General features: G+C 40.0%; 2 long non-coding RNA genes across 3 annotated transcripts; one reads left to right on the top strand and one right to left on the bottom strand.

The window, feature by feature from the left end:
• Window positions 1-26,732: 26,732 nt before the first annotated feature.
• On the bottom strand, window positions 26,733-43,025 carry LOC117810687. The gene is made up of 3 exons (XR_004630831.1): window positions 42,826-43,025; window positions 42,550-42,644; window positions 26,733-27,051 (listed from the first exon to the last, which is right to left on the bottom strand). It is a non-coding gene; the product is annotated as an uncharacterized LOC117810687 (long non-coding RNA).
• Window positions 43,026-43,377: 352 nt separating this feature from the next.
• Window positions 43,378-47,198, top strand: LOC117810668. 2 transcript variants are annotated; one of them, XR_004630822.1, is made up of 4 exons: window positions 43,378-43,403; window positions 44,563-44,743; window positions 46,244-46,342; window positions 46,798-47,198. It is a non-coding gene; the product is annotated as an uncharacterized LOC117810668 (long non-coding RNA). The 2 variants fall into 2 exon arrangements; XR_004630823.1 differs by having other exon boundaries at window positions 43,379-43,444.
• The last annotated feature ends 24,891 nt before the right edge of the window (window positions 47,199-72,089 follow it).

Here is a 72,089-nt window from a genome sequence, read left to right as displayed (position 1 = left end):
GTTAATGAAGTTTCATAAATCTGATCATTAATGAGAATGGGTTTTGAAAAGAGGGGCTTGATTTCTGATGACACATTTTACTGGTAAAGTGATTCATGAGCAGGACACAGAGTAGACAGAGTTCAGGGTTTCTTCATGTGCAGGTCTTTGTTAAACAGGTAAAACACAGAGATAAAGCACTGTTACTGTTTATATTTATCAGAGCTATTACTGCACACGTGCAGACCAAGCAGCAACCTCTGGCCGCAAGAACTTAAGCTAATGCTGAAGTGCTAAAAACTGCAGTGACTTGAGTGTCCTCTTGAAGCTGGGTCCGGAAGCACCGTAAACCATATTTCTCTAAAGGGACACACTGTACAGGGGGACACATTTTTTTAAAGGTCAGCTGATTAAAAGATAAGAGTCTTCAGTGTTCTGAAAACACAGCAGGTGAGCACGGAGCCAAACTGCATCAGAGCAGAGATGGACTGGACACAGATAACATAACAAACAAAGAATACACCAACAACATTTATAATGGCTCTGAAATCCACTTTTTTAAAATCTTAGTTTCTACCCCTGGGACAGCACTAAACCCTAGCAGAACACGCCTTAAAGTCATGGCGTGTGTGGGTGGGGAGACTGGGCCCCTAAATACTTGATGTGAGACATCAAGGCACAGGTGAAAACATTCACTCATTATTCTGACAAGTTCAGTTTAAATTAGTTAATTAAAAAAAAAAAAAAATGGATGCCACATCATGATAGACAACTGTGGTGACAAGTGCAGACTTTAAATGAGGATGGCGGCCCGTGCAGGCGCAGCGGCCCCTCTTTCTCCAAGCTTTGTGTGTACTAATGCATTTTGTGGAATTCAAGAGGGCACTTTAGTGCGGTTTCTTTTGGATATGAGAGCACAACTCCCCACCTGGAGTACACCACTGGCTAGCGTTGCAGGTACAGTAAGATCAGAATCGGCAGAGATATCCCTAAATGTAATACAAGTCAGTGTTTTAACTAATATGTTTCATCTAAAATATACATAACTTAAAATTGTAACTACAGATGTTCACACTATTCATTTTTGAATAGCAAATATACAAGTACATCAGAGCTACAAGTTCAGCTATTGGTTCAAAACAAATTGCCCTTTAATAAGAAAAAAAGACATTCCTCCTCTCTGAACAGTCAATTTCTGTAAACGTGCCTCTTGTCTTTGACATTGTCCCACAGTGCATCTTGGGAGCAGGGCAGACAGGCAGTCGTGGCTTCAGTTGTTCCTCCAGAGGGAAGTCGTTCACCCACAGCCAGTGTCCTGCCGGGAAATGAAGGCCTATCCACACCTCAGGGGTCTGGGCATTCAGGATCAAGTTTTTGGGCGTACAAGTTGTCTTTTTCAGCGTGCATGTGTGGAAGGTCGTAGAGATGGTTGAAGTGTGTGTTGCTTGAGGTTGGGTCAGTCGGAAGTGTCCTGCAGTAATCCAGAGCCTCCTCCCATATCTTCTCCTCTTCAACAAAGATCAGATCGTCTTCATAGCACACACTTTCAATTTTGTTATAACAGCAATAGTGAAAACAGGTTCACCTTCATTCTAACTTGTTAAGTCTTTTAGTTTTTACCATCAGACCAGGTCCAGATGTTGTGGTTTGCAATATAACAGTGGTGACTGTTCCAACAACTTGTCTTCAGACTACATGGATTCTGTAGTGCCTCAAACTCTTTCTGATTTTCAAAAACAGCCAGGTTGGTATGGTTTGCTCTGCAGTACCTTTGGGCTTCATCCCAGGTCATTTCAATCTTCACAGGAACATACCTTCTGTGATGTTTAAAAGCTTGGACCAAAAGAGGGAGGCTGAAGATGAAGATGGACATATTTCCTCAACCATGACTTGTATTTACTGTGTGTCAGCTTTGACTGTCAGTAACAAGATCCCCACACTGTATTATCTGTTTAACATATCAGGTTATATACCTGAAAAAAAACAAACATATATATGTGGGTTGTGCCATTTCATTATTTGCTCACAACATCGTCATACATATAACCAATGAAAGCAGTCTGGTTTGACAGTCCTACCATCGCTCTCCCAGTTCACTGTAACATCAACTGTAATGTTGTAAGGTGACCTTGAGTGCCAAGAAAGGCGCCTATAAATAAAATGCATTATTATTATTATTATTATTATTATTATTATTATTATTATTATTATTATTATTATTATAACTGACCAATCACATCACCCACATTAACATGAGAGATATCATGATAGACACAATACACACACACACACACTTATTAGAATATTACAGTTTAACTGAGGCTTAGTGAGGGCAGCGTTAACAAATGTATTTCTGATTTACAGCACAAAGTGAAATGAAGAGCATTACTGGGTTTGTATAAGTGTTTGCGTCATAGTTTTTGACCACTGAAAGATGTTCCTGCTAAAATGGGCTTTAGTCTGTGGAAGTATGAGAGGCTTACAATGTAAGTTGTGTAATGCAAAGGTTATCAAAAGCAGCATATGATCAACGTTTTATATTAAAAAGTCAGTGAAAATGGAGATACCCTCATATGTGTATTTTCTATTTAGAAATAAAAGTATTCAATGATAAACAGAAATAGAGTTCACAAATTATTGACAGCAGGTGGATGTTATGGAGTCACTCCTGTTGGCCAACTGTGAGGTATGAGAGACATTACATGCAAAGAAAAGGAAACACAAATGTCTATTTGCTCTGTAGTTAAAAAAAAGTCCCGACACATTAAGTCCTGATACATGTTGTCTTTGTCTTTGTTTGTTTAAGTAAATCATTGAAGCAGAAGTTGGCTCTCTCACACAAATAAGTATTTGCTTTGTAAATAGAGGATGGTGAAAGAGCTTGGGCCAAATCATAGTATGTTTTCGCCTCAACAGTGAGAGACTTGGACTAAATGAAAGATTAAGTTTAGGTTAAGTGACTGTAATATACTGAGTTTATGCCACCTGTCACTCAAATGACCACACCCGTTAGTATAAGACTCAAAGTCAGTAAAAGGTTGAGCTTTAGTGGAATTCAACCACTTTGACATTGATTGGAAAATGACCCACAGAGACCAAACCAGCTCTTTGTTGAGGCATGTTATCATGTAATCTCTGAAGGCATCTTAACACTGCCTCTTTTCACAGTCAGCCTCAAGTGGCTTCTTGAAGAACTGCAGTTTGGGGTAATACATGGCTGGCTTCATATGTTAGTTATCAAGGGTAATTCAGCTCACCTGATACTCAGTTAAAGCTGATCCCGTAATTAAACCAGATGTTGGTGAGTGTCATTGAAGTGTCACAGGGTGAACTGGAATTCTACAGGAATATGTATGTTGACATTTCTATCATCATTCAGCCCATCGTTACAAAGCTTTGCAGGTATTAGTATCTACTCATAACAAAAAACGTGTGTGTGTGTGTGTGTGTGTGTGTGTGTGTGTGTGTGTGTGGGAGTGACAGAGAGAGAGTCTATGTTTGGGCTATAGACTAAGCTACAACCTCCAGTCTTAAAATATGAAGCCAATGCAGAGGTTTAAAACAGCTGTTCATTGTGTCTTGAGGCTGGCTGCAGAAGCAATGGAAATCAACTCCTTTACCTCTTGCTAGGTCGACTGAAAGTGAGTCAGCATTCCCAATATAGAGGCCGCTGACTGTAGGCTTTAAAGCTCCACCTCAGAAGTGAATGGTCGACATCACGGAGACTTTTAATTTTGCAACAAGGTTGCCACTGGATATGTTCTGGTCCTGCCCACAACTACAAGGATTTTGGAGTCAAATTTTTGGTACACTGGGAACAGTATTTCACACAGTCCTTCTCCCTGACCCACTCACTGTCCTATTTGGTGTCCCACCTTCTGGAGTGCCCAACCTCTCAGCGGCCCAACGGCATGTCTTAGCCTTTACAACTCTACTAGCTAGACGCCTCATCCTGTTCAGGTGGAAGCACACGCTCCCTCCTTCCCATAATAACTGGCTCAGGGAGATCCTCAGTCATATCCAACTTGAGAAGATCCGACTCTCACTTGCAGGATCAAGGAATTCTTTTGACAAGACCTTGAAGCCCTTCACCGAATACCTAGACCAAACAACTGTTCATCCAGACGAAGCTTAGTTGCCCCCCCTCTCTCTTCCCTTCTCTCCCTCTCTGCCTCCTTTCTATCTCTAGTGCCTTAATGTTTGTCTAGCTTTTAAATTTTTAGTCCTTTACTTATCTATCTTCCCTAATTTGGTCTGTCTGTTTTGTGTGTTTTGTGTGTTTTTTTTGTTTTTGTTGCCCTATGTAAGTATTGTGAGGTTTTGGGTGGGAGGGACTTGGGGTTATGGTCGTGAATAGGCCAGTAAAATTGTTGCAATATGTTGCATTGAAATGCGGTCATTTGTGCACACTCTTTGTACCTACCTTTTTTTACACTGTCAAGCTTACATGCACTGTACTATCAAAATCAATAAAAATAATTGGGAAAGAAAGGTTGCCACTGGCCTTTTACCGTATCCAGGGAGCTCTTACTTTTTTAAATGGTCCATTCTACTATTGAGTCAGTGCTTGCCATGCACAGCTTGTTGATTCTGTGATTCTAACCACAACATGGCTGATAAAAGGATAAAGTCAGATACTTACTTAGTCAACTTTGTGGTTTACATGAGTCAGATCAAGATTTGGTATATTTGATCAAAGAAGAAGTAAGGAAGTTCTTTCCATGTCCTGTCTGTTTGTGACAAGAATGAAGGTAACTCTGATTTTACATAGTAATCTCATATTTGAGTAGACACGCCTTAGCTTGCTGCTCTGATTTACTTAAACAAATAGAGAGAAAGAAAGCTATGAAACTAATGGCATATGTGTCAGAACATTTATCTAACCATAGAGGAATGAATCTTTCTCCACTCGTTGTTGCACTTCACCTCAGAATCAGAGACTTTTAGGTTAATGTGTTACTCAGTTACATGTTGGGCTGCTGTATATCCTTTGCATTTATTCCAATTCATACTCAACTTGATAGATGATGATTTATACACTTGGACATCAGGGGGTGGCCTTGTAACATCTCTCAATTGTCAGAATTTGGCAAACTATATTAATCATTTATAATTAATATTCTACTTTCTGGGTCCATTTGATATTTCCTGTATTTCAGTTTCAGTAATAAACAAGTAGGTATTTCATAATATAAAGGACTCATCTCTAACCCCAAGTTAAATTTAATGTGTGTGTGTGTGTGTGTGTGTGTGTGTGTGAGAGAGAGAGAGGTGTGTCTCTCCTGTTGCCTCTCATGTTAATGTTGGTGATGTAATTGGTCAGTTTGATATTGGAGTGGTTGAGAGAGTGAGAGAGGGATTGCCAAAGAGAAACTCAGACTCTTTTCATTGGTTATTTTATGAGTGCACCAGCGAAATGGCACAACCCACATAGACTTTTTTAATTTGGTATTTAACCAGAGATGTTAAACAGAGAGTACAGTGTGAGGAGCTTGTTGCTGACAGTCAGAGCAGACATACAGTCAATTGAAGGGAATCATGTTGAAGAACAGTCTCTCCATCATCTTCATCTTCATCCTCCCTCTTTTGGTCCAGGCTTTTGAACAACACAGAAGGTATGTCCACGTGCCGATTCGAATGACCTGGGGTGAGGCCCAAAAATACTGCAGGGCAAACCATACTGACCTCGCCATTTTTGAAAATCAGGGAGAGATTGACAGACTTTTAAATCCATGTGCGGAAGACTGTTGGATTGGTCTCCACAGAGATGAAGACAAACCTGAAACCTGGAAATGGTCTAATGGTGAAAATGTCAGCTTTGAAAGATGGCGCAATGGTCAACCTTCTAGCAAAGAAGAGAAGTGTGGTATTACACGTAACGGATTATGGAATGACGTACTTTGTAAAACACAATTTGAAAGTGTGTGCTATGAAGACGATCTGATCTTGGTTGAAGAGGAGAAGACATGGGAGGAGGCTCTGGAACACTGCAGGACTCTTCAGACTGAACCCACCTCAAGCAACACAAGCTTCAACCATGTCTACGACCTTCCACACATGCACGCTGAAAAAGACAACTTGTACGCCAAAAACTTGATCCTAAATGCCAAGACCCAGGAGGTGTGGATAGGCCTTCGTTTCCTGGCAGGACACTGGCTGTGGGTGAACGACTTCCCTCTGGAGGAGCAACTGAAGCAACAACTGCCCGTCTGCCCTGCTCCCAAGATGCACTGTGGGACAATGTCAAAGACAGGAGGCACGTTTTCAGAAAGAGACTGTTCAAAGAGGAGGAATTTCTTTTGCTTATTTAAGGACAATTTGTTTTGAACCAATAGCTGAACTTGTAGCTATGATGCACTTGTCTATTTGCTATTCAAAAATGAATAGTGTGAACATATGTCTTTACAATTCTTCATACTGTATATATTTTCTTGTGTCACAGATGAAGTGTTGGGGCATTTGTATTCACAAACACGAGTTACCTTTAAGGTTTAAGAATGTTGTACAGTACATACAGTACGTTGCATCCTTATTCATTTTTGGCTATTTCTGAACAAACAAACAAACAAACAAACAAACAAACAAATGCACAAAAAGAGCTACACACTCATCCCCTGCTGTAAGGGGGTTCTCTACAATTGCTGTGATTTAATTTGCAAATATTTACAATGTAACACAATATATATCCAGCACAATCCAAACCAAAGCCTAAACACACACTGTGTTGATCAGTTTAAAGTTGTAACTGCTCTAAAGCTTTGAGTGCATTGACTGATGCTGGTCTGTTGGGAAAGGTAAGAGAAGGGGAGAGTCTGCTGCAGCAGCTGAGATGTAAATACAGTGATGTCCATCTTGGTCCAATCTCTTTGCAGCAATTCTGTTTAAATAAACCAATCAGGGGCAGCACCTGCATCAGCAACTAACCCACGGACACACCCACAAAAACTCTCACAGAAACACCCACACTCTACAGGGATGGAGAGAGAGAGCTGCACAATAGTACAGTAAAGATACTGAGTTATATGACTCTGGGTCATAACTCTGTCAAATATTCCATCATCTAATGAGAGTTCACCAACACTCTGTGTGCAGGCGTTTGTGATACCCTAAGGATGCATTTCAGATATGATTTTCATCTTGCACAATCTTCAGGACAATTTGTAATGTTATGTCTTTTTTTCTGTCTGCTATTTATTGACATATGTCATCAAGTAGTGGCTGCACAATGGTACAATAGTTTGCAGGATTGCTTCAGCTAAGAGATTCCTGGCTGTGTGGAGTTTGCATGTTCTCCTCGTGCATGCATGTGTTCTCTCCTTGTACTCCAGCTTCCTGCCACAGTCCAAAGACGTGTGTTAGGTTAACTGGTGACTCTAGATGGTCCGTAGGAAGGAAGGAAGGAAGGAAGGAAGGAAGGAAGGAAGGAAGGAAGGAAGGAAGGAAGGAAGGAAGGAAGGAAGGAAGGAAGGAAGGAAGGAAGGAAAGATGGATGGATGGATGGATGGATGGATGGATGGATGGATGGATGGATGGATGGATGGATGGATGGATGGATTGATCTTACTTATGTATTTATTTATCTATTAATTTCTTGTATCTATTAGATGTTTTTAACTTTAACTGGTCTTTAATTTTGCTTTCTACCCTTACTTATTTAATTCATTTTATAGTATTGATTTTATTTTTAAGTATTTTTTGGGGATTATATATTTAATATTTACTATTTCTGTTGTTTTCTGTGGGTGGTGTGATGTAGAAGCACTGTGTTATATAACCTGTAGGTGGTGTGGTGTAGAAGCACTGTGCCATATAACCTGTAGGTGGTGTGATGATTCCCTCTGTCTTCAATGAGCGTTTCAGACGTGTGCAAGAGGAGTGATGGTGAAGTTTATCAGGTAAAGATGCTGAGTAAACGGGTAAACATGAACAGCCTAATGATGATCAGAACAAGATGGGGATCATAATGTAATGGGTAATAAAAGTAATAGTTTACATCCGTCACATCACCAAAACTGCCTTCTTTCACCTCCGCAACATCGCCCGCCTCCGTCCCACTCTCTCCAAATCCGCTGCTGAAACCCTAATTCATGCTTTTATATCCTCACGACTCGACTACTGTAATAGCCTCCTGTATGGTCTTCCCTCCTCCCATCTACAAAAACTACAATACGTACAGAACTCTGCTGCCCGGCTACTCACCCACTCCCGCTCCAGAGACCACATCACCCCTGTCCTTCAACAGCTCCACTGGCTCCCCGTAAAACAGCGCATCCATTTCAAGATCCTGCTCACCACGTACAAATCCCTCAATAACCTGGCCCCCCCATACCTCACTGACCTTCTCCAGTACTACCACCCCTCCCGCCGCCTCCGATCCTTTGACTCCAACCTCCTCACTCACTCCCATTACTAAATCCAAGCTCCGTACCTTGGGGGACCGGGCCTTTGCCATAGCCGCCCCCACCCTCTGGAACTCTCTCCCCCCACACATCCGTGCTTCTGACTCACTTCATTCATTTAAGAAACAGTTAAAAACTTACCTTTACAAACAGGCATTCCCCATTCCACATTAATTATTCCACCTCTTCCCTTGTCGTCTGCTTGTCTTATATGTCTTTATTGTATTTATGTATTGTCTCTCTTGTGAAGCGTCTTTGAGTTCTTGAAAAGCGCTATATAAAACTTAGGTATTATTATTATTATTATTATTAGTTTAAGAATAATATGTCAGAGTGCTCATTTGATCAATGACGACTTTGTGAATTTAAACATGATTTTTCTTGACTGAGAATAAATTGACATTCAGCTGGTCCATTGACCTAGACGGTAACTCTGTGACTAAAATCTGCCTCACTGATTTTCACAGGACAATCTAATATCGCTTTCCCCTGTGAGCGAGCAGTTGTGTAAGTGATGCCCTACATAACCGCACCCCTCACCTTTCCTTCATTTTGCAGGACAAGCTTACCTGGAAGGCCATGTTTAACACTGAAAGGTGCACACAATCCCATTTGAAGCCTGCTCTGTGGGTTTAGACACTTTTCAAATTCAAATCACTCACACCACAGTGTCAGGACAAGGGGCGGGTGGGGAGGGGAGGGGGACTTAATATAAAACCCAAATCCCATTAGAGATGGACGCAGGAAAATGAGGGGTTGGCACTGTGTCGCCTAACCACAAGATCTGAAGAGAGAGCTCTTTGATGGGGGTCAGAGATGATGTCCCTCACTGCGCACTTTTTGCTTTTTCTGTTTTCACGTTTCTCCCCATCAAGCTGGAAATCGCCAGAAGTGAAATGTATCATTACAGGATCTGTGTCCGCAGAGGAGCAAGGCTAGAAGGAGTAGGTGACTTATCTGCCACAGACATAGGTCTTTGGGGTAATAAGGCATGCATGAGAAGCTGTTTCCCTCCTCTGAATGGGGTATCCATGTCGCTTGGTCCCTGTGTAGCCTGCAGACTCTCTGAAGTGGTCGACTTAGCTTGGCCTTCTTGTATAATTAGTCTCCTGAACCATGTAGGATGTGTGTTTCTCAATGGTTCACCTACTTTACGTTCACTTGTCTCTCTCTCTCTCTCTCTCTCTCTCTCTCTCTCTCTCTCTCTCTCTCTCTCTCTCTCTCTCTCTCTCTCTTCATCACATCATTTAACTTTAGCATGCTACCAATCTCCTTTGTTGCTGATGGTTGATCGTATTTCTGCTTTCTGCTGCCATTGTTATGGAGAAAAAACAGACATCCCAATCAGGGCTTTTCTTTAACACGCTGCAGTATTTTGGAAAACATTATTAATGCAGAATAGGTGTCAATTTAATTTAAAACTGACCTGTAGAGAACTGCAACTCTCTTTAGTCTTCAAAAAGACTAAAGTCTATATAAGTAGAAAGCACTACACAAGCACTTCTTATGCCTGTCTCACACGGTTTCTTTCTAGGGCTGCCACAAAACACAAGCATTGATGATATCTGTTTCACATAATGAAACATTGATATTGTGCTACAATGAGTGGCAAAACTGTGTAACTAATTGGTTCATATCAGGAGGCAGCTCTTTCTGCTTGTTACCACCCACCATAAAACAAAGGGAAGATGAAGAAGCAATAGCAGCAGAAGCAGAAGCCAGCAGTGTGGCCAATGCTGAAGCACAAATCATGTTGCAGGAGAAGACAGATGAAAGTGAGGCACTCTACCTGCACCTTAAAAAAAAGTGTCCTCACTTTTTTGGATTGTGTGTTTGTGGAGAACATGTAAAGCAGAATCATTTAATTTCTCATTCACTTACCTAAAGTCTACAAAAGTAGTATGGGAGGTGGAGTCTTTGTTATCAGCGCCCTCTCCTTTGGAATCACCCACCAGTCTTGGTCCAGCAGCCAGACACCCTATCTACTTTTAAGAGTAGGCTTAAACTTCCCTTTTTTAAAGCGTATATAGTTAGGGCCGGCTCAGGCTGGGACCAGCTCTTAGTTATGATGCTATAGGCTTAGACCACTGATGGCATTGACACAAAGGGCACCTATCCCTTTCTCTGTCTCTGTCTATGTGTCCATACCATGTTATATTACTGCATGTCTCTAACTTTGTTCCATTGAAGTTATAAATGATGTACTTTTCTGAGAGGTCTTGGGCTGTCTTATCTCAGAGGTTCCTCTGGATAATTGCTGTTGACTGCAACAACTGCTATACAACCATTGATATTAATCTTACTTTTATTACCAACATATTATTGTTAATGTGAGTCTTAGAGCTGCTCGGCTCCATCTGTCCGTCAGTGCTCTCTATTTTTTGTCATTTTAGTAGTTAATGTTAATTTGGACTGGTCAGTTGGTTATCAGTCTTTACAGTTGCTGACATATTGCAAATTGTTTAAAGGTGACATATCATGCAAAATGGACTTTTTAATGGTTCTTTACCTGAAATATGTTTCCCTGGCATGTCTACAAACCCCCCGAGAATGAAAAAAATCCATTCTGCCCCTGTTCTGATTTCTCCACCTTTCTGTAAATGTGTGTGAAACGAGCCGTTTCAGACTTCCGTGTTTTTGTTACGTAACAACAATATCCGGTCTGTCACGGAGTCAGAGCTCGGAGCTTGTTCAGCCCACAGACTGTATAAAATAATACTGAATCCCCCCTCTGTTTTTCATTATCTGCACAAATGTGTGCTAACAAGGAGCTTAGGAGGGAGGCATGCTAGTTGTAGGCTGTCTTAATAAACACAAAGGTCGGTTTTACTCCCCACGTCTGCAGATTTGAAGATCTAGTGGATGATTTTTATTTGTCAGGGATAAGTGCTAGCGCTAATTAGCATAGCCACATAGCTACATGTTCATAGCTGTAGCTGTAGCTGTGTACCAAGACACACGTCGACATACTGACAAATAAAACAACAAGAAACACTAAATCTGTGACCAATCCTTCAGAAAAGGTCCTGCTGCCTTTCTGGCAGAGGTCGGTTTTACTCCCCACGTCTGCAGATTTGAAGATCTAGTGGATGATGTTTATTTATCATGGATAAGTGCTAGCGCTAGTTAGCATAGCCACATAGCTACATGTTCGTAGCTGTGTACCAAGACACACGTCTACATACTGATAAATAAAACAACAAGAAACACTAAATCTGTGACCAATCGTTCAGAAAGGTCCTGCTGCAGGCGCCTCTCCGTCAGGATCAGATTCAGAGGGTTGAAGTAACGTGATCTCTGAGCAGCCGTGTATATTCAGCCAACATGTAAACATTAGATCAACGTGCTGGAGAGACGAGGCACATCCACTTCCGAAGGGGGCGTGGTCAGAGGAAAAATAGAGTGTTCTGAGGAGGACTGAAGAAAAGGACTTTTCAGGCATGCCAAAATCTGATTTCAAAGTGTTTTTTTTGAGCATAAACTTTAAAGACATGTTTTGGGGACCTCTTAGACCAATATATATTGATGAAAAAAGCGTGATATGTCACCTTTAATATTTAACATCATTTCAAGCTTGGTTATCAGATGTTTCTTATATTAGTGCTTCTTGGAAGTCAAGTTTTACCTTATAAACTTTATAAGCTAAGACAGTTTTGAAACAGGCCTTGCAGTGTGCAGCTGATTCCACTGGAATATTTTCATGCCTTTACAAGTATTGAAGGTGAGTGTCTTCTGAGACAATTTACTGGATTTCTGTGCTATCCAGATCTCAGGCTTCCAAATAAATCATCACACTTTGTAGCTCCACAGATGTGAGTGTGAATATAGGTTTATGAGGGTAAATAAATTAGATTGTTATGACAGTAAGATCAAGCTGAAAGTTGGCCTATAAAATGTCGCAATCACTTATAGTCTGCTGTAAATCTTATGCTTTGACCTGTAATTACACTCAGTGAATCTCTGACACCTCTGACACTCAGCTCAGAGCTGCAGCAAGAAACACAATTTACCACAAAGATGAGAGCAAGCAGGCAACCTGAAGGTCATGTGGTTCAAATCACAAGATCGGCAGGGAAAATTTTGCGTAGGAGGTGAATGAGTCACTCTATGACCTCGGGTAAACTCTACCAATCAGGGGCCTTCAATCAAAGCCCTCTAACCCCCAACTTTGCCTGTGGAGAACCAACAGGAGACGCATTTTGACTCTTGTACATGTGGGTGTATGTTTGAATAAAGAACAGATCAGCAGAGAAAATAGTCTCTTTGCTGAGACAAGCTGCTCTGATTTCATCAACACTTCAAAGAACAACTATGTGTGTTTGAAAGACTCGGCACAGTGTGCTATAACACCGATTAGCCACTCTACATTAGCTAAAGAGCACCACTCCCTTGGTCACATTTCTTCCATGCTCCAGTACGACTGAGATTGTTCCTAAGTTGAGAGAAAATGAAGAAATAAATGACTGAGACGTGGGAGAGGAGGAAGGCAGCCCGGCCTCGCTCGCCTGCCTTGTTAAAGGAAAGAATAATTACTGGAGCATTACGCAGTAATGCATCAAACGATCATGTCAGTTTTGACTGTGCATGGGGAATGATTAACAAGCTAGAAGAGCTGTCGCACAGTCTGAAAACGGCCAGTGGGCAAAAAAAGGACTTCATTTTCTAGGTTGCACATTTGTTTGAGGAAACAGAGGAAGGTGCAACACTTTCTCTATTTACCAAAAGTAATTTGTCTTCATTCATTGAAACATATCTATATCATGTAGAAGAAAAAAAACATGAAATAACCATACATTTTCTTTTAGAATCCAGTAGAAGTAAATATATCCATGCCACCTCTCCTTCACAGTGTTTATACATCAGTCACCTTAAGGGCTACATCTTGGAGGTAGTTTTCCAAAGTACAATAATAACATTGCTGACAGATCATGTCCACTGTGGTGGAAATGACGGCCCATAGGGTTGGAGGGTCAGACATGCACACACATACAGCGCCTGTAGTTCTCAGACTGCTGTCCCTGTGACATATGATAGTGCAGGTCAAAGAAACAGCCCACAGCTTTGGAAACTTAGACAGTCAGTCACTTTTCGAGATGCTGTTATCCTTGGTTTAGGCTATAGAAAGTTCTAAATGATGTGATGAACACAGACAGGTTCAGGTAAAGATGAAGATGATTGCATTGCAGTAGAGATGGGATTTATGGCTCTTTCCAGGGAACCGGATCTTGAAGAGCCGTTCCTTTCAAAGAGCCGTTCAAAAGACTGGCTCTTTGGCTCAGTGTTATATTTATTTATTTTTTACAAGTCAACCAGGGGTAACTCGTTTTTATCAAGGAAACAATCACTGGTAGCAGTTATAAGATAAGATTTGGATCAGAATAATTCAAACTTACACATCCCACCAATATATATACTCTATTGATGGGAATTATTCTGAAATATTGATTATAATTTAATTTGGCATCGTAAACATTCCATAAGATGGTGCCATGTCCCCATGCTTCCACAGTGAGATTACTATTTTGAATTTTCTCTCACCTGAAAAACTTTGTGGCACTGTAAAAACTACACAGGCCACAGATAACTTCCATGCAAAACAACTTTACTGTAAAATTCTCCACACAAGAACATTTTAACAATACAGAAAAAAAATGAAAAATAAAAAAATAAGAATAAATATATATGTATATAAAAAATATAAATACAACTAGAATAAAAATTGGGACATTATGAAAATGTGAATGCAAAATTGTACTACCCCACCTTGTGTTTCTACACCTGAACTACTTTACAAACAGGAGCTCAGCTCCTTGACTCAAATCCACATCAAAACAATGTAAACAACAACAAAGTGTAGACAATAAGTGTGATTAAAGACTCATGGGGCACACAGGTGACACGGGAAGGCAGTGTGGGCAATCTGCATATAAAAAACGGCTCCCAAATAAAACTGCAAATCGGTTCTCATCGTTCACTTAAAAGAGCCGTTCAAAAGACAGACTTGTTCACGAACTTCACATCTCTACATTGTAGGCTTTTTAATCAGTTAAGATGTGTGAGATGTTTTCTGCTCTGACTGTTGATACTGTATTTCTCACTTCTATAATTTGTTGATCCCCATTTATGTTCCACTGTGTCCAGTTCCTTCCTCCTTTCAGCTGTCAGCAAACAACACTAACATGCCCAAAGCTGTTGTGTGAAGGATACACGAAAAAAAACCCAGAACCCAGTTTTATGAGCAACCAAACAGAGACACTGAATTTATGAGGCAACAGATACAGTACATGCAGTGTGACAGGAGGAATCAGCAAGAATGGGAAAACCATGGGATCTTTACACTGAGGGGCAAATTTACTAAGAATGACGGCTGCTAATAGCACCAAGAATATCACATCATCTGACCCTGCTATCTGCTCTGTCTCAAAGATGAATTCAAAAAAGCAAATTTCTCTAATGATATACAAGCGCAAAAATGCCCACAAAGGTCTGCAGCTCTATGCAGTCAGCAGACAGATCCCCACTCTGTTCAGCGCCTACCTGCCCTGTATGCTGACAGCACTAAATTCTATCCACATTCATGATAGGCTGAATAGAGAGAGGAAGTCCAGACCAATGCCATCTTATTTGTTGAAGTTGATTCATGACAGATGTGACACAAATTGCTAAGATTATATCCAGCCTATTTCTTAGAGCGAGCTGGCAAAAAGTAGTTCATGCAGATTAAAAACAAAAAACAAAACACTCCATCCTGTGTAATGGCACAGCTTGTGTGTGCTGGGATTGAACCACAGAAAGCACTACTGATTTAACTCTGGATTAATATTTTAAAAAGTAATGTAAACAGAAATGATTTAAAGATATGTTATTTATTTAGGTCATCTACTGGTGAAATTTATGTTTTGATCATTGAAAAGTTTTAGTGTAGCAACGCTTCTAAACACTGTGACGCAGAGCTTTTACATTACATGGCACATTCACTCAATGATGGCAGAGGCGGCTATGTAGAGCCCATTGTTTTTTTGTTTTACTAATCCCATACACACACTTGTGGCATAACATTGGGGGTAAGTGTATTGTTCAAGGACATTGAGGCATGTGGCAGCAGGACCTGGGGTCAAACCCAGGGAGCCCTACCACTGAACCACAGGGGCCCCAGTTATCACCAACTATCAGCAGACGGGGTAAATATTTCACTCTAACTTTACGTGGCTGCTAGCTTCATCCATCCACCCATCCATTATCTTCACCGCTTATCCCATTCAGGGTCATGGCAGGAGCTAATCCCAGCTGACTTTGGGCGGAATGCAGGGATAAGACACCAACCCATCATAGGGCAAAAATGGAAAGACAGACAACCATTCATGCACACACTCACACCTACGGGCAATTTAGACTGACCAATTAACCTGGTGAGCATGTTTGTGGACTGTGGGAGGAAGCCAGAGTACCCAGAGAGAACCCACACATGCACGGGGAGAACATGCAAACTCCCATGGGGACTCGAACCAGAAACCTTCTTGCTGTGAGGCAGCAGCGAGAAGGGGGCTCCACCACCATGCAGCCCCCTGCTCGCATCATTGGAAGTGAATTAGGTGTTATTTGCAATGAGGCTCATTTGTGTAGAAAGGGGCATATTTTGTTCTGATAGAATTTGCTCATTTACAGTAAATGTATGCAAACAACTCTGTCATACAAAGACACTATTTGCTCTGCAGCGCAGTTTGTGTAGCATTAAACTTTTTGCACGTGCTTTGTGAGTGAGACAATGTCTTTTTGGTTCATTTCCACACCTTTAGCAAGCGCAACAGCCGCATAATCCTATGGTGAATCGGGCCCTCTGTTTTTTTTTCAATGTCTAATTCTGTTTATTAGTTTGATTCACTCTCTCATGAAATAAAGAAGAGGAAAAGTCATGCTAAATTTTGTTAACAGTATTGAGTTTTTCTATATACTTTCCTCTGTGGGAGGCAAAGGGCACTGACAGAGTCCTAAACCATGCTGATATCATGATATTTTAGCTGGCCACAGTCACTTTGTTAGCATTTCAGCACTTGGCTATAATCTGTTCTGTTGTTCTCGTGGGCGACGTTCATTTAATATTCCATGCTCTGCAGAACAATCAAGCTTCTTACAGCAACAAACATTTCTGTGCTCCCTGTATAGGCATGCAGAAATAAGCCTTAAAGCCATCTGACACCCAAATCCTTATTTGACTTCTTATATTGTATTACAGTTTTTTTAAGGCTGAATAAACACTAAAATATAAAGTATTACACAATTATCAAAACCTTACACATAAGGAGCAAAACATCAGCCCAGATCTGCACCACTATAAGCACAATCTCAGTCTCACACTTTTTGCAAAACAAACACAGTGATTGAAAAACACTAAACACACCTGTATACAGTACATCAGACACAGAAGTCTATCATGATGTCACTTCCTTCAATTCCAAAGCCCTCACTGTCAAATGACCACACCTATGAGCTGATTGGTTAAACACAGCCATCAGGTGTGCAACAACATGATTGCTTAATTGTAGACACACCAATCAGGTTTAAGCACTATAACACTGCAGCAGGTGAGTATGCCTGCAACTGGATCCAGTATTTTATGTTTGTCTGATATTTGCTGACCTTGCAGTGTTATGCACACTACTGTAGCAGCATGAAAACTGGGCATGTTTTGTAGTGATTCTCCATGTTGACATGTTGATTGACTTGTGAATATAGAGCAAAATAAATTAGATTTCCACCAGCCTGCAGTGTTGGTCTTGTGTAGTGTTTGGTGAATTTATTGTATATTTGCACTTTCTCTGTGTACTGCACTTACATTACTCTTATCACTGAGAAGGAGAACTGCTAAAATTGTTTTAGGTTAGCAGCAGCAGTGTGTAACTGATTCAAACAGATGAAGTCATATGAAATATGTGTGTTTCATATGGCAACAAAATATGGTTTTGATAAATTAGTGTATAATTTTTACAAGAGTGTTTCATTTTGCTGTGATGGGTTGGTGACCTGTCCAGGGTGTACCCTGCCTTCCGCCCAAAGCCAGCAGGGATAGGCTCCAGCCCCCCGTGAACCCTGACGGGATAAGCGGTCAAGATAATGGATGGATGGATGGATGGATGGTTTCATTTTGCAAAGGATCTGAGGTGTTCTGCTACTTGTGTGTGTAGTGTTTTGACAGAATGGGCCCTGTTTTTAAAATTGTGTTTAAGCAATTGAAAAAAAAACTGTAAATGGTCTTATGTGCTGTACTTATCTGTAAGCCTCGTCCGTGTATTAGAAATGAATTTCAGTCTGAATATAATGTTATTTAAGTTTCTTTAAACAATTTTGCTACAATGCTGATTACAAGAATTGCTCCTTTAAAAAAAATCATAACACAAAAAATCTGATATTTACAGCGGCGAGTGAGTGCCTCTTTGCAGGTAACTATATCAGGGGCAACAGCGGTTCTGTAGTCAAGTTGTCAACTGCAGACATCTATATTTAATTAATTGAGTCAAGTCTGCAGGCGTGCCCACACTACCAGCAGGTCTGCAGCTGAGATATTATGTGTAAAACTAGCAAACAAAAGAAGAACTCTAAGCAAATAATCAATTCCAGCAAAGAAATGCGAGTTATTATAGTCAGATCTTTTGTGGGCTAATGATTGGAAAGTGGTATAATAAGTCCTGAGTGAATAAGTCCTGTGTTGATTTTTGTCTGGATTTTTCAAAAACCATTGTTTTCTATGACCTAGCTAGTTAAGTTTGTAAAATATGATGATCTACTGACAGCACAATGTTCTTGTCTGTGATTGGTCAAATGTTGCTGACACCGCCCCGTTCATGCAAACACTCTCACAGTAACTCTGGGCTGAATTATCAGGTTGGTAACCAGCTCCCTGTGACAGCCAGGCATTAGTCAGGATTCATAAAGCCAGATAACCAAAGACACCCGGGGTGTGTTGGACTGGCTCACAAGCCTTGAGGTTAGCAAAGGTTTGGGTTCTTTGAATAATCCATTTTGAGAATGTAACTGCACTTTTGGTAACTGTGTCATACATTGTAATGAACTTGATTAACCTGCTTACATACTGTTGTCTCAAAAAATACCTTTTTCCTTGAACGATTATCTGACCTGACCACTGTGTTTTCTATTCTTTGATGGGAAGTGTGTAATGCCCGCTAAGTGGTGTTTGCATTTAGACTGCTCTGTGTATGAAGTGAAAACAGTGTTTGATTCTGAGCACAAACTGTTTTCATGTGGTTGTTTTTCAGCTGAATCAGAGGTTTTGTGATTGTAGTTTGGAAACTGGATATTTTGTTTAGAGTTCAGAGAAAAGGGTTGAAGCTAACATACCATATCTGTTAGTTTCAATGGAAATTTTCCAGAGGCTTTAAAGACATTTAATGACATCTGTTTCTGAGTACAAATCATGAAGTCTAAGGATGTTAAAAAATGATACAAGATCTGCATTTCACACGAGCAGTTAAGGCCGGATAGACAAAGAATGTAACACCAGGCACATAAACATCAAGACAACAAGCTCAGAATGCACAGAAAGACCCTTAATGGCATGTGTCATGTGAAGCACACAAACAAACACAAAGATGGTGAAAAGTCATTTTGATGAGTAATTAGGACTCTAATTAAACCATTTCTTTATTAAGAGATGTCTCAATATGTCATAAGCTGTTTGATTTATGCATAATGCTTTGGACTAATATGTTCAGAATCAATCGTTGAATCTTGTATCTGATATTTATGCTGCATCTCTTCTGATCATCCATCTCCTCTCTCAGTAATCATCATCACTCCACCACAGCCCAAATGACAAACCATCCAGTCACAAAACATATCACATTTATAACTGGAGCTCCAGCAAGTGGTAAATGTTCCTCAGCTGGACTTTAATGTATTTAAAGCACAGAATCCTATCTTACTTCTTTAATTAATTCCATAAATCATTATTAATAACCTTTAAAGCCCCCCATCTGCATGGTTATAATCACCATAGTCAATCTTTGGTGTCAGGTTTGATTGCCAATCCATGTCCTTCTCTAATTGACCTTGTCCAGTGAGGGAAGAGCAGACAATATTGCGTTTTCCCACTGGTGCCCCTCTCATTTCTACTCCAAATGAAGACTGCTCCCAGTTTGTTCAGCAGATTGAATTCCATCACTTCATCCTTTAAACAGATGACACGCAGGCCACTTCAATTTAAAGTTATTGAATGGGCAAAGTTCTCACCGGCATTCAATAACAACAGACTGAAAAAAGTCTTCAGTTTAGCATTCACAACCCAAAATGTTTGGATCAGTGTGAATAATCTTTAATTAAGCTTTGTGTTTAGACAAAGGTGGGGAAGCAGCACTGCGGTCTGACTATGTTTAAACGTGAAAACAAGCTTCACTTAATGTTGGCAGCGGTTGTGATCATGATAGCCAAAGCAAATAGAGAAATGTTGTGAGTTTGATAAGATGCCCTTGTGGCACACTTAAACTTATATGTGATGAATATAAGTAGACCAGGTCTTAACAATTACTCAGCCACAAGTGCTGTTAGTCCACAGCCCTGCTTATTGAGTGATGTGTCTTAACTATCAGCCAGAGAGATAAGAGTACGCTCACAAGTCTCAAAGTCAATGACACAAGGTAGAGCGATGTGTTAAAAAAACATACTAACTAGCAAGTGCATCCAAATCAACATGAAAACATTAAATAATCCAATGACAGGTCATCTTTACTATCAGAGGCACCTGTCGGGAGAGTTTACTAGTGAACATGATGTGTGTTGCTGATATGATTCACAGTATGAGTCAGTTAAAACCAAGCGGCAACCTCCGGCCTCAAAATATGAAGCCCATGTGGAAGTGTTATAACCTGCAATTCATCGAGCATCCACTTGAGGCTGGCTCCAGAAACACCGTAAACCATATACATGTTTACAGCCTGGTTCAAAAAACGGCTTGGCTCTACGTAGCTAATCTCTCTATCGGCACACACTGTACTGGGGGTGAATTTTTTTCTAATGCAAAGGTTCAGAAGATATTAAGATTACGAGTTTTTGCCCAAATAAGGACGTGACTCACAGCCTCTTCAGCCTGTTGCCATCAGGAAGGAGACTACACAGTCTCCGGGCCAGAACCAGCAGACTGAGGGACAGTTTTATTCACCAGGCAGTCAGGATGCTGGGATGCTGAACTCTCTCCCTGTTTTGCCCCCTCTTCCCATAGTGTCCCCTTTACAGAATTAACCCGGTCACTGAACCCCCCCCCAAAAAAAATCAACGCTGAGGTCTGTCATCCTCAGGACTGAAACGCACACACTCACTTTGATTTTAATTGCACTATAGCAAAGTTTTTGCACTGTTTTAAACTGTATTTTATTATTTTATTAGCTTACTTCTTATCTTTTTCTAGCTTTCCTATGTTTATCTGTTGTTGTTGTTGTTGTTGCTAGGGTCTGAGAGACAAGCGTAATATCATATCCTCAGTATGTCTGGTGCATACTGCAGTTTATTTGACAATAAAGAAAACTTTGACCTTTACTTTGACTGACTTGACTCCAGGTCAGGATCACATAGCTGTTGTCTAGAAGGCTTAAACCCCGCCTCTTTACATCACACTTTGACTGGTTGAGTTCCGCATTACCAATATGGCTGCCGCTGACAATTGGCTTCAAAACAGCATTCAGGAACAGATGGGAGACGTCCTGGATACAATGTCCATTATTTATACAGTCTATGGTTAAAACCTGCTATCACCCCCTTTGATCTTTCCACAAAAAATCCCCCCTTTTCTCTCCTCTCATAACTGCAGACGCAGATCTGTGAAATTGTTCTGTTTACAGGACTTTCACAACCTCTTCCCTTCCTGCCATGGGACGGCACCCTCCTGCCCCCTTTTCTCCCTGGTCAGAGTGAAAAGATAAACATCAACTCTCTTTCTTAAATCTTAGTGGGAGACAGATTCTGGACCTATTGTTGACATAAACTCATCAAGCAAGACTGCTCTCTTTCACACCACAAGACTCAGAGGTGTCATAAACAGGGCTTAAAGGAGACAATCCTGAGCCTGAAATGTTGTTTGGGGAGTGAGAGACTGGGGAGATTATCTTCTCTGTAAAAGCATGTGCTACAGTTCAACAGCTTTAGAGTGCAAGCAACTTTGAAAAACTTCAAAAATGAAATGTATAAGATATGAACTTTTCAATTTTTTTGCTTTTCAAGTGTGCCGTGCCATGGATATTTGTGTCGCTAGCATGTTCATTTGAGGCTGACGGTTTTGTCAAAGCAGATTTGTATTCTGTGAGCTTTTTACAGAGATTGACTGGTGGCTGAAATATTGTGTAGGACAGATCGGAGACATGGTCATAGGTGGCAGCCGTAACTATCAGTATTGTATGTTGACGTGCACAGAGAGCAGCCATGTGATTGGGGTCCAGTTCATAACCAGAGAGCACTTCCTGGTTCCACTTCCACTGCTGGTGGCTTTTAGTATTTTTTAGAATTTAGATTTTAAGATTATTTTATTGTTTTTTAAATCTCTGAAATGTCTTGGCCCTTCTTATTTATCAGATTTGCTTTTATCATATGAGCCAGTGAGAGCCCTCAGGTCTTCAGGTAGTGGACTTTTAATGGTACCAAAAGCTAGAACAGAGACCCATGTTGAGGCAGCTTTTTATTACCACGTCCCTCAGGACTGTGGAACACCCTACCTGAAGATCTGAGGGCTGCACAGAGCATCCACATTTTTAAAAGCAAACTCAAGACCTGCCTTTTTAGTCTCACTTTTAACTGAGTTTCATTCTTATTACAGTTTTATTTATTTATGTACTTATTTATTTATGTATTGATTTATTATCTAGTTCAAATTGTAGTCATTTTTATTCTATTTTATTTATTTATGTACTAATTTATTTTGTTTTTTAAGTATAGCATCTTATTTTCTTTTAATGGTTTAATATTTTAGTGTTTTATTATCTTACAAATTAATTTTATTTTGATGAGTTTAATTTCTTGTGTTGAGTTTTTATTTTTCCTCCAGTGTTTCCTCGTTAAGATATCATGAGAGCATTTCATCAGTTCGTTCAGCAACTTATTTTTTATATTTCATTTATTTATTTTATTTTTATTGTTTTTATTACTGTTGTTGCATATATTGTGTTCTTAACCTTAGGATTGTGGGGTGGGTTTGGTATCTTTTTTTTAATTTATTCTATCTTAGGTTGTTTTTATGTACAGCACTTTGTGTTACAATGTCATTGTATAGAAAAGCTCTTTATAAATAAAGTCTGATTGATGGATTGATTGATAGTAACTTAATTAATTGGACACACTGTGCAGAAACAGGCACTTGGCTTCTTCTATTCCATCACACCTCGACTAGTTTCTTCTACCGATGCTCTGAGTTTAGTTTTTTAAAGTCGTTTGTCAAATAATTTGACACCTTCAGCAAGTTTCATGAATCTGTTCTCCAGTTTTAGCCACAGTTATTAAAGTAACCATTATTGCTGCTCATTTATCTGCCTATTATTTAATAATTTACTTCAAATACATTTTCAAATAAAAGCCAAGGACTTTATTTGTATCATTCTGAGAAGAGTTGAACAGATCACTATGGGAGAATTTACTATTGTTGTATTGAGAGTGATTATTACTGTAGTAAACATGCATTACATGTCTCAGAGCAACTATTTATTAAATCTCCAAGACTGCTATTCTTTAAATAAAACTGCGACTGACGAATGAGAAACAGGGTCATAGTTCAAGGTGCAATGCCAGGGGAAAGTATGTAAAGGATAGTGAGTGGGTGGTTATGCCAATTCAATCTGCATAACCAAAATCAAATCTGCATAACCACCAGTTCAATAAATGTCATCCTGCTTTTTACCCGGCAACTTACTAAACACATACACAAGGAGACAAAAAATATTGATTCAAAGATGATTTAATTGATTTAGAAATGATTACTCAAACAGCTAAAAAAAAAAAAAAAAAAGTTACTTTACAGTGATCTGCAACTTAGAGATGCACTTACCATGCCATTGGTTGAATTGCAGGGCATGATGTTGTGCCACTTCTCCTTACCAGGGATGGTTGAGGTCCTGTAGCTCCTCAGGCTGCCCTCATATCTGTGCCTGCTATCTTTTATTAATTCCCCACTCTCAAAATCAGCCTGAGAGAGAAACTAACACATTTTTTGCCATAGTATTAACAGGCCAAAATGAAATGTGCTGAACTCCTCTGCATGTATTGCAGTGTGATTACTGGCCTTGGTGTTGCTGTTGCTGTTGAGAATTAACTGCCATCATTATTGGGTTTTGAACCATCAGCATTCAGAATTTGACCCAGCTGGGGTCAATATTACTATTAGATACAATAGAGACTATTTTAATCTGTTTGCTTACGACAAGTATTGTAATTGTAAGGTCACCTGTAATGTGTGCAACAGAAATGCAGTATTCAAGGATAAGATGATGTAATTGGAAAGTATGATGTTGCTCTCCGTTTGACGCCAAAGATTTTAGGTGAGACTAAAACAGTGTTTCCCAAACTGTGGGGCGGCATGGATTAATAAAAGCAGTATACACCCAGTTCTGCATTGCTAACTAGGCCAACGATGTATATATGTGATAGAAGTGAAGTGGCAGGTTAACAAAGTAGCGTAGCAGAGTAATATATGACAGACAAAAACCTAGATCGGACCACCTCCTCTCTGTGTTACCCTGTGACACTTCAGAGCAGAGCCACTCTCATCAAACAGCTGCGGCTCGCGCTGCAGGGATTTATATCTTTCACTACGGCTCTACATGCTTCAAAGTGTGATAAAACTTGGTTTTCTAAATTCCAAAAATGTGTAGGATTGATGACTGTAGCTGTGACTTGAGGCCAATGAACAGCTGTAAATTAGTGATGTGCAAATGAAGCTTCGCAAACCACTGGTTTAATTTTTTGACTCCTATAGATGGCGCTCTTGGTTTAAAAATAAAGGCTCAATGAATGGCAATTCAGTGTGCTTTCAACCCTTTGTTGAACAGAGAGCGCCATCTAGAGGAGTCAAAAAAATACAACAAGTGATTTGCGAAGCCTCATTTGCCCATCACTACTGTAAATATAATCCCTCCAGACAGCAACTGCTAATCAGAGTTAAGCTACTTCAATTAAAAAAAACATTTCATTTCCGAAAAAGAACTTTTCACAATAAAAGTCCCCTTATGTTACATAGTCCAAAAACTTTACTTTGAAAGAGCTATAACAGGAAGCAGCATGTTGTCAGGTGTAGTAACTTGACAGAACCCAAAGAGTAAAATAAAGCACCTGTCGATGTCTAAATTATATTAACATGGGAGAAGTAGAGGAAAGGAAATTCAGGTAATACAGATTTAGTAAGAAGCTACAAAGTACTGAGTTCTGAACAAAAATAGGATTATAAAATTATCTGTCTGTGGTCACAGGCATGGAAATATTTTCACCCACAAAGGGGGGCCCCTCAGAAAAAGTTTGGGAACTACTGGACTAAAATAACATGTCTGCACTTTAACTGAACTGAGCTTCTTGCATTACAGTTGATGCTGTGTGCTGTGTTCTTAACTGCCAAAGCAGTGGGATGAGACCTCACTCTTGTCTTACTGGGTTGTTGATCATATTCTAAGCAATCTCATTGGATAACCCATCACTTGTTTTAATTTGTCTACTGGCAGGATACCAGAAATGTAGGCTCCATGACAGCACGTTTAGGGCCCTTACACAATATATAAAACACAAGCCCCCCCCCCCCCTCCCTCAATGATTCAGGGCACCCCTCTCTGTCTGCTCTCTCTCCGTCCTGCTGAATGTTACTCTGAGCACAAAGGATTTGAGTGGTGCCGATAAACCATTTGATTTATAATGTCAACTATGACATTGAGCTGCAGTTTAGTAAAGGATACACCGTGCTGCCCATATTTACTCTTCATTATTTGATTTACAGGTTTAAACTGAGGCCTCTTTTTCTGCCCTTTATTAATTCTTACCTTGTCAAAAGTATGTTAAACAAAATAACTTTCAAAAGTGACCCAGTAACACACATGCACACGCTCACACTCATGCACACACACACATGGGCGCTCACATCGGCAGGGTGATTTATTTTAAGACTCAGAGAGTCTAAGAATGCCATTTAGTAAAGATGGCAGTGGGTAATAAATCCTCATCAAGTCTGGTACATCCTGTTAGCTTCTCCTCTCCTAGTGACAGCTTTTTAATAAGCTGTGTGTGGTCCTGTATGTGTACTTGACATTTACTAGCTGACGTTACCCCTCCCTGTCCGTCACTGCACATTATGCATATTCTACCAGAATCCAAGCAAAGCATTAGAATGTACTATCGCCGTGTTGTTGTACTTTTCAAGGTCTGGGGAAATAGAGCTAGCCTGTTTGTTGCCGTAATTGATTTCTTTTCATCCAGGCAAATGAGTTTCTTATTTCTTTAGAAGTTATTTATATGGAAATGCTGTGATGTTGTGACTACATTAGTCGAGTTATTCTCACCTCCGTCTAAAGTCACTTCCTCCAGGGGAAACTCCCTTTGTTGCCATTTGCTGTTTTGCTGATTCTGTCAGCAAAAATTAATTGGTGTCCATTTTAACTCCCCTCGAGCCTTAATTTTCTATGAGCAGGGAGATACCCAGGCCCAATTAGGTGGTGTAAATAACATTTGCTCTATAATTGCTTCAATAAAGATTTATCGCCTTCTCTACATTGTCCTTATGTGAAGGCAATGCAAGGCCAGCCAGAGGAGAATGAGGCATGGCAATGTAATCTGGCACCGTGGTTAAGACAGGCTACACTGCTGCATATAGACGGCCCAGTGTCTGTGTCTCTGAGTATAATCACTCCCTGGAAAGAGAACATGGAATTGGAGAATACGCTTTTTTTTCTTGGGTTGTTTGGGGAAATCTGGAAATAAAAAGCAACTAAGCACAGAGGACACTCACTAACAAGGACACTTATCTTTGTAATCTCCACTGATGGTTATTAAATGGCAAAGTGACAATCCATCAAGTGCAGACATGATCTGGAAGTAGAAATCATGAGCATGTCCACTTCTTCAATTACCTCAGTTGTGTACCTAAAAGTGAGCAGGACAGGTTAATACTTTTTTTTTCTTGATTCCATCAGAGGTACAAAAAAAAACAACATACAGCTTGTTTGGAGGAAACAGCTGGCAGCAGTTGCAGCTAGCTACGTCATTGCCATTAATAGTAAGAGACGCTGTAACTCTGATGAAATGTTGTTTTCAAGTGATTTGTGAAAAAGTTAGAGTCCCCAAACAACACTGACAAATCCAAAGACATTTACAGATTTAAATGGAGGCAGATAAAATAAATCAATGCTTAATTGCAGTTGTACCAAGACATATGTGTACCAGATAGGCCCATACTTTGTTGTAATGTAGCCTTAGTAACCATGCCAACATGCGTAAGTATTCTGTATTATTTTCACAGAAAGAGAGGCCTTTGATTATTAGTTCAACTGCTGTGGGAATTATCAAGGATGGGATTGTGGCAGCTTAACACAGATGACTTTCTCACCACTTTAAACCAGTTTTCGCCCCATCTCAATTCATGGAAAATAAGTCCCATTAAGTTCCATTATCTGTACTTATTTCCCATCAGGGGTCGTGGAGGACCTGGAGCCTATCCCTGAGGTCATTGGATGACAGACAGAGTACACCACATCTCAGGGCTAACATAAAGACAACCAGACTCAATCACATTCACACCTACAGACAATTTGGATTGACCTAGGTTAGGTTGTAAAATATAAGTGTGGATATCTGATGACAGGGGCAATTAGCCTTTGGAATATGTCTGAAATTCTTCCTCAGTCAGGCTTTTGTTACAGTTGTTGTTAGACAGGTCTGATAAAAGATAAAGATGGTGATGCTGGTTCAGTTAAGCCAGGTATTACAGTTATCCATGCTGCAGATATTAATTGTTTCTTTATTCTAATAATTAATACAAAAATAAAAAAAGTACTGCATTGGACAGTTAAAGAGATATTTGCTCTTGAGTGTGCCATTTTGTGTCAGTGTCCCTGTCTGGCTACAACCACTGGAAAGTCTGAGCAAGAAACCCTTAAATAACACATCAGTCATCACAGACCCTCTGAACTCCTGTACTTTTTCCTCTAGCTGTGCTTGTGCTTGGACGTTCTGGCTCTGAGGCTCATTTATATAGAAGAGGGGCATTTTATTGCCAAATATGTGCCAATAACTCCAGAGTGAAAAAAAAACCAATATTTGCTTGGCAGTGCAGTCAGGGGTGAACTTAACTCTAAACAAGTGTCTTCAATCTTACAGTTTCTTTTTTGGCTTGTTTGTGCTCTTTTGATGGAGGAACACATTAAACAAGCATAAGCACAAAACACTGGCTGTGCAAGACTTCAAAAGGGATTTTGCAACCAAATGTATATCCCAAAGAGGCTTTTCCTTAGCTTCATTTTGGTTTGAATCAAGTAAGCAATGTTAGGGCCTGTGTCCACTAATGTCTTTTTGTGCCCTTCTCAACAGTGCTTACTTTTGCTACATTACAAAACTCTTCTCACAGCTCTTTTGTCTGTCTTAAAGTACTGTGTAATAGTTACTTTGATTTAGGGATATTTTGCAAAGAAAATGTAAAAACCAATGGAAAAGAAAGGTGTCGAGGTGTAATTAGCAAAAAAAACAAAAAACTGTTAGTGGACACCGGCCCTAAACATTAATGTTGTACTCTGGAGCACAGAATGCTGCAGTTTATATCCTTTACCTACACCTCTGCATTTTCAGTTTTGATTTTGTGTCCATAGCTGAACACCTCTCTTGTCATGTTTTTTGGTGGCTTTTATAATTTTAGGTTTCTTGTAAGGTGACTGGTTTAGGTGCTTACAGCAAAAAAATGTAGATATGTCATGTATATGAGAAATATAATCTTGAGAAAGAACCACTTGGTGCAATAGAAGGATGAGAGGAATAAATAGTTCACAAGCATGACATTTTATGATTTTTTAATTGTATACCTCAAACTTTCTTCTGTAGTGTTTTTATGGCGATTTTGTCAAGGATAAGTGTAAGATGTGCCTTCCTGCAAAAAACTAAAACTTTTCTCAAGTACTTTTTCTTCAAAACAATTTTTTTCTATTTATATTTTTAAACTTTTGATTTTCTGAGGTTTTTTTTTCAGAACAGACATGGTTACGTACACACTTACATATATACTTACACACAAGAACACAAAAAACATGAGGTCATAGCTTGGTCTGTACAAGAAAGCGCAAATTTAAATGAGATACATCACAAAAAGCATACTTGGTCACAGATATTTACAATGAATTATTTTCCCTGGCTAAATAAATACCCCATTTCTCCCATCGTTTTTCCCCCAGTTCTTTTTGGAGCCGTATAGAATAGGTCATTTTCTCTAAAAGATGTAGTTGTTTTACAATATTAATAAAGATACCAGCAGTAGGGCACTTCCTCTGAAGCCAAAGTTTTGTAATGGCCTTTTTACTTGATGCCATCAAAATCTTTAGTAGGTAGGCATCGTGTTTACTCAGTACGTCAGGGATATGTCCGAGGTAAAGCGAGATGAATGTTATATTAATCGTGAAACCGAGAGTTTTTGAAATAATCGTTGCTACTTCCTTCCAGTAAGGCTTAATAAGGGGGCAAGACCAGAAAACATGCGTGTGATCAACCATCATCTCTCCACACTCCCTCCAGCAGCAGAGTTGAGTGTCACTTTGTTTGGACTTCTGTTTGGGAGTTATAAAAAAAACAGTTCCAGCAGAAGTCCCTCCAGGTTCAGGAGTTTGTAGAGGATGATTGTATCTCCCAAGCACGTTGCCAAGTGTCTTCAGTTATTTTGATGCTCAGTTCTTTTTCCCATCTCTGTTTAATATAGTCTGTATTATCCTTATTCAGTGTAGTGATGGCATGGTATAGCTTACTTATCAAGCCCTTATTGATCTTTGAATTGTATGCATCAATGAATATTTGAATCAAACTAGGTGTCTCTCCTGGGCCAGGACTTTTAATTTCTTTACAAAAATAATCACGTAGCTGTAGATACCTGTAGAAGTCCTGCCCACCAAGCTCATATGATTGACACATGTCATCAAACTCTCTTTTTTTAACAATCTTACACAAGGCAGTAATACCAAAATAAGACCACTGTTTGAATCTACCATCCAGAGATGCTGGGACAAATTCAGGGTCGTATGCTGGCCATCTGAGTAATTTAGCCTCCTGCTGGAGTTGGAAATACTTGATCACCTCTGACCATGTTTTCAATGAAAGATTTACCCATTTACTTGCCGTATGTAATGTTTCCTTCTCTTTGTTAACAAAGCCAAGCAAGGACTGTATTGGGGTATTTGTCAGACTTAGCTCCATACTCTTCCACTTGGCCACATAGGATGGGTCACACCAGTACACAAGAGGTCTTAACAAGGCTGACAAATAATACTCCTTTAAAGCTAGGGTTGGTAGTCTCGAATTTGAATGTAGCTTTTCCTCAGGACTCCGTCTAACCCCTCCCCTCCTCCCTCAGAGCTCCTCCAAAACGACTATTTCAAACTCTAAACTGTTTCTGTGGGATTTCAAAACAAAATTTTTGTTTTGCTCTACATTCTAATAACTCATATAGAGGGTCTGGTGGCTTCTCACTCCCCTTCCACATACAATCAGGCTTGCTGCCTGTACTAAGGTGCACAGTAATCAAAGCTTCTCTCTCACATTACCATGACCTGATGATCCATCTTATCACATCAGAGACCCCTTATCTGAAACAGTCCAATTCAGGCTTAGGTTTAAATTAAGTCAAAATTCAGAAGTGGTTTAAGTGTGTGTCATATACAGAGGCTATAGTCCTCACCAAAGTGGTCGCTGATTTCGACTCCCTGCCACAGCTTGCTGCATGTCTCCCCCTACTCTCTGCTCCCAAAACTAAAGTAATTATTTAGTTGAAATGAGGGAGGGAGAGCGATTTTTTAAAGATAAAACAATTTATATAAATTAAATGTGTTTATAATTTGTCATAATTCAATTTGTTTATATATTTTTTTTAGGTTAAACAGTTTCTATAAATGTAATCTGTAGATAAGGTGGCACCTGTGAGAGCAGGGTGAGGAGTCTTCGGACTTAATACCCCTGAGACAAAAGAACAATATGCTGGCAACCAAGTTTAGCAGTAAAGATTATAAAGCAGTGAAGCTCAGCTCAACCTGAAAAACGTCATCACTTCACCCACAGGCTGCATTCACACGTCAGATCACGCAACTTCATGCAGACAGTTGTTGCAGATGTGTGTTTTTCTTCTTCTTTGTCCATGTGAGTCTAATGATTGCCTGCGAGGTGCATCTGGTGTTCAAAGCACTGCCTGCAGAAGAGGGAGTTATTTCAGGTGGGTACTGCTGCTCTGCTGCCTCTCAGACAATGCTTTATGTACTTCTGTTGTGCCATTGTGTTTTTGTTAAATTACTCTTAAGTTGATCTTTCTGTGATCATTTAGTTCTTTGTGCATCAATAATGAATCCCACGGTTTTGAGTTTTTCAAAGTGCTTCCTGGTTTATTTGTGTCACTTTGTGGGTAGCTGCTCACCCCACAGGGCCGCCTTCAGGTGGGGCGAAACAAAGTTTACGAGAGAGCTGAATGAAGTGTATAGATTCAGCTGTTTGTGTTCACACGGGCACTCCCCGGGACAACCACAGCAGCAATCAAACATCATAGCTTGTGCTGTAAAATTTCTTTAAGGTGCCAGAATGATATCCAAATCAAGTGTGAAATATGTATTAAAGCTGGGGTTGGTAGTCAGATTTAGATACACTTTTTGTTATACTGGTTAAAATGATCTTTATGTCCTGATGGCAATCAATACATAATGTGTTCTTAAAAAAGAGCGAAGAAAAGCTGCTATCTACAGCCGGAGTAAACCTGGGAAAACACCAACCAATCAGCGTCGTTTTGGAGGAGCTCTGAGGGAGGAGGGGAGGGGTTAGACGGAGTCCTGAGGAAATGCTACATTCAAATTCATGCTAGTTTTCCGAGACTGCCAACCCCAGCTTTAAAACCCTTACCGTGTTTTAGAATATGAGAAATGAGAATGAAAGTCAATGACACATGACTATGTTTTTGTATCCAATTCTTTAGCTTTTTAGTTGTACAGGCTCTCAAACACCCAAGTTCCATTGTGAAAGATGATCAACATTATTTGGAAAAGGCGTCAGGGTGATAAATGATGTAACTGGTTCACAGTTTTATTAATAATCCTTGGAGGTGTGTTGATTAGTGAGGAATCATCCGCTGCTCATTGGGGACCTAGAAAGCATCAGTTTGCCACCATTACTAAACCTATTGTTTGCCTATTCATCCATTTTACATGTAGGATCCAAATAAACATGGCAGTACTTGGTCTGCCAGGTGGATCTGGGGCTTGCCCCCTCCTCTCCTCTGTTCCTCTTCCTGTATTAATAGCTCCTCAGGAGAGCCGGAGAGGTCTGTGTGTCAGGCTTTATCTCCAGAGAAGAACAGGGGGGAAAACTAAATGAAGCCTGAACTTGAGAACAGCCCTATCTACGCTTCTCGAGGGGATGCTCGCAGCACATTAATGGAAACATCAGTAATGTGCAAAACAAATGGAGGGATGTGAAAACCCCTAAAGACTTTCCCCCACCAGCCACGTTGAGCTGCTGCCATAAATCTCAGGACCCCTGTGCACACTCTTGTATCCAGACAGGGGAGGAGAATCAGGGACCGAGCAGAGCCAGGTTTCTTCCGCCTGGTTACAGTGTGAGTGTCAGAAAGAGGTTTTTCATCTGAGCGCTCAGCACTGAATGTGGGCTGCTTGTTGTCTTGATGCCAAAGGCTTTTCAGACTTCATTCAACTAAACGGGTAGTTGGAAAGTTGGGGCAATTATCCGTTGTTGCTGTCCAGAGAGTATTTCTCCTTCCTGCCTGCCTTCAATGACAGTGTGTTTGTAACTACATGATTTGGATAAAGACTAATGGAGTGTGAGTAAAGCACGGGAGCAGCGGGATTATACTAATAAAGATGTATTATGGCTGAGAACAAAAGGCCTTGGCAAGGTATCCGACCACTGGGGCTTGTGGGCTGCCTGTGGAAAAGAAAGGTGGGCGGTACACACTGAGCAGTACGTTTTCCCTGACATACTGCCTTTATGCTTTGCACAGAAACTGATGTGATATGTTTATAATGTGAACACTGAGTGATGGAAACTGAAACAGACTGAACGATGCTCTGGAGGATTACTTCAAGAACATTTGTGGACCCATAGGACGACTCTGGCTGGTACTTGATTTCCATGTTATGTATTATTAGGCTTTATACTATTTCTATGATCCCATCATCAGGCCAGAACTTGTATTTGTTTACTTAAATAGGAAAAACAGCTCTCGCACTGCAGGGATGCAATATTACAGACAATGTTATTCACCATAGTAGTGACGTTTTGATCAGACTTTTGACCTTATGTTACCTTATGACTTACCATCATAAACAATAGACTACCTGCACATATAATTACATGTCCAGGAGTCTGAGTTGTACACATGTCCAACTTGCACCTGCAAATGTGCAAGTTGTTTTGTAAACGGATTCAAATCACAGTGATGAGTTGTTTGATTGTTTTAACATTTTCAGTGGTTGCTGCTGACATGGTAAAGCACACTACATAATACTTGAGTCAAGGTGCACATAGTACTGGTTAAATACTACTCCAATACAAGTAAATGTCTGCCGTAGCCATCATTACACCCCTAAATGAACTGCAGGATCTGAGTAAGATTTGCTCTGCAATCAACCGAGATGTGCGACACACAGGGAAGGCAGCACCACTTAGAAAAACCACACACAGAACTACATGAACAAAGTGTGTTGTCTTTTAAATCAGATTTTGGAAATTAATCTGTCAGTTGATTTCAGGTTAAAAGTAGCGAGTAACAAGAATAGTTCTAGAAATGTAGTGGAGTCATATTTGTCTTTCTAAGTTTCTCTCTTCTCTCTTATCTTTCAAAGACACAATACTGATGTAAAGTACAAATACTTAAAACATGAAACTACAGTACTAAAGTGAATACTGTCCACCTATGAGGAGAGTTTCCTTCATCTTACGCCCAAACTCTGCAGGTGGCACTGTCACCTACATGCCAGTAATGTACCCTGATCTGAAGAAAAAAGGCTTTAACCTCACAGAATAGCTTGTGTAGTTATAGACTTCAATCATGAGCTCTAGTGATTCTTGTTTTAAAAGATCCTTTCAAAGTTTATTCCTGTGTTTCTGAACTTGAGGTGAACTGGTCCCTTTCAGAACAATTTTTAAAACTATATTTTAACAAATGGGCAAAAGGAGCACAATAAAAGAGACCATCTATGATTATTTCTCCTTGCAGGCAATGAAAAGAATTTGTAGAAATCTGAATTAAATACCTTTGAATACCCAAATCAGCAGCAGTTAATGCGTCAAATGCCATTTATCAAGTGAGCAAAGGCGGTGGAGCAGTTTGCAGATTGGGTATGAATTACCATTCTCCTCCTTCCCCTCTAGCTGTTGCTCATGCCGAATGGTCAGAGCGGCTTGCCTGGCCTCATTTGCTGGTTAATTGCATTTTATAGTTGAGCTAAAGACCTGTCATCTGTTTCTGTGGTTTCATTTATCTTACAAATAACCTAGAGAGGGTGGGTTAAAGTACCTGCACAGGCCCCATGAGCCTTTTTGTTGAATTTCCTCACATAGCTTTTATTAGAGATAACACTTTTCCACACCCTATTTCATGCCCATGATTAGACAGAATTAAATTCTGAGAATTAATGCAGCTGAAAATGTTAGGGAAAATAAAATATGAACAAAGGTACGTTCAGGTTCGTAAATTCCAGCTGCTTTTGTTTGAACCAAAAAACATTCATTCAGAAGTGAACTTTGTAGCAGATTTGACGCTGTAAATTCATAATTAATAACCTGAAAAACATGAACAGAGCATCTAAACAGCAATGCCGCCACAGCTCACAACACTGTGCTGCATCTTTTTTTTCCCTTCAAGGTAGTGTGTATTCCCACTGTGAATGGTGTCCCCATTCCTTGTAATTATGCAAATGACACATTAATGAGGTGTAATTGTGAATTCATAAAACAGCGGGGATAAACTGTATAAAGATGCCATGTCTTAATAGGGGTAGTGGGAAGCTTCATCATTGAAGGGCTGAATACACTAATTGTTTACCCACCACTGCTACTTTAAGTAGCACATATTCATTTTAGGGGCCATGAAGTCTAGTTATGCGTGTTTATACTATAATGAATGAGTGTTTTTCATGGCATGACATTTACAGCACAAACTATACATTTTAAAAACATGAAGCTGGCGTTAAACAGCCTGGAGCAAAGGCTCAGCTATTTAGCCTTGACTTGATTTCTTCTGTATCCTGTGTCAGATAATTAGTGCATCACTGCCTCTCTCTGTCTGTGGCCTTTCACACAATTTAGCAAGTCAGCAGTTTCACAACGTGTGCAATATTTAGACTCAGGGCCAGTTTTAAATTTCAACACTTTGGGACATAAACACTTATAGATGAACTGTCCAAGATTTTAAATCACCTAAGTAATAGTTTCTGAAGGGGGGCAGGTTGTTTTAGAAGCTTAAGTTTACTCGACCTCAAAGTATGGGATGATATACACATATTATGAGGAGCCCTGACAGGGTGATGCAGAACTTGTCACCATGAATTGTTGCATTTGATGTTCCATTTAAAAGCAGATCTGCATTGGTGCATTTGTAAATTCCACCTTACCCCTAGTGTGAATCATGTCTTAGTGATAATTATAAGTGTGACTTCTGGTGCGTCCTGTCACTAAACATGACACCTATGTTTTCCTTAGCAACTGGACACTTATCCAGATAATTTGATTGGTTCAGAGATTAAAAATGAGGGGAAACCATCTGTTACATCTCAAGAGGTATACTGTGATCATTCCTCTGCCTTCTACCAGCGAGGGCTGGGAGGAGGATATGAAGAAAAGGCCTCAGTTAACGTGCATTAGCATATTTAGCTACTTTATTAGCTCTGTTGCTGCAGATGGCAAAGCAATGCACAATCTGAAAAGCTATGAGGTGAATCCGTATTAACATGGTAATGAGGTCCATCTCATTCTCATCAAGCTCACCTGAGTGTTACGATACAGTCTATAATTATTGGGGTAGGAAACATCCTCACAGCTGTAACATTGCTCGCTGTATTGTGTTGCTTAGGCTACATGGTTTTGTGTGCCGTGATTTAAGCTTTAGCGCCTGTGAAATATCCAGCCTTATCTGAACTGCAATATTATTTTTCTCCACTTAAATGTTGTACTTCAAACTATTTTTTGTCCATGCTGCCCTGCCCTCTGTGTCATTATTAGCCTTGATGTTACGTTTTAAACCAAACAGTCAATATATTAAAACTAAGGTCAAGGTCAAGTCAAGGTAGCAGTAAAATAAAAAATGAGATTCCACACCAAACAATGAAAACATCTGATCACTCCCACCAACAGTGCCATGAATTAGCGCATTGGTTGCCAAAACCAGTTGATTAGTTGGAGCCTATTTAAGCCTTCATAAATATTTTTTTTTAATTTGCTTGAAGACATTTATTTTAAACAGCAGCACTGTGGGGATGCGTTTTGAGGCAGGAGCTTTAAGGAACGGATAGCTTGTTGGTGAGCACATTTTATGTTATATTTATCTTAAGTCTCTATCCTGTTTATGCTGAAATGTTGTTGTTTTTAGGTGACCGGGGATATGGCCTTAACCCCTGGCTTATGACTCCATTTGTGAATCCTGAAACCCACCAAGATGTGCGCTATAACAACGTCCGTGCCCACACACGTGCCGGAGTGGAGCGCACATTTGGGCTGCTGAAGGCTCGTTGAATGTGTTTGGGCACAGCTGGTGGCAAGTTACTCTATGTCCCTGAGAAAGTGTGAAAGATAATTCTATATCCCTTTATCCCTCATTTCAGGAACATATTCCTGATATGGAGGTGTCTCCAATAATCGCAGGCATTCTTTAATCCTGTCAGATCAGGTGGTCCTTATCCTCCTCCAGTTTCCTTCCTTTGTTTCTGTTCTGCTAGTCTTTTTTTTGCGTCCACTTTAATATCAAACAATTTTTTCTTAACCTGAGCCACGGTGCGAACCTCGGGAGACACAGCATTAACAGCCTCAGTAATTGAAACCCAGGCTTCATTGTTTTTGTCATGGTGACTCCAGCTTACACACTTAGGAAAAGTGTTGGTATTCTAGCCTTAACTTCTGCAACAATCACTTCTACCCCTCTTGTCTTGATGCACCGAATAGATGTCCTTATATGGATGCATTGGGGTGTGGTAGTATGCTGATTGCAGGTTGTGGGCACGCTCCTGTCAATTTAGAATGATTCTGATTCACTAATATAGGCAAGGTGGTGGGAATAAAATTGGCTGATACACACGTGTCATGAATCTGACGGTGATTTTGTGTATGCATTTAATTTATGCACAGAGTAAGAACATTTCTACGCATTTATTAATGAATGAGGCCCATTGTTAGAACTGATTACAATGCTGACAGTGATTCAAATCTCAAAACCACCTTTTCACTCTACATCACCCTGCTTATTTCCTGGCTACTGACCACAGACACTAACAGGTTGACACAACATATTGATTGTAAGATGATTTTATGGATTTAAAAATGATTTATTTACACAGCTTTAGAAAAGTGTCCCTCTCAGTCCACAGTCTGTAACGCTTCCATGGCAGAAGAAGAATCAATACAAAGACATAAACATTTTAGACGTGCTTGTTAGCATTCAAACTCTGTCTGAAGGAATCTGCAGAAAAACACTGAGTGCTTGTTTCTCTTCAGCTGCAGCAGAACAAGTTACTCTGCGGGTGTCAGTTGCAGTGAGTTAGAGAGTGGCAGTGAGAGCGTGCTTTTGCATTCATGACACATACAGATGTCTGGAATCAACTGCACATGTCAGGGCTTTAATTAGTTTGAACACTAAATCGATGGGGGCTGATTAATAAGACAGGGGCCAGTGCAAAGGTGGAAGCAGGTTACCGAAACAAGAGAGCTTGCTTAAGGAGAAAAACTAATTGTATGAATTATTGAGCAAGCTGTCCATTCTGAGCAATGATGCAATTGGTTTTTTGGAGGAAAAAAATAAATGATAAAATCAAAATGTACCCACTGGACCTTAAAAATTTCTTTAACTTAATTTACTGTATGAGAACAGTGGAGGGTGAGTGACATTTTGTTATGGCAGCAGAACTTAATTTCATAATAAGAGGCCATTCAAGGACTGACTGATAGCTATCTTAGTCAATCATTCAAGGAAATCGTCATCTTTACTTAGTTCTCTGAACTTTTGAACACTGGAGCAGCCAACAATATATCTCAGAGGCGTAATCATAAATCAAGATGTATATCTAACAAAACTAAATTGTTATTGTTCTTGTTGTTATTTTTCCTTTCTGGTGGAAGGCCATAAATTCAGGAAGAACTTTATTCACAACTCCTGTGAGGAGATTAGCTGGTACTAAAAGAGACTTACAATTTACACCAAACTATACGACCTACTTAGGCATTACCTAAAAGAACAACTAGCTCTGTTATCAGCTGCAACTGCTGCCACCTGGTCAGTGTCAGCCCTCGAGGGACTGACATTGTTCAGACCGGCAGTGAAACTAGGGTTGTCAGCATTGAAACTCTGATCGTGATTGGATTAAAATATAAAAAAAAAAATGAATTACATTTTTTTCCCACAGTAGTTAAGCCACTGCAGCGTCTTCCTGCTGCTGCCATGCTGGAAAGTAACAACCCCACTGTTCTTTGAGTGGTACAAAAATTCCAAGACTGATCGTTTAACACAGGGGTCAGCAACCCTCGGCTCTTTCATCCTTATGCTGTGGCTCCCTGTGGCTTTGGAAAATAAATGATGAGTAATCAATTGAAGTGTATTTTACTTTCGTTAGTTTTTTTTTTATTGTAATTCTAAATTTGAAGATTATGGTGAACTTGTAACATTAAAATAAAAATCTGCAGAAATTTCCGCTGGTGGGTCTCACACATCAGCACTTATATTTCGCAAATATGTTATATTGTTCAGTGAAATAATGCACTTTAAAAAAGTGTTTTATTAAATTTAGGTCAACTCTCAGCTTCGCTCTCTGATACACGAAGGATGACGGCACACAGCATTTTTGTTTTGCAGGTGGATCATTTAAAGGTGACATATCACGCTTTTTTCATCAATATATATTGGTCTAAGAGGTCCCCAAAACATGTCTTTAAAGTTTATGCTCAAAAAAACACTTTGAAATCAGATTTTGGCATGCCTGAAAAGCCCTCTTCTTCAGTCCTCCTCAGAACGGTCGGTTTTCTCTCTGACCACGCCCCCTCAGGAAGTGGATGTGGGGTCGGCTCTCCAGCACGTTGATCTAATGTTTACATGTTGGCTGAATATACACGGCTGCTCACAGACCGCGTTACTTCAACCCTCTGAATCTGATCCTGACGGAGAGGTGCCTGCAGCAGGACCTTTCTGAAGGATTGGTCACAGATTGAGTGTTTCTCGTTTTATTTGTCAGTATGTCGACGTGTGTCTTGGTACACAGCTACGAACATGTAGCTATAAGGCTATGCTAACTAGCGCTAGCTCTTCTCCATGATAAATAAAAATCATCCACTAGATTTTCAAATCTGCAGACGTGGGGAGTAAAACCGACCTCTGCCAGAAAGGCAGCAGGACCTTTCTGAACAATTGGTCACATATTTTGTGTTTCTTGTTGTTTTATTTGTCAGTATGTCGACGTGTGTCTTGGTACACAGCTACAGCTACGAACATGTAGCTATGTGGCTATGCTAACTAGCGCTAGCACTTTTAAAAATCATCCACTAGATCTTCAAATCTGCAGACGTGGGGAGTAAAACCGACCTTTGTGTTTATTAAGACAGCCTACAACTAGCATGCCTCCCTCCTAAGCTCCTTGTTAGCACATGTGTGCAGGTAATGAAAAATGGAGGACGGGTTGAGTTGTATTTTATACAGCCTATGGGCTTAACAAGCTCCGAGCTCTGACTCCGTGACAGACCGGATATTGTTGTGACGTATATGAAAAACACAGAAAACTGAAACGGCTCGTTTCACACACATTTAAAGAAAGGTGGAGAAATCTGAACAGGGGCAGAATGGATTGTTTTCATTCTCGGGGGGTTTGTAGACATGCCAGGGAAACATATTTCAGGTACAGAACCATTAAAAAGTCAATTTTGCATGGTATGTTAACTTTAAGTTAGGCTTTTTATGACATAAACCTTCCCAGTGTGTTTTTTTCCACAGAGTTTAAAATTTTCAAAATGTATTCTTTGCATACAGAAACAACATTCAATTTTCTCTGTAGCACTTCAGTGATATAAGCAACATAGCTTTTTATACAAAGCATAAAGGTAAAAAAAATATACATGCATTGTTATCTTTATTTTAGATGTCAAAAAGGATTTGCGGCTCCGAGTGTTTTCTTTTTTGTGGAAAACTGGGTCCAAATGGGTCTTTGAGTGTTAAAGGTTGCCGACCCCTGGTTTAACAAGGCAAAAAATGTGCACTCTGTGACGAACAGAATCAAAATATCCCAAAAGTACTTTGAGTTTGAACTACCATCTATGATCTTAGCATAGAGCTGGCAACTGCATTACAAAATCTGCTTTTTGCACATTATTATATGCATATTATCTTGAATACTGTCTGCAACTTAATATCATTTGCACTGTTATCTATTTTCATTTTCATTGTCCATTTTTAAGCTGTCACTGCACTACCTGCACTGTGTACATAGGATGTTTTTATAGAACTGTATTTTACTATATTTTATATTTAAATTTTAGATATTTAAAAGCTGGAAGAGAGAAAAGGCATCTCGTTTTTCCTGTATGTCTCGTATATACAGTGAAAATTGACAATAAAAACCTTTGAATCTCTTGAATCTTGAAATCAAACAGCATTATTTTGGGGTAAGGGAATTGCTACATACTTGAAGATAAAACTAATTCTAAGAAGTTGTCAGTTGTGGCAGTCCCATGCATAACCATTTCAAGAAACATCAGTTTCATGCATGCTGGAACTGTATGAAACTGAGAAATCTACCAAACTGGAACTCCTGAAAAGTGCAAATGCTTTAACATTAACCAGGGATCACTGGATGTAGGTAAGTAAATAATCTCAGAATAACTGCACACATTGTTGACGCTGGTTGAACATTTTTTACATGTCTCCTTTACCTTTTAGTCATGGCTTCAGACCACACTGGTGTAGCAGTGCAGGATTTATTTGAGAAATGAATGTAAAAGTCAGGATATAAAGGATATGTCATTGCATATAAATTAAGACACTGCAAGTAATTGCTTCATATTGTTAATGTAGACCTAAAACTGTATTCAATTGTCAAATAATGTAATTTAAATATTAAATTAAAAATGCAATTAATTGTGATTAGCTAATGCAATTATGTGATTAACCACAATTTAAACAATTAGCCATTTGACAGCCCTGAAACAAAGGACTAATAGTTGTGGTTAAAGTGCTGTTGGAATTTGATATCTGTTATTCAGCAAAAATAAATCATGTTTTCAGCTTTATGATCAAAGAGACCAGTGATGAAGACTCACTCCTCATCCTTGAAGATGTGTAAAAATGACTGTATGTTCACATAAACCAGCTGCACACAAGTCTGTTATTCTTGCTCTGTGACGAGTGTGTAATGCCTTTTTATATGAAATACTTCAGATGTTTCAATTCAATGTATTCCATGCAATGCACTGTCGTGGCTGACTGTGAAAACCAATCTGTATTTAAACCACAGCAGCTATTCAGGAGAAAGGCTGCAGCAGCATGGTGAAAACTCAGGAGCTCTTGAAACACTTCAGAAGACTTTTGGTATAGCAGATGTACGAGAGGGCAGCAGGTTCACAGAAACAATTTGCCGTTCCTCCTCTACGGGTAGTTAACCGTTTTCACTTTCAAATTCTCACTTGACATCTGCTGTGCTTCAGTAAGCAGCTGATCTTTTTCATTAGGATTTCTGTGTATAGAATAGTTAAAAAAAATATCAAGTTATACTTTATATTTTGTGTTAACTGGGATACACCAGTGTTGGATATCAGAGAAGAGATGGTTCTTGTGTATTTTCCTCATCCATGTGTTTCTCCTAGAAGTAACAAAACTGTTCTCATGTTGCTGCACATCAAATAAAATACCAAACAATATGAGTATTTCTTTAAAAGCACTTTTGACATCTATTGATTTAGAGTTTACAGCATCAAGAAACATGGGAGAGTACATAACCTTCTATATTTGTAAGTAATCATTTGACTCAATATTTCAGATTACAGGTCTAACATTGGCTGTGTTTTATGGGAGCTCTTTCTGTTATATCACATGTGCATGTTCTTCATCCTATGTTGAGGCATTGAGAAAATGTGAGTAACTATCAGTCAACACATTTATGCAGACATTCATCTCAACAAGGCTTTCTGAACATGAATGATGATTTTGGTTCAGCAACGAAAAGTCAAGAAGTTATTCAGATCTGATATTTTCTGAAGTTTGGAAAATGTCTTTTGAACACAGTTGAGCTGATGAAATGTTCAGATGTACATGACTGGAAATTACGCATCACTTATTTTGATGGCCTCAGAGGCCTCAGTTAAACCAAGTGGACAATAATATTCACTACACCTGGGCTTCAAGATGACACTACTTTTCATGCAGATTATCCTTCCATTTAATAAGATCAAATTAAACCCATTTAGATCAAATTAAATACAATAACATAAATAGATAGTTAAATAAATTCAATTCAATTTAGTGAAATTAAATAATTAAAATCAAATTGTACTATTCCAATGTTATTATAGCTATAAATAATGTCACAGGAAATCATACTGGAGACGATTTTCACCTTTTCATGATGGTCAAAATGTTAAAATACTCCCTTATTTGGTGTTTAAGCAATGCCTCACTGTCATTCCTGTAGTTTGACAACATTTTCAAGTCCAGTTATTGGGGACAGAACCACTTCAATCCTATTCTACATGTTGTGCTTATCCCAGTGTACCCAATACTTACCCATCTGTGATTGCTTGACTACAATAAAGCCTCCGGGAGTGATGTCCAGCTCTTTGAAGCCTCTGGTGTTGGTCCCTACCGGAGATAAGGGACTTCTGCTTTGTACAACAAGAGAATAGAGAAGAGCAAATGGCACTGAAGCTGGGAAACAACGTTCAAGAGCATACTGATGGCTGCACTGGAATGCAGATATCTGCTTAAATAAATCCCTTATAAAGCTAAATCATTAGATGAGTCAGTTGGTTAAAGAATTACATTGAAATAATTATGTTTCACCTCTTTTGCTCCCTGTCACACTTAGACTTAGAGTGAGGGTCATAGGTTGAAAGGCTGAGTGAAAAAGAAGTGGTCCAAACTCAAAATGTAAGAAAAAAAAAAGGGGTAGCAAGAAAAAGTCTAGTTGATTCAAAAATGTGACGTGTTTTATTGCCCTTAAAGACAGTCAATGAATACGTGGGTACCTCTACTCCGCACCACAGCCCTTCTCTGACTGCTTAGGCAGTGTAGATTACCTTCTTTTAAAGGCTAAGCCCCTCCCACTGGACCATACCATCTTTAAGTTGAGTTGAATCCAAAGTAATCAATTAAACCACTGGTTATTTTCCATGTCCAAATACCATGACAAAGTTAATTTACAATTATATACCACCCATAAATGGGAGTCATCAAAACATTCACATACCACCTAAACTAGAAATGAGCTTACCACCCCCTTTAATACTCCCCTCAGCAGGTATGGTGCAGTAAGATGGCCTGAACCTGCTCCCTACTGGCCACTCAGGCACTATAAAAGACCGTCTGAACCTTTGCTCAGGTCCTTTGCCACTGCCCAGGAACTACCAGGAAGTACTCTGGTAAGGAAAGAGGAACATAATTAGACACAACAAAACCCATGGTATGCAACCTTTAAATAATACAATCAACTCAAAACCATACCAGTGTGATTGTATGTGTTTCTGGGAAAATAGCACAGGAAACTTACTAAGGTGTTAATTGTAGTCAAGTGTGTGCACCCACCAAACTACCGGTAGCATGCTACCTGGCTAGCATGTGGCATGTGAAATGAGTGATTGTGTGGTGTTCTGGTGTGGTGTGTTACCAGTGGCAGGGGACACTGCCACACTCCCAACATGGATAATTTTTCTGTGACCACAGCCTTCTAAATCCCTGGAGAATGACACTATTCATACCAGTGTTGTAGTTGAGTCACCAAACCTTGAATCCAAACTGAGTCTCAAGTCCCTAGAGTTCAGTCCAAGACAAATTCCCTTTAACTAAAGATTTCTGAGGAGGTCACTCGCTCTAAACTATTTACTGTATGAACAGGTACTGAACATTATCATCCAAAGAAACTGTAAATAATGAGACCTGTTGTCAGTAGAGATGTGTATTGTTTGACCGGGTTTTGTTGAAAGAGGTTGAATTACTACTTTATTTACATAAAACACAGCACTATGCACCTTATGCTCATATTCCATGGTTATCTGTTCATTAGTGTATTTATTCCTGAAGCCACTGAGTCACTTATTCTTATTGATGCATTAAAATTCTTATTGTACAAGCAGCTATTATAATAATGAAGAAACAATGAACAGCAAACGGCTGCTGAACTTCATGTTTTCTTCCACACAGCTGTCACACTTGCATCATTTATTCTTGTTGAAAACACTTTAAATAAGCTTTTAGATTGAGTGTTCCGTGCTGAAAATAAAAACAATGTTTCTGTGACAATTGTTGAATTTGTTTGACGATGAATGCTGTGAATTACTGTTCATGTTGTTCCTCTGTGCGGTGACAGCTCTGACACTGATTTCTCGCCTCTCTGAAATGTAAATTGTGTCATGAATAAATGGTTTAAACTATAAGCTGAAGTTTCAGACTTATCTATCCTCACAGATGGCTTCTACGTATTTAAATCAATTACAGCTACATACAGTGGATAATTTGTTGCAGTAAAGCGACCAGTGCTGCCTTCAACCTGTCTCCCTGTGCTGACTTTCGACTCTTAATTAGACAGGGTTAACAAAAGGAGAGCGACCCCCGGGCTTCACCTCTCCCTGCCATGTGCCACCGCTGGAAGGATGTTTTCACAGTCCTGCCCAGCGGCTCCCTCCTGTGATTAATGTGTGTATGTCGACGGCTACTTTTGGCAGGGTCTCGTCTGACATGTCTGGAAAGTTCAATTGTATTCATGGTAAGCAGCATTTAATTCAAATGAGTTGCATTAGACTTGCAAATGCTGAGAGATAGTTTAGAAGTTCAAGTACAATGTCTTATTAGGAAGGTGTTAAAAATATCCAGGAAGGACTGAGATTGTGTGTACGCAAAGGAAGACATAAGTTGTAAAAATGGGAATTGGAAAGTGGAAGCACATTTTAAATGGCTTTGAAAAGGAGTGAATTATTGGATTAAAGGCTAAGTCATACTGAGATGGATCTTCAGGTTGAATTTTCCAATTAAGGTCAAAGACCTTTTGGTCCAAATGAGCTCTCAGGTCATCAAAATTCATTTCAACCAGCTGCTCGTTCAGATCAACCTGTACGGACTTAGCCACTCTGCAACGTCTGATTCAAAGTGCTCTAAACTGTGATAGATAGAAATGGACAATTCCACCACGGATTGCCTGTTAATCACTTTGGCATTTTTCTCCCAATGTGCCAAATATTTCTTGGTGTTCAGAATTTTCATTTGCATGCTAATGAAGGTGAAGGGCAGAAGCCACTAATTACAATCCAGTAAAGGCCTGCCTAATGGTCCACTAAAGACATAGCATGGCTGAGCCCATAATTCCATTATGCAAATGCATAGTCAGGGGTAGAAAACCTACAGTCATTGCAAACTAGATTGGCTGTTGCTGGACTTCTTCACACTTGGGGAGATGTAAAATAATACACTTCGTAGCTCCTGTGAATAACGCCTAAGGACATCAGGACAAACTGTGAAAACACTTTGCTTTTTCCTTTCTGCAAACACCAATAGTTAAGGTACATGTAGGACCATTTCGCTTACAGTGAATGAGTTACTCAAATAACACAAGACATGACAAAGTGGGGCAAGTACTCAATTAAGAGTAACTTCATAGAGCCATCGGTTAACCCTCCTGTAATGTTGCAGGTTTTTAAAGTCTATTTTAGGCAATATATGCCTTCTAAACCAGCTAAATGCAGCATGTGACAGAAGAGGTGTCGTGTTAATGTATCAACATCACTTCATTAAAAAAAAAAAAAAAAAAATAAACAGCAATCAATGTCATGTAAACTATTGTTTTTATATTTAGCGCTTTTCAATGTCCATTAAAAAAAGTTTTAACTTTAATTTTAATGAAAAACGAGCAAGTTATCCTCATTGAACCATGGTCTGTGAGAATTAAAGAACACCAGTGGACTAAATCATGACTTAAATGATAAGTAATTGAGTTAAAAATTAGGTTTAAAAAAAAAAAAAAAAAGTCAAATTGACCCATAAACATTATTGCTGTTCCAGAGAAACGAACATAACAGGAGGGTTAAGGTGAATCCAAAGACACCTGTATGGCTAAAGAAAAAACAGTACAAAATGTGCAAAGGTCTGTCAACAGTCAATAAACAATACAGAAATGTGCTGCAACAACTTCAGTGCTGTGTTGCTATGACTTGTTGATCACACTAATGGCTCCTGGGAAATGCTGTTTTGTTTGTATCCCTTGGTTTTACAGGTTGGTACCATATCCGGACAGGATAAGCTGATATTGCCCGTTCACAGTTTGGGAGAGGCATCTTTTTGAAACAGAGTCAGCCATGCTCTGCAACTAAAGGTGAGTGGGGAGGGATTCTGGGTTAAGCTGTGACTCTCCTACCATCCTGCTGGACCATTTCCCAAACTCATTCAGACACTCTCTGTTTTTAAAGACAAGTTCTCTAACCATGACACCAAGCAAAAAGATAAAACAGATTTAATACAAGCATAAGATTAAATAAGATCAACAGAGTTCTATCGATGTGAGAAGGAGAGTTTTCTCAGGCAGAATAAGTGCTGGTGTCTGTTTTTACAATCAGCTTCACAGATTTCATTTAAGTTAAGTTTAGAGTAGATTATTGTCCCAAGATATTTGTCCAGTTACGGTAGTGACCTCATGTTTATGGGTGTGTTTTTACAAGTCAATAACCATGTAAATGGACTGAGTTTGAGTGCTTTCTCTAGTCTTCATACCACTCAGAGCATTTTTACATTATATTTTACATTCACACCACATTCTCACACTGATGGCAGAGGCTGCTATCTAAAGAGCAGCCCACACACCGATTGCACTGCCACCAGGGGCAGTTCAGGGTTAAGCGTGTTGCCCAAGGACACTTTGCCATGTGGACAGCAGGACCTGGGATCAAACCTCCAACCTCAGGAGAAACGACCAACTTAACCACTGAGCCACAGCTGCCCCACGTGTCTTTGGTTTCATGGATATTCATGTGGAGAAAAGAGTCTTCACAACATTTAAGAAAGTCATCAAGGACAGGACCACAGTGGTCTTGTTATCTTGCAGAAGACTGACAGTTACAGGATTGTCTGAGTACTTTAGAATAGTTCTGTCCTCTATGCTGCCTCACATATTAGTGTAGAGGATGATTTTATTTTTCCATTATGCACTCTGATTCTCAAGAATAAAGTCAACATTTGAGAATAAGGTTGGAAAACCAATTTTGTGAATATCGTTGAAATGTCAAGTAAAAAAATTGATATACAAATTTTAGAATATAGTTGACTATGGTTGAGCGGTGATGTCACACAAGACTGAGATAAAGCAGCCCCTCTGTTTGATAATGGTATATGGACACAAACTATGATCAGTGATGCAACAACTGGACTGTGGCTATTTGTAAGATTAGTTCAAATTTCTAAGTTATTATCAATGTTTCAGATTTCAAACATCACTCATATCAGAGAGTGCATAACTAATTGCGGTTATTGATTCTGAATAGTGAAAGCAACGCAAAGACCAGTCCCTCTAGGATTTTCGCAGGGTTTTTTGTGATTGTTGCGGCCCAAAAAGCCAGATTTTGACAGCTTTTTGAAAAAATTGCAGTGAAAGTTGCAATTTTTTTTTTTTTGCTTTTTCCCTCAATAACATCTCAGGGGCAAGTAAATACGTTAAATTACAGTTGTTTTTAGAAAACATTCTTGATGTGACCACTGTGACTGTATTTTGATTCTCTTGACTCACAGAAAAATGCCATGAAAGGACTGTATTGCACATTTACAACGGTCCTTGAATGTACCTGCAGTGACAGGCGCACTCACTGGACAGACAGTCAGTTCACGGCACTCTGAAATGCATCTGCATCTTTCAACAAGGAGTTGATCAAAACTTACTAAATGTGTCTGATGTATCACCAAACTGGAATAAATCAAGCTGTAGACGAGGAGCTTTTTACAGTAATGGCAGCAAAAACGTCAAACATCAAATATTAAACAGATGTCCCCCGGTTATGTCTTTGTCACTAACGCACACCGGGGGGTAGAAATTGAGGATGAGACAGATGCATGGAGGCGGGGAGAGCTGGCTCATAAAGCACACCTGCTGCAGGTAGGTGACCAAGCGAACACTGAGCCCCTCAAATAATAACTCTAGTATCTATAAATAACAACGTTGTCATCGTCACTTGTCCTGCCTGCTGTCCTCCCTTTCACCCGTTCTCCCTGCGTGTTTTGCTGTTGAAAAGTGCCGATCAAGTGAGGACTTACGTTTATGTTCCAAGGAAGTGAAATTGATGAGGAAACCGATGACGTACAGGGGCTGAGATTAAGGTAATTGGTCAAATTTGCGGGAAAGTTGTGGCTGCAATCGCAAAATCGCAACTTCCTGAAAGACAACCTGATCATACACGTCAAAACAATCTGCAGAGAGAAGTTACAGCACATGTAGTTCACTTCTATCTATTGACAAATGCATTAATTCATATTACTATAACAGTAAATGCCTAAAAATACCTTAAACAACCCTACTTCAAAGAAAAAAACAACAGAAATATCTCTATAAATCTGCTGCAGTAACACAGTGTTTGGATGACAGTAATGGTTACTTATTTAGGCTTTGAATTCAGCACAGGCACAACTGACTTCACACACAATGTCAAATACTACACATAGAGGTAAGTTCAAATGTAAATCAAAAACTGATGTTTACTATAAAATTCTGACTGTAGTTAATGAGGTTATTTGAGTTGTTTTCTAGTCCCTGAGTAACCCAGCAGCAATGCAGAATAAGCAAACATCCAATGAGTAACAGAGAACTGTGCAGAGGAAGCCCTAAGTTGTCTCATATTACAGATCTGAAAACACTCCTCTTTGTGTCTGTCATATCCATACATATGTAAATGACATGTTAATCTACCCACTTTGTCTGTTTAATAGTGATTTGCAGTTGAGGTTTGGAAAATTGAGATTGTGTCTAATCCACTAACACTCACCACCCACACTCCCTCAAAGGTTTACAGCAAAGGCAGTGTAACCACTTTCTACAATTATTTTTCCTCTTCCAGAAAGACTCTGAACATTGCTGCTAAGATACAGTATTGTCACCAGCAAGTCAGGTAAGCAACACAGAGCTTTCTTCCAGCCTGGAAACTCAGATAAGATCAGAGAATGCTTCATTTATAAAGAGGCTTTAGGGTGCAAAGGTGCCAGCTTTGGAGGATTAATTTTAAAGCTGAGGCAATTTGCACTTGTAATTGGTAATGAAGGAGCTATTTGCTTACAGTTTTCAGGGGCTTTTTTTTGCACCACAACTGAATTTACATAATTTTATTAGAGAAGTAGGAGAAAAAGGCTTCAATGGAGGCGCCTACTCAGACACAAAATGTCCTTGAGTCTCCTTTTATAGGAAACAAGACAAATCAATGCTGTGTTTTGGATACTCTAGGATTAACATTGTGGACAAAGCCACAATACAACAACCTTTATGAATAAAACTTTTCATGTTTGGACACTTACTGGTCTTGTTGAGAGCCGTACAGAAATAGACAAATACAAATTGCAACTTGTACTGTGCACCTCTGTTTTTGTTACTGAGAAGCAGTCAAGTGTCTGTCTGATTCTCAGCAACCTGCCAATGATCACAGCATCCCTGGGGGATATACAGCAGCACAGCAGGTGACAGTCATTTCAAAATGTTGGCTCTGCTCTAGATCCCTACATCAAAGACGAAGTAACAGGACTAATCTCTATTCAGGTCTTGCTTGTGGCGTTCTCTGAGCAATTATAGAGGGATCACGTGGGCTCTGGAACTCTTCCTAATTCTTCACTGCAAGCCAAAATCAGAGTTAAACACATTGAAGTACTTGAGAAAACAAATATCAGTGATTTATTTAACTTTTTTTTCAAATGAAAAATATCTTCCTGTGTCGGAGCTTCTTGAATTATAAATCACACACACCTCAGCAAGTGTAAGTGTTACAAAGGAGTGCTCTTGTGACAAAGGTGCTTCAGTGAGCTGCAGATAAAAAAGTAGAAATAATCAAAGCCAGTATCAAGAAGATTGTGCTCCCAGCAGGTAAATTGGAGTTTCTGTTGTATTTTCTGAATATATATAAATAAACCATGCCTAATGTGGATGTTTGGCCTTTTAAAGTCAATTGCACCACTGCTGCAAACATCCCCCGTGATTCTTAAGTATAACATAATAACAATGAAAATCCTTTTTATCTAAAGTTCAGGATAATATCGACACTCTGAAAGGTCTTGTAAGGATGTATCCTTCCAAAGTGAGGCACCTTGGCTCTTTCCTCTAGCTGCAGCACACAGCACAGCCGGGAGTAATTAGCAGCGGGAGGTCGCTGGTGGTCTTTACCCCGCTGTTCTAACTTTTTCACCTTCTTATCTTTACTTGTCTGTGGTTGCTTTTAACAAGGACGTTTGACGATGAGGCATTTTTATCATGTAGCTGGCGTAGAAAAGCCAACGGAACAACAGTTTATGATTATGTGACATGAGAAAATCTACTGTGGGACTCTAGGGCAGAGAGCGTTGCTTTAAGAAGCAAAGTCACTATTGGACCAAATCAAGAGACAGAGAACAGCAAAATAATCAAAACAATCAGACAGATTTTAGTGATTTCTTAGCAGGGTTATGGTAGAGAGCAGTTATTAGTGAGCCACAGCCTATTTCAGCCCTGGGATAGGCCTGCTTGAGTCATTATTTCATATAAAATAATTCCCAATAATGATTTCATAATAGAAAAAAAAATGTTGAAAGAGTTACCAAATTGGTGCATTTGGTGTCTGCTTTAGAGTCTTTGCTCTATCATTTGACAACAATCATGTTCAATTGAAACAGTTTTCTGCTGTAAATACAAAAAGCCCATTTAGAGAGTGTTTTCTTTCCCTCTTCGGAGTGGAGCACACAGCCCACTGACGATGTAAAATCTCATGTCTTATATAGCAGCAAAGGTCAAACACTTATTTTTGTATTTAGTATTATCACTAGAAATGTCTGATATTCCTGTTACATTTATATGAAATCATCAAAAGGTCAGATCCATTTGTTTATGATGTGAGGTGGTCAGCCATTAAAGCTGTAGTCAGGCCCCTGTCTGTTAAGTGATTTCAAGTTACCCCTGGTGTCGCAGGGTGTGTATTTTTCTCCTTTCATGCCTCATGTCATGTCTCAAGGTACCCATTAGTGTCCGTATCAAGGTCTTTTTTCGTACTTTCTGGCTTGTGGTTAACATTAAAGAGTTCAATTTGAAGAGAAACATGTTTCATTTTACATTACATGTCACATTCACCCACACCACATTCATACACTGATGGCAGAGGCTACAGGCAGGACCTGGGATTGAACCTCAAACCTTCAGGGTTGAGAGACAACCAATTCTACTGCACTACAGCTGCCCCCACAAGTGCCCATTACAGCCAAATTCCACCAGATCCGTGTCCGGTCCATCTCAGATCCATCACGGCACCGGATCTGACAGGTTTCTATTCTAGTGTGTTGACTCCCAGTGGATCCTCTGCATTGCGTTCCGGCTGCATATCTGATCCGGCAGGTCAGAGCCCTCCGGATCTGACACGCAAGACTTCTATTTCTGCCGGATGCCGGAGCACGACGCATACATTTCAACAGATTTAGATGGAGCGAGACAGGAAGTCAGGCACCAAAACAAATTAAAACATCCAGTTAATTTCAGAATAAAACACTGTGTGTTATCGCCGGATTAATTTTCACTTAAGTACGACAACAAACCATCATGATGAGTGGGGCCAGGCCTGAAGTCAGTAGGTCAAAGGTTTTCAGAGGCCAATGAAGCCAATATGGATGAGGATAGGGGTCAGATATTCTGTAATGCAGTAAAACCTTGGTCACATGACTCCAGCTGTCCGGTGGTCCTACTCCGTGCTGCGCTCTGAAATCACAACCAGCTGGTGTTGGCGGGCGAGAAAGCATGGAGAGGGACGAGAAAGCAGGGAGCCGGTCAGACACGGATCTGGTGGAAGTCCTGCGTAAGTATCAACTAATCCTATTCACATGCATGCCTCCAGGAGCAACTTGGGGTCCAGTGTCTTGCCTAAGGGGACTTGAGCATATGAACTGCAGGAGCTGGATTCAAACTGCCAACCTTTCATTTGGGAGGCAAAGTGCAGAGCCACAGCTGCCCCACTCACCAATGGCTTTTTGACCCATCTAGGGCCCCCAAGATTTCATCCCAATATCTTTATATTAAGATACCTCAAAAATGACTCACAGCTTTTATGTTAGTTTATATGAATATATGTAAATAATGATGTATAACTTGTTATAGGTATAAGTGTAGAGAGAATGAGAGCAGTAAAGTGAAGAAAAACAGCAACGTCCGTCGAGTCCCTTCAGGAGGCCTGTTGACAACTGATTACACCTGGAGGAAACTATAAAAGAAAACTGTGACAGTGCTTAACTTTCTAACCTTAGCATGGACCAAAATAGCATAAAACATGGTATAGTAATTATAGTTTGAATCACTTGGGGGGATGACAGTGTCTCTAAAGCCAAAAGTCTAAGACCCTGCACATCTGCTTTGAAAGACAAAAGAAAACAATAAAACTTTTCTTTCCAGTCCATATGGCCAATTAGAAGAGAAATCCTTAGTGAGTTTGGCCTTAATTATTTCTCTACCTCTTGCAATGAATGGAATCATTTTACCGTAAAGGACTTCTAATCAAGGAAAAAATGTCATTTGTAAGAACTCAAGTCGGGGGAGATGTGACCCTCCCCAGTGGAGCAAAGTTTTCTCTGGCAGATGTGCCTAAGTGCACCTTGCTATAGGCAGCTGTAGATTCAAAAATAAATAAAAATCCACTTGTTGTGCAGCATCTGTGAGGATGCATTATGAATAAATAAAGCCGCTGTCAAATGCAGTCCCATGGGTGGTTTACAAAGCAGCTTCTTGATGTGAATAAATGATTTTCGTTCCTGGGATTGAAATCCGGAGAAGACAAAGGCCTGCAGCGAGCTTTCATTCAGTTATCCCTCTGTATAACAAACAAGTCACTTACCGTAGCTCCTCAAACACAGCTGAAAAGCACACACAGGTATGCACAGTCACAAGGGTATGTGAACCCATAAGCCTGATTTCCATAGATTATTCTTTATCTTTGCTAGCTCTTCTTTTCTATTCATTTTTGCTGTAGTCTTATCAGCTCTTATTTAGCAAAGAAGGCTAAAACAGCTGAATTTATGTCTCTAACTGTGAAAAACTGAATGTCTTATGCATTTTCCTGCAGTTTTGAAGAATTATGGACTTAGATCTACAAATACTTTTATGTCTTAAGTATATATGTTGCTTTCTGAATCCCCATGGCTCTGTTCATGAGGGAAATCTTAGTGACAGTTTTCTTTTTACCTCCATCATTTGATGCAGAAAGAAAAAAAAGTATTTTTTTCTACCGCTGCCTTCTCCTCTCTTTATGGACTGGGATACAAGTGTTGTCTTAAATCAAATGTCATATTATCACTGCAATCTGTTTAAATTATTTCAGTTCCTTCCTAAAAATAAGATATGAATGTTTGTATTTTTTCACTGGGCCTGCTTGTGTCCTTGAGTGCAAGCTGCTTGTATGAATGAGCCGTGTCATTTAGGGGATGAGGAGCAAGAGGAGGGATGTTTAACCTCGTGCTTCTCTCGTCTTTTTGCAATCTAACCTCACGCGCTGTAGGTCTCAACTTGCTCGGTTCTGAGATGTAACACTCGCTGCATAGCAATGGCCCCCGTCTTCAGATGCTGTTGGCCCATGCAATCCCTCTCAGTCATTCTTCATTACACAAGAGATGGAGAGGCTCATCCTCTCCCATATCGCTCTGACTCCTTTAGCAGCACCGGTATTTAGATGGTCTGATCTCTCTCGCCCTCTCTCTCTCTCTCTCTCTCTCTCTCTCTCTCTCTCTCTGGCTTTCATCATGAAAAGGTGTTTGAGTTTGGAACACACTTCTAAGCTCTTGTGTTTTCTGTCTGTAGTAATCAGCCATTGTAAAAGAGGAGAGGAGTAAGGATGTTGTTATACTGCAGAGGTGTGTGCATGCATGGGGTCAAACATGGTAACATGTTTATTTAAAGGAGATGGTTGGTGTTATTCCATGTTGTACTGCCAACATATCCTACAACAGGAAGAAAAGTAACAATGTCAGAGTTTCTCTCTTGTATTCTAGGACTTCAATATGTTGTTTATGGCTCTCAGCCGTAATACTATTAAGCCCACTGCAGACAAATAGCTTCCAAAACAGGTTACAAAATGTAGATTCAAGTCTTAAAAGGCTTGAATCAGTGATTTCATCAAAACAGCAGGGCAAAGTAGTCCTCTCAGAATATGGCTCAAATAGTAGTTGCTTGTGCATTTATAGGCGACTATTCTGAGCTAAGAAACAATATACATTTGGTGCCCCAGTGAGAATTCACTGCAGCAGAGCTGCGTGAATGGGACTGGGTCACAAAAATATATAAATATTTAAGAAAAGATGTCACCCAGTGCGGATCACTGCTTTTTAATAGTTCTAGGGCAACTATAGCACTCTGTCTGAGAAGATATTTTTGACTTTTGGTCAAATTCTCATGTCGTCAGGTTTATATGCTCATTAAAACAATTCTAGCAGGCCCTTTTTAAACCATTATAAACCAGTCAATTATAAGTTTCTGTCAAATTAAAATCAAGCACTGATGGGAGAACTTGATCAAAAGTTTAAGGATAACATAATTTATTACATCTCATCCTCAGGGATAACTGAATGTTTGAAGTAAGTTTCATCGCAATCAATCTGACATCTGTCCAGACATTTCTCAGGTAACGACACCACCGTCATCATCAGGACGCCTCCAGAGGAAAAGTAAGCCAAATTAGAATGTATCGCCGGGGGACCATGAATGTCTTTTAACTTCATGGCAATCAATCCTGTTGTTGAGATGGCTAGTCCTGAACAGAGAGTTGAAAACCTTGTTGGACAGATTAAATGATAATGATTGTAAGAAACACAGGAATCACAAGGTCACTCTTTTGAAAATGTAAGAAAACCAAAACTGTATTTTATACTTTGAGCAGAAAAGGCACATTTTTTAAGGACAGTGCATGACCATCAATTCTGCAATGAAAAATAGGCTCCTTTTTAATTCTGTTTTCAGCACAACACACTGTTCTTATTCACTTCCACTCCCTTGAATCTGACAGAAACTAGTTGTTATACAACTTCAAACAGAAAGACACTATTCTGTGAGCTGATTCCATGTGAAAAGCAGAGGGGGGCGTTCCGCTTTGATTCACGACAGCTGTCTTAGCACGTTGTGTGAGATTGTCTTAGTTCTGATTTTCAGACCCACATTGTCACCTGGGGTGGAATTAGATGAATTCAGGCGTAATCTGTGATTTAATTCCCACATAATCTCTTCACAAGTGTTTGAACAAAATGTGAAAATAAAACGCCGGTGACAACTTCTCATACATTTATGCAATAGATAAAATATTAAGGAATTACAACAAGTTGACACATGTGCTGCAAGTCACAACATAATATTCATCTCTCACAGCTATAAATGGATCTGCAAAGTGTCTGTTATTGTTTGATAAGTCCCTCCATGAAGAGCTTTGGGTGTGTTGTCTGACATTCTGTTGGCTTAGAGCTAAACTGGCTCTGAAGTGGCCTAATTGCAAAAAACTATCTAGCCTGCAAGAAAACGACTTCATGCTCCTGAAGCTGAGCGGTACTCTCAAAATTAACCCCACCCTTTGTCATGATGCTCCCCCAACTACACATATTGTCTAAGCATGACAGCTCTTTTAGTCAGATGATCTCTGCTTGGAAAGACTTTCTCTATCAGCGCTGGCAGTCAGTGCTTTCTGGCTTGACAAATAACCCTGAAGCGCTTTCCACCTACCATCTCAATCCAAGAATATGTACACTTCTGCAGTCCCTGGCTAGCTTTCGATAAGACTTTAAGTGGTGAATATGCCTCCTGACGGCTGAGTCCATCCACCCTCAAACGCTGGTTTTTAGGATCAGATACAAAGAGGCCAGTGGGAGTTCAGCAGCAGACGGTTTTAAACAAGAGCTGGGTGGTAAAGCTTTGACTGACAGTCCCTCAGAGCAACCCCCTACCCTGCTAGTCTCATTGATGGCTTAATGGTGTCAACAGGAGAGATAGGGTCCTGACTCCTTTATCTGGACAGAATCTTAGGCCCATCACCTTCTCTGTTTGCAGTAATTGCGGGAGCCGTGTGGACTCTGAGGGGGGGGAAAGGCAAAGTAAAAGCCAAATCAAAAGGCTCAGCTTCAATCCACTTGACCGAGCGGGTCAACGGAAATAAATGACTTTCCTTTGACCGGCTGTATATCCATCTCTTCAGTGTCACCACTGTCAAGGACACTGGGGCCTATCTGTGCTGCACTCTGCTCAGATAAAATGAAAACAGATTGTTGTTAAAAAGAAGTACTGCCGCTCTTTTCTTTCTTATCAATGGGACGTCTCATCAGTGGCCAGCATCACCATGCAGTCTCTTAAAGGCTGCCTTTTTTATATTTCACTAGACCGCATTACTTCAAGGCTTTAGTTGTTTACTCATTGCATGTTTTAAGATAATGTGAATATTCTAAAGTGTATTTTGCACAGGGTTCAGAAAAGGGTTTGGGTTCCAGGGCAGAAAAAATCAGCTTGTCTCTAACCAGGGCTGCAGTCGAGAGACGGCTGGTTGTCTTGAGGCTGATTGGATTGCCCTTAGCCTGCCTTCTCGCTAACAGGCTTACTAACTGAAGAATGGTTGAGGGAAGTTTTGGTAAAGCAGCTTCATTCATTCAGAGCAGCAAACACATTACACAACTCTTTTCACTTTGGCACTTGAAATGGAGTCAAGAGGACACTTTCTGCTGAATCAGCAACTCAAAGAGATTGTTCATTAATTAATTTTATTTATTTATATATTTGTGTAGAAATGGGGTTGTATAAGGTACTTGTCTATAATGAGTGTATAACCCACAAGGGATCGCAGTTGGCTCGGCTGCTTTGTTGAGAAACCGAGCACAGAACAGGAGGCTGGGCGATCAACCGTTTCAGACGGGGTCAACTTTGTCACGTGATTTAGAAAGTTTTAAGAGAGTCCGACGCAAACAACACTAGTCCCTAACTGCCTATTTGTTTTAGCACAGCTAGGCAGTTAGGGGATGCAACACATAATGTGTGCCTGCAGCTTCAGTGCCTGAGACAAAGATGCAACAATAAACAATCCCAAAAAAGGCAGGGCTCCAGTAGATTGATGTGCCACACAGGGCAGTGTTAATATATTAGATGTCATGAGTTGATGTTTACTTTAGTTTTGTCTTGTGTTTCTTGCCTTGGTTCCCCGTGTGTATTCTGTGATAGTTATCCGTTGTCTCCCTTGTGTGTTTAGTGATCCATGTCTCTTGTTGTATTTAATTGTGTTTCTTAGTCTTGTCTTGTGTTTCCTGTTTTTATTTGGTAGTTCTTGATCCCTGTTTATCCAGTTTAGTTTTACTTTTTGCCCTTGTGTGTTTTCCTTTAGATTACCCACATTAGTTTCCCCCGTGTCATGTGTTCCACACCTGTGTATTTAGTTTTCCTGTCCCTGTGTTTCTCCAGCGTTTTCTTTTGGATTTGGTTTTTGGACATCTAAATAAGTTTTATTTCAGAATCTGCACTTTGGTCCTCCTTAATCTTTCCCCAAACGTGACAACATTAGAGAGAATTAGCAAAAAGTCAAAAGGACATTAATGTTAAACTTTCCCACCAATCATTTGTTTATATTCAGTGGGGGGGCTTGACATTTTCTTTACGTTGCTAAATGTGCAGTGGCCTCTGAGTAAGTCTCACGGTTAAATCTTGAGAAATGCAGACTCAAGGAAAAGTGTGCAATAAGCCCTGACACAGTCACAGGAACACTCCTCAAAGTCAGGGAGTCTGTCAGTGCAGAGTTTTGGATTGGGCATGTCAGTCTGTCAGTGAAATTTTGGTCAATTTTGCTTTTTGTTATATAATTTATTCAAGTATCCTGAAATGCCAAAGGCCAAAATCCTTGAGACAGTGAAGGCTATGTAATTTACGCTCCTGCCATTATTGTTTTTTTTAAAGATCAATTTAACGGGAACACGGAAACCACCCCCTGCAGCTAGATAGCTCTAACCCTGTGCTCTTATGTGTTTTCACCACCATTAACACCACGTGGCCATGACGACAAAAGACATACTTATCTGCTTTGCCTTTTATTCTTCATTCATTATAAAAGGATCATGTCAAAAATCATCTGCAGAAGACATTCAGCAGCTGTGTGTGTTGTCACCCCATTTTTTTTAACATAGCTAATGTGATGTTATGCATAATTAAAGACTGTAAATCATGATCACACTGAAGATGTAAGACTCTCCTCTAGGCTGAAAAAGATTGAAGTAGCTGTTATAGTTTTAATGTAGGATCTTTTAAAACAGGATAGTGTAAAACATGTTGCCTCTTTTAAAGGCCCATTAGTCACACAGACTTTAGACAAAGTCAGGTTCATGGGAGGATTTTTAGATTCTCTTCCTTTTTGAGCAAACAGCTCATTTTAAAGTTGGTCGTTTCACATCCGCTGACGCTTGAATATTTTAGGGAAGCTCCGTTATACATCACATACAGTTGCTGATTAACAAAGCTTGGAATTATGCAGGAGAAAACATGCCAGATGTGTGATCCATGAGGGGACTTTTAAGTGTAATAAAAGCTGAGATTCCTCTACAGTTACATCCTGTTTCAACACATCTGGCAATTTCATGTTGAAGGATCCTTTAGTGTGTACATGTGTGAATACATGTGTGTACAGGCAGTGTGTGTGCACTCCACTCCCCACCTGAGAAAAAGAAGGAAGGAGGTGGTATTGGCACAGGCAGACATGGCAAGTGGCAAAGCAGATGGCTCTCTGCTTACCATCATTTCCTCTCCCATAATGCTTCAGAAGCGTAGCGCACAGAGCACATACTACACCCTGTCTCCCCATGGGAAGAAGTAGCTACAGGGTAGTCATTTTTAAGGAGCAAACAAGCACAAGCACTGCACAGGAGCCCCTAATTGTTTACCAGATACCCAGTTCCAGTTCCCTGCTATTTTTCTTATCTTTTGGAGCATCAAAGAGAAAAAAAAAACACATTTTTGTAAAGTGTTGATGCTGCAGATACTACCTTTCCTTCCTGTTCAGCCACCTGCCTCGTTAGCCACCTTGCAGTCTGTGCCAATGAACTGGACGACAAATCCAATGAGCTTTTCATGATGTTCCCCTTCTTCCTGGCTCCCACACTTCTCTATTCTTTTCATTGGCTGCCCAGGCGCCAGATGGAACCCGTCGTCTCTGCTCCACCCCGGGGCTCTTTCTCTCCTTTGGAGTAGGTAGAGCAAGACCTGTTTACACCGACATGGCCAACACATACATGCACACATGCACACACATACACAAACACTGAGGCTGTCTACCTTTTGCTAACATCCTCCTATAGTGAGTAAATTGTCCTCAAATCACTGATTTATCCTGCTGCTAAATTTAACAGTAGACTAACCTGTAGTAACATTTTGTGCACATGCAAAACAAAAAACTTTCCCTATTTTTCTGCTCACCATTCTTCCTCTGACACTTCTATCCAAGGTTACCTGCAGCTAGATGACAGGAGAAAAACAAAACAATCCTTTTCTCTTCATTTACTTTTTCAGAGCCCTGTGCAGGTTCTTTGCAGCATCTCTGGTGCACACAGCTAAAGCAGCACCACAAATAACAGATGGTGGTCATCTGGATTGGATACTTGTATTCATCTGCTGCCCTACTTCTGCTGGATCCTCCGACGCTTGTGCAGAATATCAGTGAAGCTATGTTCCTTGATGCATGCATGTACACTTGGGTGCATTAAATATTAAGATGTCCAGAAAAAAGAACAAAATCCAGGTGTATATCCTGCTTCCAAAAAAAAAGCTTGTGAAAAATAAGACATGACTGAGGCAGATTCACTGCAGAGAAGCATGCACTGTGAAATGTGAGGCTTAGCATTTGCTCTGCTGGTAGCACTCCCTTATGCTATCTGTAGATGGCAGAGAAGAACGGGAAGAGCACAGGAGAGGTGTGCACATTTTTCTCATTTATCTGACTTTTGGCTATTACCACATCTGAACAGCCCTGATTCAATCTCCCTTAAAATGCTGGGGATTATACAAACATGACAAAGATTCCTCAATCTGAACAGGTGCTATCTGAGAATCATAGACCCAAAGAAGATTTTCCAACCTTACATGATCATATTTAAGGCTGCCATCATTCAGGGTAATAGGTAAAAGCCAAAATGCTGCAGAGGACAACAACCTGCCATCCATCACTATTTTACCAACACTTGTATGATTACACGAGCTGTCACTGAGTAGCATAAATCAAGAACTAAACCCTCGAGGTTATGGAATAAATCAGCAAACATTAACAGGGCCTCTCCATTTCTTAGGTAATGAAGACAGGTTTATAATCATCTCACATTCAACCTGATATAAAAACCTGTGGTAAATAAACCATGGTTTTTCATGCACTCACTAACTTGCCTCTAATGCGCTTGAGCTGTGAATAATCGCTCCATGTGCACATGTCGATATATTTCACCACAGACAGGTCAAAAGGCATTATTCGAGCCTTCCACTGCAGCCAAGAAGGGTTGCTGCTGCAGGTGTTTGTCTATGTGTGGGTGTGTGCACGGTACATCTGTGTAAGTGCATGCCTGCGTTGTGTCTGTGTGTGAAAACTAACAGCTTCGACTGGCACAGCACCGCAGCGATGTAATTGGCTTTCAGAGAGAGGTAAACAGGACTGCAGCCACGTGGAGGGCAGCTGAAGATTGACCTTCAGAGAAGAGAACGAAAAGGAGCGGACGGGTGGCTGCCTTGGGCACCTCGCTGTGCTAGCTGTCACCGGACTGTGGCTTTGACACCAGTGCTGTTATTTTCACTTTTTTCCTGGTGGGGGGAAGGGGAATGCGTGAAGGGATACAATAATCAGATCCTACTTCTTATATCCCCATTACTCACGCAGAGCACTTTGTAGAGAGGACACCTTCCTGGAGGATCACTGGGTTACTCGTGATCAGGGTCATCCATGTTTCTCCCTGTGATAAGGCAGGGCAGTGTCTCTTGTCTGCCGCGCTGCACTCTGTGTCGAGGGAAGTGTGATTACTACGCATCTGCCGAGGTGAAAGCAAGACACCCGGCGAGAGCTTCTAAAAGGTGTCAGAGGCAGGGTGATGTGTTGTATGAGCTTTCAGACGAGGATTTTTACCTCCATAACCAAGGGGAGAGACCTCACTCTCTGTGGCTGCTGGTGCACGGATGATGACAGGCTATTTTGTTGAACTAATTGCTTAATGCATATTATAATGGGGCTGTGTGTATCTGTTTGCTTTAGTTTGCATGTGCTTTATGTGCATCTGTGTCATAAATCTAAATTCTTGGCTCTGCAAACTGTGGAATATTTAAACAGATATAGAGCTGGATTATACTGTTCTACCCCCATCCGCTTACACACACTCACACACACACATAGATAAACGCCTAAACCCCACTCCATCGCCATCTGCTTGTATATACAGTATTAATGGGAGCCAATAATGGCCCTATGCTTGGTTTACAGTGGCAGTTTATGATGGATGTTAGAAAATGTAATTGGGAATTACGAGCCTCTTATTGGGACATCGTTCCCTTACTATGTGGATAAAATGAACACACGACTTAAACATGCAAGCTAATGCAGTGGGTCTAATGGTGTAGACTTAATGCCGGGGACTCGCACAGAAGTTAAGATACTTGAGTAAAAATGTTGGCTTATGATAAAAATCACTGATTCAAGAAGAGATTAAAGAACTAAAAAAAAAAGAAAAGTCTTTTAAAATTCAAACTCAGGGCCTAATTAAAAAGAGGTTTGTGCAGCTCTGCCCCACTTAATCTGTGCAAACGAGCCAAAAAGACATTGTCTAAATCATGTCACCTGCAAAAATTTGAATGCACCAAAAACTGTGATTCAGAACAAAGAGCATCACTGAGTGGCGTTGTTGTTTGCATACATTTTAAGAAGTAATTGTTCCTTATTTTGGGGGCAAAATAGATCCCTTTCCATGATACTGAGCCTCATTGCTTAAAACAACTCATTCATTAACACAGATGCACGCCGTTAGAGTGAAAATTTGATGAGAGTTGGTGTAAACTGCACTAGAGTATTAATGAACGATGTCTCGTCAATACCTGGTGGTCTTGACAACAAATTCAATATTCAGAGTCTGAATGGTAAACTGGTGACCTATTGCTGGATTCTGTTTGTTGTTAGCGTGCTAGCTTTGATGTCTAGTGCTTATTCAGCATATCGGCTAATAATAACTAAGAGCCATGTTTTTCTTGTGTTGTGTTTTAAATTGACCATATAGGAAGATGAAACCACAAGTAAAGCAATTATGGGGTAAATTGATAAGTTTGTTAAAGTGATAAACTTGAACGCCTGTAATTAAGACAGTTATTGACCAGCAACTCTCTGTTTTCTACACAGTGTGGGGTTTTATTGCGTATTTTGTATGGTTAGTTAAGGAATTTGATTTCAATTTGATTTCATTTTCTGATATTAAAGATCCAATATGTCACTTTAGAGATACTTTCAGAAATGATTATATTTATTGATTGGATCCCAGTGCTGTAATTACATAAGTCTTCAGGCCTTGTCTTCCTATGCAAGCCAGGTTAACATGTTCCCTGAGTGAACTATGCTTGTGATGGGGAGCTATGGTGAAGAAACTTCAAGAACCTTGTGAAACCCGACAACTCGGTAGGATAAACACGCAGCAGCACTCACACTCCCAACTACCCGTTCAGCACATTCCCACCTCCCCTCACTGACTAACAGATTTGGACAAGTTGGAAAATTAAAGTACTTTTCCCCCTGTGTGCCATGCTGAACAATCTCTGGACATGTTTTTCATCATCCAACAGCATTGCAGTGAAACATTTTGTTGTTTATTGAGCTGTGTGAGATATCCTATTTCATTGATTGTCCTTGTGATTTCTCAGAGTGATGTAAAATTGTTAGATAACGGAAATTGCACTTACAAGTTACTGAATCAGTTCAATTCTATCCAAACTTGTGAGAAACTTTTTTTATTACTATTAAGCTGAAATTTAAAAGTAAAACCAAAAGGGTCTTCTGATTTGTACACTGTAGCTGACACAGCTAAAAATGCTACTTTTTGAAATTACTTTCATTACTTATATTTATCACTTGATAAACCACAGTGCCATTTCACTGGTTTTATTTTGTATCTGAGTGAGTTGCTCTTTGCTGGCTTGCCATAAGAAGTAAGGTGGATGAGGTTTGAAATTTGTATCGCATCCATCATAAATCGGTTCAACAATACATTGGTAAACGGTCTCCACCTGCTCAGATCTTTATATGTGGTCAGATTGGGCTCTGTCAGGATGAGAGTGCACAGTGCAGCTCTGCACAGTAGAGAGTAATTCAGATTCAAAACAAAAGCAAACTGTGCAGAGCAACAACACATTACATGCTAGAATACAATTTGAGCTAATCATGCGCAACACTTGTTGCAATTATCAGTCACGTTCCAGTCTTAGTGAATCCCCCCTGTCAGGATACAAAAGTTAAAAGTACTGTTAAGTACAGGATATAAGTCATGTTGGTACATGAGAAAAAGTCTAGTTTTGAAGGCTCCCAGAACGAGAAGGGTTCAAATTGTGTTCATGTTTGAAGACTTCCACTGCGTTCAGCAGTGTGCAGTTTCTGTGCAGAGGTGTAGCTCTTTCTAGAACCATCTGTTACCGCCATCCTGCAGCTCAGCCTACAGTAGCACTGATGGTTGTGAGTTATGGAAGGACCTACTGCCTGCAAACACTTCACCAAGACTTTCACCACCTCCTCATGCTGGTCACTTGTCTTGGACACTCCAGGCTTTTTCTTTCACCAGAGTTTATGACCAACCAGTTTAGGGTGAAATTTGTGTGGTCAATGGAAAAACTGAATAATTATACAAAATTAAAGTGCAATAATTCTCCTTAGTTGCATTAAAGCTAAAGTATTGATCCTACTGCAAGATGTGAGGCAGCGTGGGTAGATATATTCGTGTGGGAAATGTGAGAACTTGTCGAGGGATTACAGATACCTTTGAAACTCTACTTGAGAAGTAATTATACCTCCTAACTTCCAAGCTGTGGGAATGGACTGCTGTTTTTGAGAAATTGCCGCGACCACATTCATGAAACACCACCATCTGCATCACCCTTTTCCTCTCCTGTCCAGGCTGCACTCTTTTGATAAATACAAAGAGCAGTGAAGTGGAGTGCGCTTGATTAACTTCAGCTAAGATGGCCGGCTCTGTACACTGATGACTTTCTTCCACTCAATCTTAATTAGCGAGTGGAGATACTTCCGCAGGTTTGATGAGGTCAAAGCCATTCATTTTCCAGCTCAGCGGGGACCTTTCTCGCGTCTCCCTTTTGTATTGACACTCGGGGATAATCATATCGGTGACCTCTCTCTCGCTCGACTACGCCTCTGCCTCTCGCCGAGCAACACAGCGGCTGGTCTCGCCTGAACTGCGAGGGAATCAACGCCCTTCAATGCCTCTGCTGAAACAGAAAGAAAGAGGGAGAGAATCAATCCAATCCAAGGGTTCAGCTGAAAGAACAGGGCGAGAGAGAGAGGGTGTGCTGGCTAATACCACAGCTGACAGATAAAGCTGTTGTGTACAACAACACCTACACTGCATCTGCTTTTGTTGCCGGCACGTCATCCATGACATACTGAGCTCCAGTATGAGAGATGTCAGCCAGGGCTCACGAAACGCAGGCAGTGATTTCAAGAGTGCATAATGTAATGGTGCAAAAACACTTTGCAGTATGCTGCATAGGATGTTTGATGACACTCAAACTCCACAATATGTTTTTTTTGTCCTTTTCCATTTAGAAAGATACATGACATGATAACAAATTTACTTTGAGCTACAAAAAAAGCTAAAGTTTAGTTAGGTGATTTGTTTAAATCCGGTAGGCATTGCCCTTAAACATTTTTAGAATAACTTTAGGTACTTTTAGCCACATGCTGACTATCTCATTGGAGAGTTGATGGAAAATAAGGGGAAATACTTTTCAAAGGGCCCAAACCAAGACGATTATTGGTCATATTCCTGTTGTATATTTACTGTGCTCATCCAAGACATCACATAAGTAAGACATTGAGGTTATTAATTGCTCCAGATTTAACTTAAATGTAATATGTTTGAGTACTAGCAAGCCTCTGTCTGTCTAAAAGCGTCAGAATTGAAAGATGGAAGGAAAAAAAATGTCATAATGGACTCACAAAGGCACTGTGAAGGGTTTTTAACTGATTTCAAAATAGTCTCGCTCTCACACTGATACCTCTTCATGACCTACAAAGTAAAATGAGACTATCAGCAACAACAATAGTTATTTCTTTATACTGAATTTTAGTGCCTGTCTCTGGGTCAGATTCCTGTGAAACAAGTTGATATTCAGCTCTCACCCTGAAGTGGCTCTGTTAAGAGCTCTGCTGGTAAAGTGAGAAGTAAATTTTCAAGCAGGAGGAGTTTTCTTTTTCTTAATATAATATTCTTTTCACATCATTTTTTGTTCTCATGGCTGATTCTGGAGAAGGATTTAAAAAATATGTATTTTTTTCTGTTGAAGTGTTGCACTACATGGAGAAACTCTACAACCAGGCTTTGCTAGCTAAAAGAGCTAACTGCCTGTGAAAGGGATTAAATGTTTATGCCAGCATTTGACTGTTATTGGGATACCAGAGCTCACATCATGACACCATGGCCGTAACGGGTAGACCGGTAGGTCTGGTCTCCTTTTGTAAACTAAAAGTAATAAATCAGAGTTTACAAGGTTTAGTTGTTGCGTAAAAGTTAAAAATTTCTCCAAGTTGTCTTGAACAAAGAAAAATAGTATTAAAAAGAAAATCTGTATCCATTAATTTGCTTCAACAACAATTACATGTCTTGGTAAGAGCTTCATCTTTACAAGTGGGTGATGGTGCTCATGGGAAATGCAGTCTTCACCCCCCAAACCCTTATCAAGTCTCAGTGGATGAGGGGCATATTTAAAGAGGATGAGGAGGAGGAAGAAGATGATGTCAGTGATGGTGTCTATGCAGGATTTCAAGATGTTGTAAACCCCAAGGAAAATGCAGGTACAGTTAAAGGCAAGGGTTCAAGTTTTCTCATGTTGTTGTTTTTAGAAAACCCTTAGTTGTGGCTTTTAACCTATGCTACAGTTTTAGTAGGTATTTTTTTAAAAGTGGTCTAAATGGATAAAAGGACTCTTCAGCAGCCTCAGAGATTTTTGTGTACTATTTTTTAAACATATAAAAAGTTATATTGTGAATTATTTCACTTTTGTTTGGTTGTAAAACTATTTCAAAGTTAATTCTAATTTGGAAGCCGGTCCAAGTAAAGCCACTGCTGCTATGTGTGGAGAGGAGCCAGTGGAGGTAGTTTGAGAACCTGATTAGGATTCTTCCTTGGACCCCTCCCTTACACCTCAGAGGTTTTTTGGGGCACGTCCACGTGGGAGGAGACCCCAGGGTAGACCCAGGACACATATTACATATCTTATCTGGCCTGGAAATGCCAAGGGATCTCTCAGACAGAGCTGGATAAAGTTCCTGAGGAGTACCTTGCTTAGCATGCTTAGATCAGACCCACATATTCTGACTTCATGTTGACACAAAACAGTAGTTTTAAATGATAAGTCATTGTTTTATTTACAGATAAAACTTGTGCTGATAATACATTTTTTAACAGAGAAGGTTAGACTGCAAATTGTGGTGACACAACAGACAGAAATGATAGCTTGCCTCTCTCCCCTTGCCCATGGATCAAAATATCAACCATGAGTCTCATGTTTGTTGCCTTGTTTAGCATTGTGGATAGAACCTGAACTATTTTTCTCCTGAGTGCCTCTTTGCACAGCCACAAATTAAAGTAGCAAAATAATTGTTTTTCGGCCTGATCATTTCACACTGTTTGTCTAAATGGATGCTATTGATGTAGTCTTACCTACCAAATCCCTCCAAAAAATCAAAATAAAGAAAAGAGGAAACATTCTTTTAAACTTAAAACTTTCTGTTTGTTTTGAGTTTGGCACCCCTATGGAGAAAGTGTTACCTCTTATCTCTGCTGATTTTGTCCTGTACATGAGTGACAAATGTTTTCTGACACAAAAAAAAAAAGGAAATCCTGTTGCTGTCAAACATGTCACTCACTGTGAATATTTGCTATGGGAAAAGTGTCCTCAGCAAGCTGTCAGTCATCTGGCCCAACAACTACTCCCTATCACAGTTGTGATAAGAAAAAGGACCCATGTGCAGAGATATGAGGATTTCATGAGCAAAGCATTAAAATACAAAAGTGAAACATAAATTATTTTAACAGTCCAAGAAAGCAAAATACAAAAAAAGGTCTAACAGAAAACAAAGAAACTGTGGGGAGCAGGAGAAGGTAAACAACGAAGAACACTGGAAGTAGGTAAACACAGGGAACACAAGACAATTTAGTGATCCAACAACATTGGGGCTGTTTTTGAAACTGCCCACTATACAAGCAGTATGTACTGATTTGGCCAAATTTCAGTATGTAGTAAGTAGTATGTGAACAAGAGCAAAATCTGCAGTATGCCAAAACTCCCCTGATGTCTACTGAATTGGAACAATTTCACAGTATGCATTGGACCAGTCTGCCTCAGGTACTGTTTCCCACAATGCACAGCGCTTGTTCTCCTTTTTCTTTATTCTTCTTTTTTGAAGGGGGGAACTCGGTTGTTAGGTACTGTGAAAAGTAGTACCTACTGCCTGCTATATTCGTAGGTAGTATGTAGCAGGCTGTTTTGAAAAACAGCCTGAGTCTGACTCACTGGGCAACAAGCAACAGGGTTGGACACAGGACACAGGTGAAACTAATGAGGGTAATCAAAGTGCAAGGAAACACACAAGGTCAGGAAGTAAAACAAAACCAGACACACATCAAGAACTACAAAATAAAACAGGAAACACAAGAGAAAATACCAAACACAAGACATGAATCACTAATGTACATCACAAGGAAGACATGAGGATAACTCATAACTAATACAAAATACAGACAGGGAGGAAACAAGACATGACACAGGAAATCAAAGCCGGATACAACACTAAGGAAATTAAAAACTAAACAAAAGCAACTTATGACATCCCCTCCAGCAGTCACAGCATTCAAAATTACAATTTTGAAATAGTCAGTATTATTGATGCACTTGTTTGCTTGTATAGTTCATAAAGAGGCGTCAGTGTCTATTTCGAGACCAGCTAAAAACTCCTCACAGGAGCTTTAACCAAAGAGTGCAGAGTGCTGAACCAAAATACAGCTAACACCATGAAGGGTTATGAAGTCTAATAAGCTGTGGTAAGGAAATGGGCAGGAGCACTTAAGTTTGAATGATGATCATTACAAAACATTGTCCTGACCAGCTGTCACTTTGGGTAATGATCCTGAAATATTAAATTAAAACCCTTATTAAAATGACTTGCATAGTGAATCAATAACAGATCAAAAACAGCAACTTAAGCTAAGGTTATGATATTCAGACAAGTCATTGAAAACTATGAAATGTCAGAATATGTGGGCCTGGCAAAGAACTTCCACGTGTGATTAATTCAAATATTTCAGACACTAAACATTTACAGCATCTGATTTTCAGGGTGAGACCTTTAATGACTCATTCGGTTAGTCTTTTTGTCTCTGTCTGTTACTTCACAGTCAATGCAACATGCGTTTCTTCAACAGGGAGCTGTTTGCAAGAAGTGGTTTCTTTAACCACACACGCTTGCTGTACACACACCATCAAAGCCCCACAGGCTCTTTCTCTCTTCTACACACACACACACACACCACTGCAGTCCTATATCTCTATCTAGCATTACCTAAAGACTTTTAGACACTCCTGGGCAGGCGTCCCCCCCAGAGGCTAGTCTGTGCAGAGGGACGACTTGACGGAGTGGGGCAGGATGGTGGTGAGACAGACCGCACGGCCGGGGGGAGTTGGACTGTGACATATTACCTTTAGAGAGCAGCAGCAGGGCCACTCACATGAAACCTATTAGCAGCCAAACCGCACACAGCTCAGCCATACATGAGAGAGCTACCACCACCGTGCCATCACGGCCTGACAGTGTGCACTTAGACTTAAACATGCATGCATGTGCACATTACACGTGGTGATTTACAAACATCCACATTCATTTTCTACCAGCCCCCATCTGAAAGGGGAAAGTTTGGTCATTTGTGTACCATGCTAATCAGCTTTCTTGCAGAGTGTAAAATAAGAAGATGGATACCACTCGCATGTATGTAGGCTAAATAGCTGTGGCTAGCAGAAGTGTTCGGTTAGCTTTGCACAAGCATTGTGTCCGGAGGTCCAAAGGGCACAATGCACAGAAGAAAGGGTAGCTGGAGCAGATATATCTTTATTCTGCATTCCCTCTCACCACCACAGGGGGAGAGTTTAAGGTAGGGGTGTCAAACATAAGGCCTGCGGGCAAAAACCGGCCCGCCAGAGGTTCCAATCTGGCCCGCAGGAGGACTTTGCAAAGTGAAAAAATTACAGAGAAGACATTAACTGCAGTTTTTCAATAAAAGTAATTACTATTTCAAATTTGTCCTCTAGGGGTAACATACAGTCATAGTGCTGATGGAGCAAACCAGAACAGCGTTTTTTTTCTCAAAGTGAGAAAATACATTACTTGCCGTTTACATAATCCGGTTGGGATTCATGCAGACTTTTTAGAGCACTATAATTTGATCCATTAACTACTAACACTAGCACTAAACCCCTGTATACAACCCTGTCCAGCAAGCAAACTGTTCATGCTGGAGCTTGAGGGGTCCAAAATAGTCATCTTTACCTTGTTCATTATTATAATCTCTGTTCTTTTGCAGTAAACATTACACTTTGTGTGTCAGGTGAATGGGTAACCTGTGTGTTTGGTGTGTCCGCAGCAGGTTTCGGGGCATAAAGAGTAAAATATTCAGCCCACTATGAGACTCATCTTGGCAAAAAATACAACAGCTTTTTTTGTAGAAAGATAGCTCATTAAATGTGAACATTTTCAGAATGTACTTGTACTTTTTTGCACTTAAACAAAGGGAAACATTTAGAGTTGTCATTATTTATAGATTATTATGTTAGGATTTTACTGGTCTGGCCCACTTAGGATCAATTTGGGCTGTATGTGGCCCCTGAAGTGAAATGAGTTTGACGCCCCAGGTTTAAGGGTTGCCAAAATAAGTGAATACTGCAGAAATGACCACACTTTGCTTTATTTACTACCTTAGTAAACAATTTTAAGTTTTAAGTCTCAATCTCCAGTTTGAATTATTTTTAATACTGCATGATGTTACTTTTGACAGGTATTGATCTCACAGATTGACACTACAGAGATTTCAATACATCACACATTTAACAAAGACCTACTTGAATGACTGTGTTGCTAATTGTATGCGGCCTCTTTATTTGTGTAACTTGTTCTCGTACCTTCAGTTATTCATTTACCTCTTTGATCGTTTTTGTTTTTTGTTAAGAGTTTGTCTAAGGTGATTTCAGCAGGGTTGTTTTTTCAGGGAAAATGACTAATTAAACTGAATTTTGAATCTTAAAGGTGACATATCACGCTTTTTTCATCAATATATATTGGTCTAAGAGGTCCCCAAAACATGTCTTTAAAGTTTATGCTCAAAAAAACACTTTGAAATCAGATTTTGGCATGCCTGAAAATCCCTCTTCTTCAGCCCTCCTCAGAACACTCTGTTTTCTCTCTGACCACGCCCCCTCAGGAAGTTGATGTGGTCTCGGCTCTCCAGCACGTTGATCTAATGTTTACATGTTGGCTGAATATACACGGCTGCTCAGAGATCGTGTTACTTCAACCCTCTGAATCTGATCCAGAATCTGATCCTGATGGAGAGGCGCCTGTAGCAGGACCTTTCTGAAGGATTGGTCACAGATTTAGTGTTTCTTGTTGTTTTATTTATCAGTATGTCGACATGTGTCTTGGTTCACAGCTACGAACATGTAGCTATGTGGCTATGCTAACTAGCGCTAGCACTTATCCATGATAAATAAAAATCGTCCACTAGATCTTCAAATCTGCAGACGTGGGGAGTAAAACCGACCTCTGCCAGAAAGGCAGCAGGACCTTTCTGAAGGATTGGTCACAGATTTAGTGTTTCTTGTTGTTTTATTTGTCAGTATGTCGACGTGTGTCTTGGTACACAGCTACAGCTACAGCTATGAACATGTAGCTATGTGGCTATGCTAATTAGCTCTAGCACTTATCCATGACAAATAAAAATCATCCACTAGATCTTCAAATCTGCAGACGTGGGGAGTAAAACCGACCTCTGCCAGAAAGGCAGCGGTACCTTTTATGAAGGATTGGTCACAGATTTAGTGTTTCTTGTTGTTGTATTTATCAGTATGAAGACGTGTGTCTTGGTACACAGCTATGAACATGTAGCTATGTAGCTATGCTAACTAGCGCTAGCACTTATCCATGACAAATAAAAATCATCCACTAGATCTTCAAATCTGCAGACGTGGGGAGTAAAACTGACCTTTGTGTTTATTAAGACAGCCTACAACTAGAATGCCTCCCTCCTAAGCTCCTTGTTAGCACACATTTGTGCAGGTAATGAAAAACAGAGGGGGGATTCAGTATTCGTTTATACAGTCTATGGGCTGAACAAGCTCTGAGCTCTGACTCCGTGACAGACCGGATATTGTTGTTACGTAACAAAAACACGGAAGTCTGAAACGGCTTGTTTCAGCACACATTTACAGAAAGGTGGAGAAATCAAAACAGGGGCAGAATGGATTTTTTTCATTCTCGGGGGGTTTGTAGACATGCCAGGGAAACATATTTCAGGTAGAGAACCATTAAAAAGTCCATTTTGCATGATATGTCACCTTTAAGAGTAAAACAGACAGTGTATGCTGCAGGGAC

The sequence above is a fragment of the Notolabrus celidotus genome, chromosome 3 (genome assembly GCF_009762535.1).
Source record: "Notolabrus celidotus isolate fNotCel1 chromosome 3, fNotCel1.pri, whole genome shotgun sequence".
NCBI classification, from domain to species: Eukaryota; Metazoa; Chordata; class Actinopteri; order Labriformes; family Labridae; genus Notolabrus; species Notolabrus celidotus.
Note: the sequence above shows the minus strand (reverse complement) of the source record. Positions and strands in the feature narration are given on the sequence as shown.